Genomic DNA, 72,089 nt, shown 5'->3' on the forward strand with positions numbered 1-72,089 from the left:
TGCACTCGACCGAGTGCCGCCTGCTCGACCGAGTGACCCCTAAACTTGACCGAGTGGCCTGACGTGGTCCTTGTCTTGTCGATACTCGGCCTAATCTTGGGTATATACCTTTATTTCACAACTTATATTGGTTGATTTGTGTTTGGATGAGCATGATAACCCTACGAGGGTGATGTTCTCGTGATTTGTTTACGTTTAGCCATATTATGTCACATGTTACTTTTTCAAGTGAAATTAAAATGGGAAATTGTTAGTTTGACATGAGTAAGTTGATAACAAAGACGATATCATAATCTTATATGACGCATGTTAACTACACAATGATTTTATTTACGTGAAATTCTATCTTGTTATGCGTGTCACATGGTAATATTGGATGCATGATAGGAATCTTGTAATCCTCATAAATGAAAGTGTTCATGATGTATGCAAATTGATGTGGAAAACAGGGTTGATCATGTGACAGATTGATTTGGCACGGTATATGCCTGACATGGTGTGTACGGAAACGTAAGTGTTGAACATGGTTGAGTCATATAACGGGTGATTCTTGGCATCCTTTAATTGTTTCATGGAGTCCGCTTATTTTATTAGTTGATGAACATGCATGTGATTATATGAGGTTTCACGTGATATATATATATATATATAGATAGATAGATAGATAGATAGATAGATAGATAGATAGATAGATAGATAGATAGATAGATAGATAGATAGATAGATAGATAGATAGATAGATAGATAGATAGATAGATAGATAGATAGATAGATAGATAGATAGATAGATAGATAGATAGATAGAGAGAGAGAGAGAGAGAGAGAGAGAGAGAGAGAGAGAGAGAGAGAGAGAGAGAGAGAGAGAGAGAGAGAGAGAGAGAGAGAGAGAGAATGGATCAACTAAGTCCACCATATGTATTTGAGTCCATAATCCTTCTAAGGGCCCTTAGATGAAGGCAATGGAGGATTTGATGTCAATATGTGGCTACAAATTAATCCCTCCACATTTTCTCTAATTAACTCATCAATTCAATTAACCTACCTCACTAATCATTCATCATCTCATTATCACAACTCTTTCTCCTCTCTTTACATCTCACTTCTTCTTCCTCTCTAAAAACCCAAAAAAATCAAAACCCAAAAAAATCATTTATTCATTTATTCTTCATTCACCACCACCCACCACTACCCCACCCGACACCCCACCGCCACCCACAACCACCGCTGCCGCCGGTAACTTTTATAAATTCATTTTTTTTTCTTCGGATTTTGCGTCTCGTTATTTCCGTCACTTTTTTTTTTTTTTTTTTTTTTTTTTTCAGATTTTGTGTTAAATTTGTTGTTTGAGGTCGGTTTATTTTATTTGTTAATTTTTGTTGTTATTTATTCTTTTCAAATCTCTTCTTGTTATATGTTTTTTAAGATTTCGGGTTTTAAATCTAGTTTTTTTTTGTGAGATACTTTTTTTTTCATCTAAGATCTACTAAAATATTTTTTCATAAAATTTGTTGTTTTAATCTTAGCTATATAAAAATTCTTATAATTTGTTGATTTTATTCTTATATTTCACATTTTTATATAAAAATGATATAAAATGACTAAAGTTACATAGTTATGGGCAAAAGTTATACTGTTATGGACTAAAGTTATTCAAAAATGGACTAAAGTTATAGAAATATCTACATTAGGAATGTGTTGAACTTCTACTCAATGAATGTATAACTCTAGTAACGATATGAATAACTTCTACTCAACGAATGTATAACTCCAGTAGAAATGTGTTTCAATGAAAGTATAACTTTTGTTTTCTCAATTCTCTTTGTTGACAAATGAAAAAAAAATATAAGTATAACAACAAAAAATAACAAATAAAAACCAACACTATAAATTTGAATTTATATAAGTATTGTTTGTATAAATTTAGTCCATATTTGTATAACTTTTAGTCCATATTTGTATAACTTTAGTCAATTTTTGTATAACTTTAGTCCATTTTTGTATAACTTTAGTCCTTATTTGTATAACTTTAGTCCTTATTTTTATAACTTTAGTCAATTTTTGTATAACTTTAGTCCTTATTTATATAACTTTAGTCCATATTTGTATAACTTTAGGTAATTTTTGTATAACTTTAGTCCATTTTGGTATAACTCTAGTCGTTATTTGTATAACTTTAGTCTTTATTTGTATAACTTTAGTAAATTTTTGTATAACTTTTGATGCGTGCATATTATATAGACTTCTACGGTCTCTTTTGGCACGCATTTCTATGTATTTGAGTGATATTATGTCACTTTATACCCCGAATAGTCTACTTTGGTCTGTTCTGCATTATTTGCAGGTACGAACCGGAATGACTGGAAATCAGCCTATTTGCGGTCCTCCAAGCTTTCTTAAGAGAGTCGGCGTGAAACCTTACCATCTTGAGACGCGTGAAGACATCCAAAGGATTAGGAGAACACACAAGAAGTCAAGAACCCCTCGATCGAGATGTCCTGTTCTCGATCGAGTGAATGCAAAGGTGAAGGCCTCGATCGAGATGTCCTGTTCTCGATCGAGGGATATACTTAGGGAAAGCTCTCGATCGAGCAACTGTGGAGTTCGATCGAGAGGCCACGCGCTGATGGGCTTTAGTTCGGTTGTGTTGTTATTTTATATGTTTTGTTTCTTTGCTATTTTTCTTATAAATAGGCAAGGAATACTAGAGCCCTAATCATCACATTCTGGACGTAGAACGGAGATTGTTGCTTTAGTTTTTGGATCGGAAATACTTTTCATCGCCATTCTCTCAATTCTTCTTTCGTTGAATTCGGTATTATCATTAGCATAATTTCAGTTCAGTTTCATTTATTATGTATCTATTGTCATTTGTTTTGCTATTATTGTCCCTCATTTCGATCATGAACAGCTAATCGCTTTGCTAGGATTTAGGGTAGCCATGGCGAGGAAGGACTATTTAATTAGAATACCCATAGTCTAGTTGTATGCATCTGCTGCTTTAATATCCTTTAATTGTTTGAGTCGACGCACTCAATTAACTGTCTCGATATCCCCTTCTCCTAGATCGAAAGATTGGAAAAGGAGTAGTTCTGCAACGTTTCATTAGGATTTATGCTAGCTAGGGCGAAAGCTAAACTAGTATTGCCTAGGGCAAACTAAGGACCGAAAGGTGACGTTTTTTACCCACAACTTCAATTTAGGGCATTCATGATTTAGTCCGGATTTTAGAAGCCATGGTGAACCGACAATCCTAGTACTTTTCTTCCTTGCTCATCTCTATTTTATTTCTCTCTCGTTCCTTTTATTCTCTCCTCTACTCGTAGTTTTTTAGAAAACAAACAATCAAACCCCCCCATTTTGGATACTTCCGACAGACCTAGTTGACTACAGGATTCCCATCTCCCTGTGGATTCGATACCCGACTGCCTCTGCTGCATTTAGTTGAGACCCGTTGGTTTTATCTTTGACAGGGTTGCGACAGCCGTGTCAAATTTTGGCGCCGTTGCCGGGGAGGCGGTGCAATTTTATAGTTTCTTTGTTTGTCTTTTGTCTTAGGGAATTTATTCCTTAAGACAGTTCTCATTCTTGGCCCGAGTGTTTTTGTGATTACAGATTATAGTTCAGCTATGGAGGTAATTTGTGGAAGATGTGGCGGACGGGGACACAACCCCATTTCATGTATGGCTACATCCGATAGAGTTCTAGCCTATCGGAAGTTTAGGCAAGGAGGCCCTTCCTTCGAGCCTTATGCCGACAATATTCAAGTTGAGTACAATCTTAAGGCCGCCATTCACACACAACATCTTGAGCAGGAATCTGGTGCGGATGCCCTCTGTAAACTGCTCGAAAAGTGTGAGTCGATGTGTTTAAAGGAAGACCGGGTAAATGCAATAAGTTTGAGGAGTGGTCGCACTTATGACGGACCAGAACATACTCCTGAAAGTTCAAATGCCGAGGCAAGGATTATTGTTCAGCAAGATGACGAAGAACTGCTGAAAGGTGGTCGATCGAGTGATCTTACCTCTCGATCGACCAGTGCTGAGGAAGAAATCCCTCGATCGAGAGCCGACACTTCTCAATCGAGTGAGCTATACAATGAAACCTCTCGATCGAGAGAGGTTAGTAAGAAAAGCTCTCGATCGAGCACTTCTGAGCCTCGATCGAGAGATACTGAGTGTACAGACACGCATTCCAATGCTGACCGTAATGGGGTACCCTCCGGTGCTGCGAGGGTGTCAAGAACTGATAAAGGTAAAGAGATAGAAGAGGACCCACTTCCTATGGTCAAGGTCCCTTATCCGAGTCGATTGCGCGACACGAAGACGGAGAGACAATTCAGCAAATTCGCGGATATGGTAAGGAATATTCAGGTAACCATTCCTTTTGCTGAGTTAATTACCCAAATACCTCCTTACGCAAAATTTATGAAGGATATTATTACGCGTAAGAGGGAATTTGGAGAAACAGCTACTGTCGCTTTCATGGAAGAGTCTAGTAGTTTAATTTCGGGAAAGTCTCCCCCTAAATTGAAAGACCCGGGTAGTTTCTCTATTTCTTGTGTTATAGGAGATATGGTGATAAATAGGGTATTTGTGTGACCTTGGGGCTAGTGTCAGTGTCATGCCCTATTCTATCTTTTCTAAGCTTAAATTGGGTCACCTAAAAATGACCAATATCACCCTACAGATGGCCGACAGATCTGTTAGACGGCCCCTAGGTATCTTAGAGGATGTGCCCGTCAAGGTGGGCAAATTCTTTATTCCGGTGGACTTTATTGTTTTAGACATTGCTGAGGATACCCGTACCCAGATTATTTTGGGTAGACCGTTTTTGTGTACAGCTGGAGCTATTATTGATGTCAAACTCGGCGTTTGACTCTAGAGGTAGGGGATGATGTGATTACGTTTAGTCTGCCTGAGACCTTGTCTAGACCAATGATAGAGGATACTTGTTATTCTGTTGATATTATTGATGAGTCTGCTTACGAGTTTTGGTCGGATTCCTTAGTTAAGGATCCGCAGGAGTCTTTGATGTTTCTAGATGAGTGTGCAGATTTTTCAGATGGCGAGGATGATGTCGAGGAGTTTCTTGGAATTGCCACAGATGAGATAGAGTTGTCTGACGTCCCGCTGGAACAGGTAGAAAACTTAGCACATACTTTGTGTTCGGTCGAGGTAAAGGTCCCCGAGCGTAAGGCTCTTCCCTCTCACCTTAAGTATGCCTTTCTTGATGATACTGAGCAGTTCCCAGTGATTGTGAGCGCTAAGCTCAATGACGAACAGTTAACTGCTTTATTGACTGTTCTAAAGAGAAATAGGAAGGCGATGGGATATTCGTTGGATGACCTTAAGGGCATCAGCCCTGATGTCTGCATGCACAGGATTGAGCTAGAGGATGATCATAAACCTTGCAGATAGGGTCAGCGAAAGCTGAATCCGAAGATGGAGGAGGTTGTGACGGCAGAGGTTATGAAACTACTCGACGCAGGTATTGTTTATTCAGTTGGGAATTCTAAATGGGTAAGTCCCGTTCAGGTGGTACCTAAGAAAGGAGGTACTACAGTTGTCCGAAATGAAAATAATGAGCTAATACCTACTAGACTAGTGACCGGGTGGCGGATGTGTATAGATTATCGGCAATTAAATGCCGCCACCAAGAAAGATCATTTCCCCCTTCCCTTCATTGATCAGATGATAGAGAGATTGACTTCTCATGAGTTTTTCTGTTATCTGGATGGGTACTCAGGGTTCTTTCAGATCCCTATTCATCCAGATGATCAGGAAAAGACTACTTTTACTTGTCCGAAGGGTGTTTTTGCTTATCGCAGGATGCCTTTTGGTTTGTGTAATGCCCCTGCTAACTTTCAGAGGTGTATGATGGGGATCTTTTCTGAGTATATAGAGTCTATCATGGAAGTCTTTATGGACGATTTCAGTGTCTATGGGAATGACTTTGATAATTGTTTAGCTAACCTTGATAAAGTTTTACAGCGATGTATTGAGGTTAATCTGGTGCTAAACTGGGAAAAGTGCCATTTTATAGTAAATGAGGGCGTTGTCCTTGGGCACTTAGTCTCCAACAGGGGTATTGAGGTAGACAGAGCAAAGGTGCAAGTAATCGAGCAATTACCCCCTCCAGTTAATGTTAAGGGGGTGAGAAGTTTCCTTGGTCACGCTGGCTTCTATCGTCGGTTTATCAAGGACTTCTCAAAGATTGCTCGACCGCTTACACAGTTGCTTTTAAAGGATGCTCCTTTTGATTTTAACGATGAATGTCTTTCTGCTTTTAACACTTTGAAGCAGGCTTTGATCTCTGCACCCATTATCCAGCCTCCGGATTGGAAGCTGCCTTTCGAGATTATGTGCGATGCCAGTGATTATGCACTAGGAGCGGTGCTAGGCCAACGGAAAGACAAAGCGCTGAGTGCGATCTATTATGCGAGCCGAACTCTGGATGAAGCTCAAGTGAAATATGCTACCACGGAGAAGGAGCTTTTAGCTGTTGTTTATGCGTTAGACAAGTTTAGATCGTACTTGTTGGGTTCTAAAGTTATTATTTTTACAGATCATGCTGCGCTGAAACACCTCCTGAACAAGAAGGAAGCTAAGCCCAGATTGTTGAGATGGATACTCCTCTTACGGGAGTTTAACTTGGAAATTAAGGATAAGAAGGGAGCAGAAAATGTCGTGGCCGACCACCTGTCGCCTCTGACGCAGCAGGAAGGGGAGGATTCTCTTCCTATTAATGATTCATTTGCTGATGACTCTTTATTTTCTGTTGATGTTTTTTCTATGACTTCTGTGAATTCTAAGGATGGTGCTGAACCTTGGTTTGCAGACTATGCTAACTTTGCTGTCAGTCAGGCACTGCCACCGGATTTATCTCATCAGCAGCGCAAGAGATTCTTACACGATGCACGGCAATATTTCTGGGATGACCCTTATTTATTTAAGGAGTGCGCAGACGGACTCTACAGGCGGTGTATTCCGCAGTGGGAGACCAAAGCTATCCTAGAAGGCTGTCATTCGGCCCCTTGTGGAGGACACCACAGTCCATCACGTACCGTGGCTAAGGTATTGCAGTCAGGTTTTTATTGGCCAACCCTTTTCGCTGACACTAAAGTTTTTGTTGCTAGCTGTGATGCTTGTCAGAGAACGGGAAACATTTCCAAGAGACATGAGATGCCTCAGAACGGCATCTTAGAGGTTGAGATTTTCGATGTATGGGGCATTGATTATCAAGGACCATTCCCGTCTAGCCAGGGTAACAGGTATATTCTGGTAGCTGTAGACTATGTGTCTAAGTGGGTGGAGGCGATTGCCACTCCCAATTGTGATGCCAGGACCGTGATTAAGCTGTTTCGTAAGATTATTTTTCCCCGTTTTTGTAACACCCGCGAATTTCCCATTTTGACAATTATAATTTATTAAACCGTTTAATTACCTTATTTTATTTTTTTAAATTATTTAATTTAATTAATTCATTTTGCGCACGATTTTAATGAAAAGAATATTTTAAAGTTTAATTTATATAAAAATACGTACTTTTGGTCGGACAATAATAATGACCATAATAATAATAATAATAATAATTTCCGTCTTAAATTCCGTCTAACTTTAGACCGTCACATTTCAATGGAGAATCTTATCTAAACACGGACCAATCGAAAAGTGACAACCCGCTCACCAACCCTCTTATACACTACCTCTAAATATCCCCTTTATATATTATTCTAATTCAATTATTATTATTATTCTAATATTATTATTATTAATATTATTATTATTATTATTATTATTATTATTATTATTATTATTATTATTATTATTATTATTATTATTATTATTATTATTATTATTATTATTATTATTATTATTATTATTACATATATACTCCGTTTATCTACCCGCAACCCCACCCCCTCTTTCTTCTTCTTCTTTTTCATTTGGAAACAACAAAACAGCAGCAACAAAGCAACAGAACCGTACACCCACCATTTTCGCGAGCTCCCTCTGCAGATCTCGACTTCGTTTCTCAACATTTTTCATTAATTCTTACTCCATTCTCTTCCCCTTTCCTTCCTCATTCTTTTAAGGTAAGAAAGCTTTGATTTTGTTAAATTTTCGAAATGGGCAATTCGTGACAAACTCGGTTTTTATACTCTTTTACTGTAAAGTTCGATTCTTTAACTGCTGTGAAGTCTTATTGTTCTTATTCCCGTCTTTTGGTGCTCGTGAATGGTTCTGTTTTAGCACGGAATTCGAGCAGGGGATTAGGCTGTATTCCTGACGGGTTTTGAGATGCGCTTGGGGACTGGTTTTGGGTCGGATTTATGTCTTTTGGGGTCTGTTGTGGACTGATTTTGGGTCGGCTTTAGTTCGACTTGGGTGGTTCGTTGGGTGGTTGTCTGGACTGCGCAGGGCAAGTATGGGGAGTTAGTTGTGTGGAGTATAATCTGATAACTTCCGTCCTGGTTGCAAATGAAACTTAGGTGTAGGGTTGTCTCGAATTTGGGGGTCCTTGGCTCGTCTATTTGCGTTCATGGCTCTGTTTTAGGACGGTGGTAATGGAGGTCGGGTGGGGGTGTTTGTAAGGACGGTTGTGTGGGTGACAAGGCAAGTGTTAGCTCGGACTTTGGGTGGTTGGTTGAGTTGTTGTCTCGGTTGTGGGTATCTGTCACGGCCTGTTCTGGACTCGACCCCAGTGGTGGTATTGCTTGGCATTTTGGGACGGCGTGTGTCTAATGGAGTCGAGTGATGGTGGCTCCTTTGAGCCGTGGGTTGGGGGTTATATTGACTCGGGTGTTGGAACCGTGTTGCAGGCTGTTGGCAGCCTCATAAGGGCATTTGAGCGGACTGTTTAAGCAGTCGTGGGACGATATTTAAATGTTGAAATGGGTGATAATAGGATGATTAGTATGTGTGGTATAAGTGGTGAGTATATATATAAATATATATCCGTCTCGTATTTCATATAACGTAAATCATTAATATTGTTCCTTCACATATTTAGTCTATTGGACTCATTTAATTTTGATAAAAGGGCTAGCTATATTTAGTAACTTTGGGCTAGTCGTGTTTATAAATTATTTTGGCGCTAACTCGGTTTATTTAAAGTATAATTAAATTAATTTCCGTCTCATATTTTATATAACGATAATTCGTTAATATCGTCCTTTCACATAATTATTTTAGGTGACTCATATGTGGTTGAAGATGAAGAGTAATTTTGGGGTTTTAGAAGCTTTCTCAAGTTATTACTTGTCTCTTTGCTAGCTTAAGGTAACTATTCCGAGTTACTCGACGATTTAATGTCACATTGATGTTGTGTTTGTTAGTTGTTAAGTGTTTAGGAGATTGATAATGTGTTACTTTCGTTTCTCATATGATAGAAATTGGAAATAGCATGAGAATGACATTGTGATACATTTTGTGATTTGGGACAAGGTAGGCCAAGACTCTGAGCTGGGCCAGTTTGACCGAATGAGTTTGGTCAAACTAGGTTTAAACCGGTCAGCCTCGATTTGACCGATGACCCGTCGCGGGACTAGGGTCGAGGATTTGCCTTTGAGTATGATTGTCTTTTCATTTGTTGGTTGTTGGATGAATTGGTTGCCTTATATTTGAGTCTTGTTGCCTCTTTGCCATTTTAGCTTATTCTCATGGATTATGATATTGATGGTTAGCTATAATTTGGTTATTGATGACATTGAGGATATGGTTGGATTGTCTGCTGAATAGACATTTATATAGCCTTTCACATGATAGAATGTTAGCTTTTATGTTTGAAAGTTGGACTCTTTGCCCCTCTTATGGTTAAGTGGGTGTCCTACTTGTCTTAAGTGTTGTAGGCTAAAGCATTCAGTTGGGACTAGGTCCTAGGTGAGTGACTTCGGTCGATGTCATAGATAGGCCCTTATAGTCTTTGACGAGTGTATGTTTGCGGCTTAATAGCCTTTGTGTCTTAGCTTGGTGGGCTTATATCCAAGTTAGGGCATGACCTCCTGACGTACTCTTAGAAGTATGTGGTCAGATTAAGTACTAGCCAACCCTTTGGTGGACTCCTTAGGGGTACTCATGTGTGTGATCATGGGTCTTGGATGCGGTATTTTCCGCATGTCGCTAGGTCTGCGCAGGTTTAGGACTAGGGTGTTTACCTTACCTTGTGGTATAGACTCGAGTTACAGAGTGACTATTGACCGTCCTAAGAACTTATGCTTGTCTCTAGATATATTGTCCTTTCTTGTTTGATGATTCTATGAATCATAGAAGGTGAGATGCAAGCCGGCTATGGTTGATAGAGTTTGGATTCCCGGATGTTATGTGATTCACATGATAGTGTAGTATGAGTCGGTCTAGTATTCACATGCTAGGACTATGTGTTGTTATATTGTTGTTCACATGATAAGCACGATTGTCTAGCATCTATATGCTAAGGCTATGTGTTATTCATATTCATATTCTTATGTTTACATGTTATATTAATTATGACATTTCGTGGCTGGGAGAACTCAGAGTTACTCCCCACTGACTGTGGCTTTCGTATTTGTATAAAATGCGATTGACAGGTAGGTGATTCATATATGGGGTACATGGACGAGCTAGCGAGCAAAGTAACCTTGGGACCTAGATTGGCTTTATTTTATTGTGACCCTTAAACACTTTTTATGTTATATACTTTTTAGGGACATATGTCTCCCTTTATCATATGTGGGTAGTATAACTTTGTTTCGCGACTTTAGCGATGTTTTATTATGAGATTTATTTTAGACCTTGCATGTTTGACACCTTCCCATTTGGATACTTTTATAATAGGTTCAGGTTTTAAAAATTACAGGTTTTTACCCAAATTAACTTATTACAAACATATCCATGCAGTTTTATTCTAGAATTACGTGTTTATTTTTCCGCAATGAATGAGGGTGTCACAGTTTTGGTGTCCCTAGGGTCGTCATTAGCGATAGGGGTATGCATTTTAGAGAACAACAGTTGACTGCTTTGCTGTCTAAATATGGTGTCAAACACCGTAGGGGTTTGGGGTATCACCCACAGACTAGCGGACAGGTTGAGGTCTCTAACAGGGAACTAAAAGAGATATTGAGCAAAGTAGTGTCTAAATCACGGAAAGACTGGAGTGCTAAACTAGAGGACACGTTGTGGGCTTATAGGACGGCTTTTAAGACACCAATCGGTGCTTCACCGTATCGTTTAGTGTATGGGAAGTCTTGTCATTTACCTGTTGAGCTAGAACATAAAGCTTGGTGGGCTATCCGCCAGCTTAATTATGATGCTGACTTGTGTGGTGAGAAGCGTTTATTGCAGCTAGATGCGCTGGAGGAGTTTCGGCTGAACGCTTATGATAGCTCCCGAATCTATAAGGAGAAGACTAAGCGCTGGCACGATAAGAGGATTGTACCCCGCGAGTTCCATGTTGGGCAAAAGGTGTTATTGTTTAATGCCCGGTTGAGATTGTTTCCTGGTAAGCTGAAGTCTAGGTGGAGTGGTCCATACACGGTGGATCAAGCGTCACAAAATTTGGATCGGTTGAGTTAGAGGACTCCGATGGGAATCGCTTCAAAGTTAATGGTCATCTTGTGAAGCACTATTATGGGGCTGATGCTGTTATTGGCCGCGTCGAAGTTCTCTTTTTCGACGCGATGGCGGGAAGTGATGTTTGACGCTTATAGGTCGTGCGGGACCTCATAAACCTGCGCTTATCGGGAGGCAACCCGATTGTAATTTGTTATGTTTGTTTTTGGAACATTTGACACTCTTTATTTCTGTTTGGTGTGCGTTCGAACAATTTTAATAGCGTTTATGCGTAATTTGTACAAAGACAGTACCAGATCGTTGCTTCATCGATGTAAATGACCCTCGATCGAGTAGCCTTCTTGCTCGATCGAGTGATCCTTCCCCTTCAAAGCTCTCGATCGAGCTCCTACCTGTTCGATCGAGTTTATGCGACGCTAAAAGCCTCGATCGAGTGTTACTTGTCTCGATCGAGTACCGTGTTCTTATCGATCGACCTGATCCTTTGTCGATCGAGAACCCTACTAACCTCTCTATCTGGTTCGGTTTGGGGAGGTCCGTGGTCTGCGCGCATTTGTAAGTTTTCGGCTCTCCCTCTCTTTAGTTTGCATCTCTTTTCCTTTACTTTGTACAATGGGGATATTGTACAGTTTGGTTTGGGGAGGGTTTGCATCCATATCGTGTCTGCATGTTGTTTTTATTATATTTCTGTTACCACGTTTAGAGCTGGACTGTGGGCCGGGCCAGCACGGGCCGGGCCGGATTGGTGGGGGGATAGCCCGAGCCCACGCCACGGGTTGTAGGGGTGCGGGTTATAAACGGGCCGGGCTGACTTTTGCTGGCCCTGAACCGGCCCGCAGTTTAGACCGGGTTCACGGGCTGGCCGGGCTGACAGGTTTTTTTTTTTTTTTTTTTTTTAAAAAAAAAAATTCAAGTTTTGTAACTTGTAGACTTAGTTTGTAACTTTGTCGTATTAGTTATAAATTTGTAATATTTTTATTTGTAAATTAGCGGTATTATTTTGTTTAAGTTAAAATTAGGGGGAAAGGAAAAAAAAAGGGGCTTGATCAAAATTAATGTAATTCTATAAAACGATATCAAATATTTTTAATTATTTGATATTATTTTTCAAATTACGTTAATTAGGATGCCTACGTATCTCGAAAGAATCAAAGCCCACGTAGTTCTTCACTTACCTTACTTACCTTTATGGCGGATTGGTGGTGTTGGCCGTTGGGCGGTGATCAATAATCTTCGTCGGTGTTGTCGGGACTTCCGGCAACGGAAGAAGCATCGGTTGTCAATAAATCATCCGTATCACTATAATCATTGTCATCCTTTTCTCCTTGACGTCTTTTTTCCGCTTGATCCCAATCTTTTTTGCACACACACATTTTGACGGTTTTTGGATCCAAGCTTGATCTTTTTTCATCTAGAACCCTTCTACCTGCACTAAAAGCAGACTCGGACGCAATGGTAGAAGCGGGTACTACTAGTACATCCCTAGCAAGTTTGGATAAAACGGGAAATTGGGCGGAGTGATTGTTCCACCATGTTAGAATGTCGGGTTGTTTCCCCCCACCGGATTGATGGTCAAAACTTAAATATTCGCTTATAGTATAAGAGGTGGAAGTTGTTGTAGAAGAGGAAGTAGATGAGTGTTTATTTTTAAAAATTTTGTTAGCAATTGGGTGATCAAAAATAGTGTTAGTCGGCATTTTAGACTTCTTAGAACTAGGTTCACATTCCCCCGCAAGTTCATTTTCATAAATAGCATATAATTGATGCACAATTGTTAAAGCATAATCAACATCGACTTGGATATCATATGTGTAACCTAAAGTTGTGTAATAAAAATCAAGCATGTCTTTTAAACCACTTGCTTTAACACATGGATCAAAAATCAAACCAATACAATAAATAGTGGGAAATGTAATAAAATATTGTAACCATTTTTTTCTCATTTTCATAACAACCGGTATTAAGCATGGTACGATTTCACATTGTTTCATAGCATCAACAATTGAGCAACATTGCAAAATAACACAATGAACATTAGGAATATAAACTTGTGAAAAAACTTTTGTAGCATCTTTAAAAGATTTTAACAATTCACATACATATTGGGCAAGTACCCACATAGATGGATCAATTAAGATGACATCGTCTTTATGACCCTCATATTCATTATACAAAGGTGTGATAACATCTTTATATCTAATAGCATCCTTAAGCATGTTATAAGTTGAATTTCATCTTGTTGGTGTATCTAATGACCATTTTTTAGACCTTAAACCCAAACTTCGACACAATTCAACATATTCAAGTCTAAAATTCATGCCATTTCTAATCCATTTAATTACACATCTAATTGGTTTTAACAAATCAAATAATTCATGAATACCTTCTTGGGCGGACAAGTTAACAATGTGAGCACAACATCTAATATGAACAAGTTCTCCTTTTAACAACAAATTGATTTGTTGTTTAACAAATTCAATGGCTTTTGTGTTGGATGAAGCATTATCAAAAGAAATAGACATAATTTTGTTGGATAAATTAAACTCGTTTATTGTGGATTTAATACGAGTGAATATATTTTTACCGGTGTGTTTTTCTTCCATTAAATCAAAAGCAATTATACGTTTTTCTAATTTAAAGTCATTACCAATCCAATGTACGGTAATACATAAATAAGGTTCACCTTGTTTAGATGTCCAACAATCACTTGTTAAGCAAACACGATTATCATATGATGCAAAAAAAGCTTTCAATTCATTTCTAGCTAAGTCATATTGAGATTTAGTACGTTTTTTTAATGTTTTTCTTGACACTTTATAATAAAGAGGTTGTAAAGACAATTTAACAAATTCTTCTAATTCATCGCTATCACCATAAGTAAAAGGTTTCTCGGTCATACAAACATATTTAGCCATGTTATCAACCATAGTGTTTCGATTATAAAAGAATGGTTTACCTCCACCGGGCATCGAAGATGCATAGCCACTAATTGTTGGTTGTTTTACCTTTCCTCCACCGGATTTGTGATTAGTGGCATTTAGCTCATGCTTATCCAAGTGACGGGTCAAGGTACCCGTTCCCGTTCCCTTCTTCCATTGATAAGGGATGACTTCCTTCCCCACCAATGGGCAAATTTTACAAGAGCATATGAAATGCACTTCTTTGCCTTGTACTTGACCTTCACGAGGCACTTTCTCAAAGTACGTCCAAACCCAAGAAATATCGCCTTGTCTTCCTCCTTTTTTCTTGGTAGTAGTCGTAGACGAATCCGAACCAACAAAAGTTTGCGATTCTTGGGTATTTGGAAGGCCACCAACTAATAAACATAATAAACAAAACTAATTAGTAATATAATCAAGTCAATTAATAAATGAAAATTAATTACAATATAAATATAAAGAAATTGAGATTAGAGAATTAGAGAGAAAGTATAATTACTTTGATTATATTTTTAATTAATAATATAATCAAAGTAATTAATAACAACATGAAATGATAAAAATACTTAATAATTAATAGTAAAAATGTTTTACCATCACCAAACATTCTTTCCATCTCCTCTTCATCGATTTCTTCGGGTATATTAAGGTTGATATTATTAGACATTATGATAGAATTAATGAGAATTTGAAAGATTAAGAGAGAATAAGAATTTTATATTATAATTTATAACTTCACAACTTGAAATAACTTGATTATTTGAAATTAATTAGAAGATTAAGAAGATTATTATTTGATTACTAGAGAAGTAGATAATAGATTGGAGAAAATTGTGTGAATATTTAGCTTGAATGAAGTGAGTATTTATAGAACTAATTAGGGGGGAAAATACAAAATAATTTGAATTCAAATGTAATAAAAAAAAAAAGTACAAAAGTGAGCCCTAAACAAACGGTCGACCCACCGGGCCAGGCGGGCCAGACGGGTTCACGGGTTGGTGCGGGTTGGGGGGCGGGCCGGGCTATAACTCACACAACCCGGGACCGGCCCGTGATTTTATGCGGGTTGTGCGGGCTGGGAACCGGGTCTGGCGGGTTGGTAAAAAATGGGACCGGTGTAGCGGGCCGGGCCAGTGCGGGCCGGGCTGGCTCGTGCTGAAGTCCAGCTCTAACCACGTTTACTTACGTTTGCATTGTATTTTATTTCATAAAAATCAAAAATCTCATAAAAAAAAAAATTCAAAATTCAAGAAAAATCATGTTTATTTATGCATTTTAGGTTGAGTCTGATTGGAGTTTTTCATTGCTGATAACTGTCTTTTTGCTTAAGCCTTGCATTGTTTCACATCTTTAGCAAAAGCCTTTGCAATTTCTCGAATTTCGCTTCAAAATTCGTTGAACAAGTAGACTTAACTTGAAATTTTGGCAAACTACAATATCTTTCTGAGGTTTAGAGCTTTATAACTGGTGTCATCCATGACCAGTTCATGTAGGATATGAGTAGTTACTCTTTATAAGGCATGTAACATCAAATTGCATAAGCATGAGTTTAGTCTACTTAGTACCTGTATGCATTCGGGTCTGTGGTTGGTGACACATGTTTGGAGAGGCAACCCCTTTATTTAATTTTACCCATGAGCTCCACATAGCCAAATTGCCTATTTTGTCCCTATTTAGCTACAATCCACATTTTTCCTACCCTAGCTGAGCTAGTAATGGTAGCAATGTCGGGAATGTGTTGATTTGCAGTTGGTTATTATATCTTTTCATGAGATGGATGGGTGAAGGAAATGAAGGAGTAATATCGAAAAAGAATTGAAGAAAAATGAAAAAGAAAAGAGAAATCCGAAAAGAAATATGAAAGAAAAAAAAGAGAAAAAAATCATATGCGGAAAATGAAAGACTGTATGTTGTGATTTATACTCCCATATTTAATCTATGTCTTATGGGGAGTTGATAATTTTATGGTGATTAGTGAGTTGTGTGCATCCAATTTGCACTGTTTCGTATTGATTTGTATGGAGTTTGAAGTAGGGAAGTTGTATAATTTGGATCCGTTGTTGCTAGCCTGACTATTAACCCCACATATCCAAATTCATTTTAGCCCCTTCTTACCTATTACCTCACTTACCCATATGTAAGTCCTCGGCATGTGTCTTGGTCATCAGTTGGTTGGAATGCATATGTACGGTTGTAGAGACTTTATTCACGTTAAATTGCATGCATGTTCTTATAGGTCGCAGTTAGGTGAGTGTTCTTTATTCCTTCTATCTTATATTATATATCACCTTATGCTTAATTGTGTGATTGAGCGACCCGTGAGAGTCCATTTTTAAAAGTCTTGCAAGGTCAAAAGTTCAACGCCTCTTTGAAATATGCATAAATTCGTTTGCCTTGATGTCGAGCTACTAGTAGTTGATTCTTATGCATTAAACGGTTTAAGTCGGCGGTCTTCAGCTTGTCTATGTTCTACTCCTATCCATTTCGTCCTAGCTAGTTTCATTAGTTTGCTTGAGGAAAAGCAAAGGTTTGGTTTGGGGAAGTTTGATGCGTGCATATTATATAGACTTCTACGGTCTCTTTTGGCACGCATTTCTATGTATTTGAGTGATATTATGTCACTTTATACCCCGAATAGTCTACTTTGGTCTGTTCTGCATTATTTGCAGGTACGAACCGGAATGACTGGAAATCAGCCTATTTGCGGTCCTCCAAGCTTTCTTAAGAGAGTCGACGTGAAACCTTACCATCTTGAGACGTGTGAAGACATCCAAAGGATTAGGAGAACACACAAGAAGTCAAGAACCCCTCGATCGAGATGTCCTGTTCTCGATCGAGTGAATGCAAAGGTGAAGGCCTCGATCGAGATGTCCTGTTCTCGATCGAGGGATATACTTAGGGAAAGCTCTCGATCGAGCAACTGTGGAGTTCGATGGAGAGGCCACGCGCTGATGGGCTTTAGTTCGGTTGTATTGTTATTTTATATGTTTTGTTTCTTTGCTATTTTTCTTATAAATAGGCAAGGAATACTAGAGCCCTAATCATCACATTCTGGACGTAGAACGGAGACTGTTGCTTTAGTTTTTGGATCGGAAATACTTTTCATCGCCATTCTCTCAATTCTTCTTTCGTTGAATTCGGTATTATCATTAGCATAATTTCAGTTCAGTTTCGTTTATTATGTATCTATTGTCATTTGTTTTGCTATTATTGTCCCTCATTTCGATCATGAACAGCTAATCGCTTTGCTAGGATTTAGGGTAGCCATGGCGTAGGAAGGACGATTTAATTAGAATACCCATAGTCTAGTTGTATGCATCTGCTGCTTTAATATCCTTTAATTGTTTGAGTCGACGCACTCAATTAACTGTCTCGATATCCCCTTCTCCTAGATCGAAAGATTGGAAAAGGAGTAGTTCTGCAGCGTTTCATTAGGATTTATGCTAGCTAGGGCGAAAGCTAAACTAGTATTGCCTAGGGCGAACTAAGGACCGAAAGGTGACGTTTTTTACCCACAACTTCAATTTAGGGCATTCATGATTTAGTCCGGATTTTAGAAGCCATGGTGAACCGACAATCCTAGTACTTTTCTTCCTTGCTCATCTCTATTTTATTTCTCTCTCGTTCCTTTTATTCTCTCCTCTACTCGTAGTTTTTTAGAAAACAAACAATCAAACCCCCCATTTTGGATACTTCCGACAGACCTAGTTGACTATAGGATTCTCATCTCCCTGTGGATTCGATACCCGACTGCCTCTGCTGCATTTAGTTGAGACCCGTTGGTTTTATCTTTGACAGGGTTGCGACAGCCGTGTCAACTTTAGTCCTTCATAATTCATATGTATAACTTTAGTCCATATTTGTATAACTTTAGTCCAAAATTGTGTAACTTTACTACAAATTCGCATAACTTTAGTCCAAAATCGTATAACTTTAGTCCAATATATAACCGAAATCCAAAAAACCACCAATACTAACTTTAAACCAACAATACTAGATCTGAAAACAAAATAAAAAGTCATTATCTAAATATCAAAATGTAATATAAGACATATTTGAAATAAAAAAATATAAAATAAGTAAATAACAACATAATAAGTAAATAACAACACACAACAAAATAGTATAAATTGTATAATTTTAATGTTTGAAGGGTATAACTTTAGTCGTAAATAGTGTAACTTTAATATTTGAAGGATATAACTTTAGTCGTAAATAGTATAACTTTAATGTTTTAAGGGTATAACTTTAGTCGTAAATAGTATAACTTTAATATTTTAAGTGTATAACTTTAGTCATAAATAGTGTAACTTTTATAAAAATCAAATAAATATGAAAAATTAAAATCAACATTTCTAAGCCCAATAGATATGAAAAAAAAAATGAAAAAAAAAAAAACAAATCTAAAAATATAAAAATTAGATCTAAAAGAAAATTGAAAATCGAAATCACGACCCCTTCACGCAACCAAAAAAATCACCAAAACCAACATACAAATGAAATAAAAAATAAAAAAAATAAAATCTAAAAAAATAAACAACACATTAAAATAAGTAAATAACAACATACTAAATAAGTAAATAAAACACACAAAAAAATAAGTAAATAAAAACATACTAAAATCGTGCAAATCTAAGATCTAAAAAAAATGAATGAAAATTTTAAAAAACAAAATAAAATCTGAAAATATTTTAAAAAAAAAAAAGAGAAAGGGAGAGGAAGCCACAAAATCTGAAAGAAAAAAAAAACGGGTGGTTGTTGAGGATGATGCTGGTGGTTGTGGGTGGTGTAGGCATGAGGGGGTGGTGGCGACAGCGTGAGTGGCAGTGGGTGGGCTGGTGGTAACGAACGGCTGGTGGTTTGGAAGACGAAGAAGGCGCGGTCTGGTGGTTGCGGTGGTGGAGGAGAGGAGGGAGGACGGCTGGTGGAGGGTCGTTAGTGGAGGAGATCGGTGTGTGGCGGCAGCAAGGAGGGCGGCGTCAGAGGGAGGTCGGGATTTGGTCGGGATAGGGAGGCGAGGGGAAGGCAGGTTGCAGAGTCAGTGGTGGCGAGGGGGTGGTTGTCGACGGCGGAAGGAAGGACGCGGGGCTGGTGTGGTGAGGAAGGTGGTGGGTTGGTGGTTTGGTTTTTTTGTTTTTGTTTGTTTTTAGTTGGTTTTTTTTTTTGTTTTGTGAGAATGAGAGAAAAATGAGAGAGAATGAGTGAATGAGAGAGAAGTGAGAGAGTGAATTATGAGGAAATGAGAAGGGAGATTAGAATGGTGAAGGAGTTATACAGAATTAGAAGAAGTTGTACAAGATTAGGGAGGGAGATTAGGGAGGGAGATTTATGGCCGTCCATTGAGATGCAATCTCATCCATCCATTCCCTTCATCCAAAAGCTCTTATATGGACTTAGTGTAATACTACGGTTTTATGAGTCTCTGGGTACTCTATCGAGTGGGCCTTACTCTGTCGAGTAAGGGTGTTTTGCAATTTAAAATAGTTTCTGACCTGTAGGGTACTCGATCGAGTAGCCTTGTACTCGATCGAGTAGGCGGCACTCGATCGAGTACGTCTGTTACTCGATCGAGTAGCCCGGTTTACGGGTAATGTTTTGTCGGGTTTTGTTAATAATGCGAATTAGTATATAAACCCTTCCGTCACTTTCATAATACGCTTTTACAAATCTAATTACTTTGAAAAAGATATTTCAACCTACGTACTTCGCATTCGTCGCATTATTGACAAATCCCGGAGCTTGGAAGGTCGGAATTCATCTTTCTTTACATCTTTGTGATCCTTGCGTCGAGGGTAAGATCTACGTACCGAATTTGTTATATTTAATTAAGTCTAGTTAAACCCTAATTTTGGGAATTGGGGATTTGTGTTAGTTTTGTGTGGTTAGTGATATATGTGATGTTATGTTAGGAGGAGGATTCGTAGAGGAGGTTTATTGATAATAGCTGTTGAGATCGTCTGACTGTATTGTATTCCAGGTAGGGTTTCCCTACTCAGTATTAGTCCCATAATGTGTTGGTGGTGATTTGTGATTGTTGATTGTTGTCATACGAGTATTGTGACGGTTGTTGGTTTTGATTGTTGTTTAATGGTTGTGATTGTTTGTATCTGTCTGTGTTCTTGGGTGCGTCCCCTGGCTGAGTGGAGTCACTTGCGGGAGTGGCTTCACGCCCATTATTCGCCTTCTGTGGAACCCGCCACAGAAGGGATGTGCACATTAATGGATTTGGGTTTATCGCTCGATGGAGATGAGCGGGGCTTAGGTGGGAACGGATGCGGTCCCCCACTGGCGGCGAGGAGTAACCTGTTGCGATGGGTACTCTGGCAGGGCTACACACTTTAGTGTGTAGTCAGTATTGTGGAGTTGGTGATGGAGTTTGGAGTACATCTGTGACGATTAAGCTGTGTTGTTTGTTGTATTGTTGAGTTATATAAATTGTGTGATTAGTACTGACCCCGTTTATTGTTTTAAAAACTGTGGTGATCCATTCGGGGATGGTGAGCAGTTGTTGAGCAGGTATGAGTCGAGATACATGGGCTAGCTGGGATGTGTCACCTTCAGATGATAGAGTCTTCCGCTGTAGCTTGAATAGTTTGTTAGAAATTTTATTTAGTTGATGAGATAGTTGTTTTGAGAATATGTAACCCGTATTTTGGGCATTTGGTTTTGGATTGTATTCTTTCACTAAACTTATAATATTTAAATGTCGTTTTGTTATTGTCTTATGATTATCATTGCCTCGGGAAACCGAGATGGTAACATCTTTATACCTGGGTGGTCCTGATAAGGCACTTGGAGTATGGGGGTGTTACAAAATGGTATCAGAGCGACGATCCTGAAACCTGTAACTAATGAATCTAATGAATATAGGGAGTCAATTAAAATGAACCCGGGGTAAAGGTTGTAGGAGCTAATGCAAAGGCTTGGGAGACGTCCTAAAGTCGCAACCTCGCCCTACAATTTTGAACCGGTCACATGGGGGGATATATGTCAAGGTCGTATGTGGTGTCTGTTAGCTTGTATGTGAACGTAACAATATATGTTGTGAATTGTTGGATGTTGGGAGTAGAGGATTGAAATTGTGATTGAAAATTTGTTGGGGTGTGTATATATGTTGGTTTGAATAAAGAAGCATGATGGTTATTTATTATGTGGCATTTGATAACATGAAGTAGTTTAATTTGTTGATTATATGAGGAATTGTGTAGAATTTCATGCGTAGTTATATTATAATGTTGAGATTATGAAGTTGTATAGTATGTTGGGTTATGAGAGATAACATGCGGGTAGTATGTATGAGTCATCATGACTCGATCGAGTAGGGGGCACTCGATCGAGTAGGTGAGGTACTCGATCGAGTGGGTATGACTCGATCGAGTGGGTATTTTGACGTTTTTATGATCAGAAGCGTGTTTTTGGGTACTCGATCGAGTACATAGGGGCACTCGATCGAGTAGGGGGTCACTCGATCGAGTGGCTATGCTACTCGGTCGAGTATGTTAGAGATCAGAAGGCCTGTTTTGGGTCTGGAGTCGGGGCACTCGATCGAGTATGGTGGGCACTCGATCGAGTAGGTTTAGGCACTCGATCGAGTGGGTTCGGGGCAGGTTATTTTCGTGTTTTGGGTTATAGTACGTATGTTTATATCCACCTTTTCTTATATAGTTTCAAGATGCCGCCAAAGAAAACCGCTTTCTATGCGAGAGCTGAGAGCATGAACATCGACGATATAGTTAAGATGTTGGAGCATCAAGATGCTCTTACGGAGGCCCTAAAGAGAGTGGGGAAGGATAAGGAGGTTGATCACTCTAAGATCAGTCTTTACATAGCGAGGTTTAACCCAAAAGAGTACAAGGGACCCGGGGAGCCAATTCTTCTTGATAATTGGCATCGTGAGATGGAGAACATTCTGGATCTGGTACATTGTCCTGATGAGATGAAAGTAGAACAAGCCGCGTTCTACTTGAGGGAAGCGGCTGGTGAGTGGTGGGATAAGGTGAAGGTGAGTGCTAGGGAGATGTATACGAAGCAAGGTTTGCCTGCTATACCTTGGGAAGAGTTCCGGAGGGCTATGAGGAGAGAGTTTGTACCTGAGCATGTGAGGAGTAAGCTGAGGGAGGAGTTTGATGGGTTTAGGATGACATCTGATATGTTGGTAACTGAGTACTACAAGCAGTTTAATGAGAAGTCTAGATATGCTGAGGACATGGGTTTGAGTGAGGAGAACCTAGCGCTGAAATTTGAGAGGGGGTTGACCCCCAGGATTATGGACAAGTTACCCGTGGGAGTCCTTACTAATGTTAAGGAAGCTTATGAGAGGGCTGGGAGAGCTGAGAGGTTGGTGGAGATGGCCCGGGAGAGAGGTAGTGAGAAAAGAAAGGCTGAGAGTGAAGGTGGTGGCCAATCTAATTACAAGAAAGGCAACCACAGTCAGGCTAGAGTGTTTTCTTCTGGTTCGGGGTTCAGTGCTGGGGCTTCCTTTGGGCGTGGCCGTGGGAGCGGTAGTGGTAGTTGGGGGATGACTTGCTTTGGCTGTGGCGGTGTAAGCCACAAGAGACATGAGTGCACGAGTGTACCGGGGGCTTTTCAGAGACCGGCTCAGGGGAGCTATTCTCAGGGATCGGCACAGAGTTATGCGAGCAACAGACCGGCTGGGTCATGGTCTAACCGGGGAGGTCAGAGCAACCAGGGTGGAGGTAACCGCAACGGCGGTAATTCTTATCAGAAACCAGCTACGAACAACAACAACAATCAGGGGTCGGGTGCTAAGCCGACCACATCAGCCAGTACTGTTCCGGGAGGTGGACAGAAGACCAGTGGAAAGTTGTTTATGATGGACAAGAAAGCAGCTGAGGACGATGCACATGTTATCACTGGTACCTTTCTTGTTAACGGTATTCATACCTTTGTTTTGTTTGATTCGGGGGCATCTCAGTCGTTTGTATCTTCGAGTCATGTTAAACGGTTGGGTCTGAGGGTATATGAGTCTGTAAGTGAGAAAGTTTTTATACCTTCGGGTGAGTCTGTATCATGTGGGAGGTTGTATAGGGATGTATCTGTGGGAAATATCGGTATACTTCATCAAGAAAAATTCGGATTATAACGAATTATGATATATGAAATTACTAGTCATAAACGAATTGCATAAACAAAAGAATAGAGATTTAGAATTAACCTTTGGTCCTAGCAATTTGGCCTAAGAACAATATCGAAATCGATATTCTTCTAATCGTTGCACCCAAAATGCTTTGAGAAATGCCTCTCTTTTGCTAGAAAAGATGAACCCTAATTTCTTATGAATTTTTAGGGTTTGTGTGATGTGAGATCTAGGTCAAAAATTAGGTTAGAAAAATGATTCCCCTCCTCCCCTTTAAATCGTGTAAATGGGAGAGTATTAGGGTAGATTTTTTCCTTCCTTTTTTTCGGTCAACCACCTAAACAAAATAAGAAGAAAAATCTTCTTATTTTTAGGTAGTTATCAAAATGTATAATATGTGTATATTTTATCAATTATCAATTATGTTGACATGTATTAATAAGTCCACACATAACAGTTGCAGTCGATTTATTAATATCGGTCTGTCAACATTTATTATGACAATATCGTATAATATATACATTAACTATAAATATCGCATATTTATAATCTGCTTATTAAATATAACCGTTTATGTTTAATTACGAATTAACATCTTAATTCGTTTAAGCTAACATTATATACATTAATTAAATATAACAGTTTATATTCAATTTACGAATTAACAGTTGATTCGTCTCAGCTACTATTATTTAATTGTATTAAATAATCGTATCATCATCACATTGACTAACTGTTTAGTCAAATACATGGACTAACCTTTTAGTCATATAAGGCATCAATGTGATTATGTTTTCATACAATCACATCTCTCAAACACATCCTTTAGGTGTGACTTTTAGGGACCAGTTGATCACCGACATCAGGATGATAATAATGTCAAACTTCTAGCAAGCCAACCGTTATTAAGTAAACGTTAATCAACTGATAAAATACTAAGTATACCATGTGAACCTATAAGAGATTTATATACGTTATCACACTAACTGTGGAGGACACTAGCTCCAACAATCTCCCACTTGTCCTCACAAGTGTATGTGCGATAACCGATTCTCATATCCTAAAATTTCTCCCACTCAATGTAAAACAATTTGCAAAATCCGTATTCACAAAGGTCGTATTTTACAAGTGATCATTATCAAGAGTGGTTTTCCCGACTAGAGAGTAACTTAACTGATAAACGAATCATCATTCGAGCATGGCCATGCATTTCAGTTACAACTCCTCGAGTGGCCCTGAGAAATAACTAAACCTGATAAAGGTTGGATATTTTCTTCAACTCGAATCCTGCACATATAAGCACAGTATGAAATGACCCAGTAAAAATCTGCTTAGCCTCCTGTTACAGTCGACTTTGAGAAAGGAACCAAAGTCACCCAAAAACTGCCTTAATCTCAAGAGACAGTCGATAGTCAAAAGAATCGACTCTAGGAACACAATAGACGTCCAATCCACGACCTGGCACCAAATGTTTTTAAACATTTAGGACTCCATTACGTTGTCACAATTGTCCTACGAGGTATCGTTATAACTCGCATCTGTGATCGATCTGCCAACAGTTTGACTTATGGCTCGTTGAACCCACTATCAATCAACTTCACAAAATAATAGCCAGAGTTATCAGCTCATGTAGGCGATTACGGACCAAAATAAAATATAATGTAATTCAGTTCACTTTGTGGCGTTCAAGGTTGTCGTACAATCCACATGAAAAACAAAATATGAAATAATACGATGAAGTTATAAATAGCATATGAAAAAGAAAATGTATCGAATTCATAATCAACTACTATAACTCAGGAACACGTTTAATTCCCATGGAAATAATGTGCCCTTCATGCTTATCATATTTCAACGGTTTAGTGAGAGGATCCGCGATGTTATCATCCGAAGCTATCTTGTCAATCACTATCTCCTCTTGCTCCACGTAATCACGGATCAGGTGAGCCTTCCGATGTACATGTCTAGATTTGTTGCTAGACTTAGGCTCCTTAGCCTGGAAGATGGCACCTCTATTGTCACAATAGATGGTGATTGGGTCATTCGAACTAGGAACTATGGTTAGTCCTTGTAAGAATTGACGCATCCATATAGCTTCCTTTGCTGCTTCTGAAGCGGCATAGTACTCGGATTCAGTAGTAGAATCTGCTAAAACTTCCTGTTTGGAACTTTTCCAGCTGACCGCAGCACCATAAAGAGTAAAGACGAACCCGGACTGAGATTTCGAATCATCTCGATCCGTTTGGAAGTTAGCATCTGCGTAACCGATTGCACATAGCTTAGTATCTCCTCCATAAGTCAATGCCTAATCCTTAGTCCTCCGTAGGTACGACTTAAGGATGTTTTTAACAGCTATCCAGTGTGTTTCACCTGGATTCTATTGGTACCGACTCCTCATACTCAATGCATATGCCACGTCTGGACGTGTGCATATAATGGCATACATGATTGATCCTATGGCTGATGCATAAGGAACACGACTCATGCGTTCAACCCCTTCAGGCGTCGTGGGTGACTGAGACTTGCTCAAATGCATCCCAGAAGTCATTGGAAGGTTCCCCTTCTTGGAGTTGGTCATGCTGAACCTTTCAAGAATCTTATCTAAATAAGACTCCTGACTCAGTGATAACATCCGTCGTGATCTATCTCGATAGATACGGATTCCCAATATGCGTTGTGCCTCACCCAGATCTTTCATCTGGAAATGGTTCTTCAACCATCCTTTTACCGAAGATAAGAGAGGAATGTCGTTCCCAATCAAGAGTATGTCATCGACATACAATATCAAGAAAACAATCTTGCTCCCACTCGACTTGATATATAAGCATGGTTCTTCGACCGATCGAGTGAAACCATACTCTTTTATCACCTGGTCGAAACGATGATTCCAACTCCGAGAAGCTTGCTTAAGTCCATAAATGGAACGTTTAAGCTTGCACACTTTCTTAGGATTTTCAGGATCTGTGAAACCTTCGGGTTGTACCATGTACAATTCCTCCTCCAAATAACTGTTTAAGAAGGCGGTTTTCACATCCATCTGCCAAATTTCATAGTCATGAAAAGCGGCAATCGCTTAGATTATCCGAATGGAACGCATCATAACTACGGGTGCAAAAATTTCATCATAATGCAATCCGTGCACTTGAGTGAAACCTTTTGCCACTAGTCGTGCCTTATAGGTATCTGGTTGCCCATCTATAGAATGCTTTATTTTGTAAAGCCATTTGCACTGCAGAGGTTGTACCTTGTTAGGTAAATCAACAAGATCCCATACGTCATTCTCATACATGGAGTCCGTCTCAGATTGCATGGCTTCAAGCCATAGCTTAGAGTCGGAACAGGTCATGGCACCTTTATAGGTAGCGGGTTCATTACTCTCTAGGAGCAAAACGTCACTTTCCTCGACCATACCAATGTATCTGTCTGGAGGATTAGAGACTCTACCCGACCTCCTAGGTTCCTGAGGAATATTAACCGTATCATTAGTTGAAGGAACCTCTTCCTCCATCTGTTCCTCGGTTGTTGGTTCTTGAATCTCCGACAGCTCGAAGGTTCTATTACTTGACTTGTTCTCGAGAAATTCTTTCTCTAAGAACTTCGCACTAGCCGCAACAAAAACTCGATGTTCGGTCAAATAGAAGTAATGACCAAACATTCCTTTTGGATAACCAATAAAGTATGTCTTGACCGATCGCGGGCCGAGCTTATCCTCGTGTCTTCACTTGACATAAGCCTCGCAGCCCCAAACCCGAATAAAGGACATGTTAGGGACCGTTCCCTTCCACATTTCATATGGAGTCTTGTCGACAGCTTTAGACGGACTTCGGTTAAGTATAAAGAGTGACTGACAAAAAGAGCAAAACCGCATAATGAATCAGGTACTACCGTGTGACTCATCATGGATCGAACCATGTCAAGTAGTGTTCGATTTCTCCGTTCGGACACACCATTTAATTGAGGTGTTCCAGTTGGAGTTAACTGCAAAACTATTCCACAGTCTTTAAGGTGTTGATCAAACTCATTTGAGAGATATTCGCCACCCCGATCTGAATGGAGTGCTTTAACCTTTCTTCCCAGTTGGTTCTCAACCTTATTCTGGTATTCCTTGAATTTTTCAAAAGACTCACTTCTATGCTTCATTAAGTAGACATATCCGTATCTACTCAAATCGTCCGTGAAAGTGATAAAATATCTATAGCCATCTCTAGCGGTGATTGACATAGGTCCACATATATCAGTATGTACGAGTCCTAATAGGTCACTAGTGCGCATTCCAACACCTTTGAAGGAAATTCGAGTCATTTTGCCGATAAGACATGATTCACACGTGCCAAATGAAGACAAATCAAATGTGGAGATAGTTCCACTCTCGATGAGTTTATTTACACGTTTTTCATTTATGTGTCCCATTCGACAATGCCATAGATAAGTTTGATCTTTGTCACCAACCTTTAATTTCTTATTATTCACATGTAATATCTCTGTGGTTTGATCTAAGATATAAATTCCATTCATGGAAACTGCTTTGCCATAAACCATTTCATTAAAAGAGAAAATACAGCTATTGTCCTTTATTGAAAATGAAAAACCGTCTTTATCAAGTACGGAAACAGAAATAATATTCTTAGATAAACTGGGTACATAGTAACAGTTATATAAATATAACTCAAAACCACTAGGGAGCTGGATTACGTATGTTCCTATTGAGACCGCGCAGCAACTCGTGCTCCATTCCCGACTCGCAGTCCACATCACCCTTTGCGAGGGGTTTGATGTTTTTTAGGCCCTGCAAATGATTACACAGATGAGAACCACAACCAGTATCAAGTACCCAAGTTCTGAAACTTGCATGGTTAATCTCAATCATATGAATATAAGATGACATACCAACAGGAGTGACGCGGCCTGCTTTTATGTCCTCATGGTACACGGGACAGTTCCTCCTCCAATGTCCAGTCTTGTGACAATGGTGGCATTCAACGTTACCGTCCTTGCTCTTTGCCTTGCCTTGTGAGCAACTAGTCTCACCAGGCCCACTCTTACCGTTTCCAGACTTTTTAAACTTTGGCTTTCCTACAGTTAGGTCGCCATGAGCCTTGCCCTTACCCTTATTCTTGTTGGAAATCATGAGAACATCTTGCTTCATGCTCCCACTCAATTTCATATCCTTCTCGGTCTGTACGAGAAGTGAGTGTAGCTCATGAGGACTTTACTTCATGTCATTCATGTAGTAATTTGCCCTGAAAAGGGCAAAACCATCATGAAGTGAATAAAGCATACGGCCAATGACTATGCTCTCACTGATTTTGCAATCAGGTGCCTCCAGTTTCTCGACATTCTCAATCATGTAAAGAATGTGCGGGCTACTCGGTTGGCCCTTCTGGAGTTTCGCATCAAAGAAGCGACAGGTATGCTCATAAGTAACGATTCTCGGTGCTTTTGAGAACTCATTAGTGAGCGCGGTGAAAATCTTGTTTGCACCTTGGGCTATGAAGCGTCTTTGCAAATTGGTTTCCATTACAAAAATGAGTACGTTCTTTATCGCACCCGCTTCCATAACGAAGTCACTATAAGCAATTGACTCGTTAGCTCTTGCATTGGGGCCTGGGTTTGGCGGTATTGGCTCAGTTAAGTACTTGAGCTTACCGTCAGCAATGGCAGCATTCCGTAATGATGCCTCCCAGTCCGCAAAGTTGGACCCGCCATTCTTCAGTCGTGTGAACTGATTCATGTGGTCCATGAAAGCTTTTAGCCAGGACTCGCGTCCAAGTGTGGCACTTGGCATAGGGATATTATTATTTCCAGCCATTTGTTGTATGCAGTATTATCAATATAAAACGATTTCTACACTGCGAAAAGGAGAAAAATATAATAAGCATACTCATCGTTATGATTTAAGTCTAATGCAATACTGTTATAACGCGAATACTCAAGCATTTATACAATTGACCTCCCTCAAGAATTATATAAATGATCCCAAGACTCAATTATCTGTAAATTGATAAGCCAACCTTTTGGTTAATTCTACTTTTAGAATTCTTGGTTGATAAATTTCTGTAAATTCTATCTAATAGTCCATCATAATCTCGAGAAACTCTTCGGATTATAATGTTGAGGTAAACTAAGTCAACACAAACTACTTACCCAACGTAGAAGGGGTCATATGGAGAGAAAGGTCCTATATGCCTACCGACGAAGAAGGGATTCATAGTTGTTTGCCCTTATAAAGACTAGTCTCAATTTTAGTTTTAGAGGAAGATCCCATCAACTTTATTTTAATTCATTTTAAGTGAACTAATATCTAGCATGCGAGAATGAATAAACTAAGATGATGGCTTAAAATTGTGTGACATCTTTATGTCTATGATGACTAACATTCAATCTATATGAGTCAATTTTCATGCATATAAGTAGGTGGTTTGGTTTAGGCGGAAAATGATGCACTAATTATCATGCGATGAAAAGCAACAAGAAAAGATAAACGTAAAACAAAAATAAAGTCCTAGTGTGGCCTATCTACCAAAATGAACATAAATAAGACTTTGGAATCTTTCCTAGGACTCGAGAAGCTTGTCTTGATGTTCCATCTTGGTCCATGTAGCGGGAGTGAGCAATCCAATCTCCATCTTTAGTCTTCTCATAATTACAATTAAAAAATTACATAATAAACCTATTTACATTCTAATTTCAAAACCATAATATAAAAGAAAACCAAAGGAGATTCGAGATCTCAAAATTAAATTAAGACTTTGTTTCCATCATTACGAAAACATAATCAACTAAGGCCACACTAGGTATTACAAATTACAACCGATTGCAAAAATACGTAAATAAACCATTCAACTATTCATACAACTAAATAAAATGCATCAACTATAAATTAACCATTCAAGACATAATTCCTTAATTATGTAGAGTAATTTATCAAACCACCTATTTAAATGATCAAATTATGTGACAATTCCTCAATTACTCACAATAATTCCAATCTTAATACATATTAACTTGTAATATGAATTAATCCAACATTATTTTAAACCTCTTTAAAATAATTAGGTATCTTAAATTTTGTGAACTTTTTCACAACAAACAATCATACATTATAGATATAATGTATAATAGTTAATTGGCCAAAACAAAACAGAAACCGAAAAAAAAAATTTCACTCGGCATAATGCCCTAATAGTTTCGAAAAATGTTTTTTTTTCTTTTTCCTGCTCTCGGTTTTAAGCCTAAATAAAAGAAAAACAGATTTTTTTTCTTAAAAACTCACGGCATTTACAAAAACAAAATAAGAAGAAAAATCTTCTTATTTTTAGGTAGTTATCAAAATTTATAATATGTGTATATTTTATCAATTATCAATTATGTTGACATGTATTAATAAGTCCACACATAACAGTTTGCAGTCGATTTATTAATACCGGTCTGTCAACATTTATTATGACAATATCGTATAATATATACATTAACTATAAATATCGCATATTTATAATCTGCTTATTAAATATAACCGTTTATGTTTAATTACGAATTAACATCTTAATTCGTTTAAGCTAACATTATATACATTAATTAAATATAACAGTTTATATTCAATTTACGAATTAACAGTTGATTTGTCTCAGCTAATATTATTTAATTGTATTAAATAATCGTCTCATCATCACATTGACTAACTGTTTAGTCAAATACATGGACTAACCTTTTAGTCATATAAGGCATCAATGTGATTATGTTTTCATACAATCACATCTCTCAAACACATCCTTTAGGTGTGACTTTTAGGGACCAGTTGATCACCGCCATCAGTATGATAATAACGTCAAACTTCTAGCAAGCCAACCGTTATTAAGTAAACATTAATCAACTGATAAAATACTAAGTATACCCTGTGAACCTATAAGAGATTTATATACGTTATCACACTAACTGTGGAGGACACTAGCTCCAACAGTATCGATGATAGTTGGGCAAGTTGACCTACCTGTAGACTTGCTAGAGTTTCCTTTAGACGGTTTTGAGATGATAGTCGGGATGGATTGGTTGGTAAAGTACAAAGCTAAGATAGATTGTCATCAAAAGAAAGTGTCTTTGAGAGGTCCTAAGGGCGTTAGTGTGTCTTATCGTGGGTTTGTGGCCAAACCCAAAGTTAAGTTGATTGCAGCTGTGACCTTGAAGTCCTATCTGAGGAAGGGATGCCCTTTGATCTTGTGCCATGTGAGAGATGACCGGATAGAGAGTCCGACAGTTGATCAGATACCAGTGGTGGGTGAGTTTGCAGATGTCTTTCCAGAGGATATTCCGGGGTTGCCACCGAAGAGGGAGATAGATTTCACGGTTGAGTTGAAACCGAGGACGGGGCCAATCTCTAAGGCACCGTACCGGATGGGTCCTAAAGAGATTGAGGAGCTCAGGAAACAGTTAGATGATCTGATGGAGAAGGGATACATTAGACCTAGTGTATCACCGTGGGGAGCACCAGTTCTTTTTGTGAAGAAGAAAGATGGGAGCTTGAGGTTGTGTATAAATTACAGGGAGCTGAACCGAGTGACGGTGAAGAACAAGTATCCTTTGCCAAGGATAGACGACCTGTTTTATCAGTTGAGTGGTGCATTAGTCTTTTCCAAGATTGATTTGAGGTCGGGGTACCATCAGGTGAAGATTAGAGAGGTGGACATATCAAAGACAGCTTTCACGTCGAGGTATGGCCATTATGAGTATGTGGTGATGCCTTTTGGGTTATCTAATGCACCGGCTGTGTTTATGGATTTGATGAACAGATTCTTCAGACAATTTTTGGACAAGTTTGTGGTGGTGTTTATCGATGACATCTTAGTCTATTCCAAGACTGAGGAGCATGAGGAGCATCTGAGGATTGTGTTGCAGACCTTGAGGGAGCACGAGCTATATGCTAAGTTGTCCAAGTGTGAGTTCTGGTCAGAGAGAGTTGCTTTTATGGGGCATGTGATCTCTAAGGATGGGGTAGCTGTGGATCCGGCAAAGATTGAGGTAGTGACAAAGTGGGAAGCACCAAAGAATGTTGTTGAGATCAGGAGTTTCTTGGGTTTAGCTGGATATTACAGACGGTTCGTGAAGGATTTCTCCAAGATTTCTAAACCTATGACAGCTTTGATGACGAAAGAGAACAGGTTTCGTTGGGATGAGAGTTGTGAGACGGCATTCCAAACATTAAAGGAGCGTTTGACCACAGCTCCTATCTTACCATTGCCTGAAAGGATTGAGAACTTTAAGGTTTATACAGATGCCTCAAAGAATGGGTTGGGATGTGTGTTGATGCAGAACGGTAAAGTGTTTGTCTATGCTTCTAGGCAATTGAAGCCTTATGAGGAGAATTATCCTACACACGATCTAGAGTTGGGTGCAATGGTGTTTGCTCTCAAGATTTGGAGACATTACCTTTATGGGGCGACCTTTAAGGTATTTTCTGATCACAAGAGTCTCAAGTACATCTTCACTCAAAAGGAGTTGAACATGAGACAGAGGAGGTGGATGGAGCTGATTGGCGATTATGACATGGATATTATCTACCATGAAGGGAAAGCCGACGTTGTTGTAGATGCTTTGAGTAGGAAGAGTGTACATTCTTTGTGTACAACTTTATCTTTGATGAGGTTGAGAGATGAGGTGGGGAAGTTTGGGATACATATGATGCAGAGAGGGGATGCCATGGGAGATTTTGACAAAGATGACCGATCTTTATGATGATATTCAAGGTAAACAGGCGTTGGATCCTAAGATGGTAGAGTGGAGGGCTGGAGTAGAGAAAGGGACAGTGTCTCGATTCTCCATTCATACAGATGGTAGTCTGAGGTTTGATGGGAGGTGGTGTGTCCCTAATGATAAGGAGCTGAAAAAGACAATCATGACAGAGGCACATTGTACACCGTATTCGGTACATCCAGGTGGTGACAAGCTGTACAAAGATTTAAAGAACACGTTCTGGTGGCCTGGGATGAAGAAAGAAACAGCTGAGTTTGTGGCCCGTTGTTTGACATGCCAGAGAGTTAAAGGGGAACAGCGACGACCACAAGGTAAGATTCGGTCTTTAGAGGTACCTGAGTGGAAGTGGGAATCCATTTCTATGGATTTTATCGTGGGTTTGCCAAAAAGTCAACAGGGTAACAACATGATATGGGTAATAGTGGATCGACTGACCAAGTCAGCTCATTTTGTGCCAATGAAAGATACATGGACTAAGGCACAATTAGCTATGACTTATCGGAAGAATGTGCTAAAGTTGCATGGGGTTCCTAAGGACATAGTATCTGACAGAGATGCGAGATTTATCTCAAAGTTTTGGAAAGAGTTGCAGGAATCTTTGGGAACAACTTTGAAGATGAGTACAACATTTCATCCTGCGACAGACGGTCAGACTGAGAGAACAATCAAGACTCTTGAGGATATGTTACGAGCTTGTGTGATGGACTTTGGTGGTAGCTGGGAACAGAGATTAGATTTGATTAAGTTTTATTACAACAACAGCTATCACTCTAGTATTGGCATGGCACCGTTTGAGGCCTTATATGGGAGGAGATGCAGGAGTTCGATTTGTTGGGATGACAGTGCTGAGGCAGTGGTTCTAGGACCAGAGATGGTACATGAGATGGTTGAGCTGATTAAGATGATCAGGGAAAGGATGAGAGCGGCTCAGGATAGGCAAAAGAGTTATGCAGATCTACATTGCCGGGATATAGAGTTTCAGGTTGGGGACAAGGTTCTTCTGAAAGTATCTCCTATGCGAGGGGTTATGAGATTTGGGAAGAAAGGCAAGCTGAGTCAGAAGTTCATAGGGCCTTATGAGATCTTAGAACGGGTTGTAGAGGTTGCTTATCGTTTGGCTTTACCAGCTGCGTTGGAGAGGGTGCTTAATGTGTTTCATGTATCTCAGTTGCGCAAGTATTTGAGTGATCCGTCACATGTGTTAGAGGCAGAGAGCATAGAGCTAGATGAGTCCTTGTCCTATCTTGAGGTGCCTAAGCAGATTCTTGACCGGAAGGTTAGGAAGACTAGGAGTGGTGAGACAGTTTTGCTCAAAATCCTTTGGTCTAATCACGAGACTGAGGAAGCTACATGGGAGGCAGAGGAGGCCATGAGAGAGCCTTACCCTTTCCTTTTTGATCAGGTATGTATGGTTACGGGGACGTAACCTTGTTTCTTTTAGGGGGTTAGGAGATGATCGCAAAGAGTTTTTAAGAGTTTTTACATCTTTTTGTGTTGTGTCGGTATGGTTAGTAATGGTTTGAGTCGAGTGAGTTTGGTTGGTAACATGTTTTTGTGTTGAGTTTTGGTTTGGTTTTTGTGTCGGCAGTGTGGGGTATGTCTTTTCTTTGTTGTGGCTTGAACTTCGGGGACGAAGTTCTTTTTAAGGAGGGAAGACTGTAATACTACGGTTTTATGAGTCTCTGGGTACTATATCGAGTGGGCCTTACTCTGTCGAGTAAGGGTGTTTTGCAATTTAAAATAGTTTTTGACCTGTAGGGTACTCGATCGAGTAGCCTTGGTACTCGATCGAGTAGGCGACACTCGATCGAGTACGTCTGTTACTCGATCGAGTAGCCCGGTTTACGGGTAATGTTTTGTCGGGTTTTGTTAATAATGCGAATTAGTATATAAACACTTCCGTCACTTTCATAATACGCTTTTACAAATCTAATTACTTTGAAAAAGATATTTCAACCTACGCACTTCGCATTCGTCGCATTATTGACAAATCCCGGAGCTTGGAAGGTCGGAATTCATCTTTCTTTACATCTTTGTGATCCTTGCTTCGAGGGTAAGATCTACGTACCGAATTTGTTATATTTAAGTAAGTCTCGTTAAACCCTAATTTTGGGAATTGGGGATTTGTGTTAGTTTTGTGTGGTTAGTGATATATGTGATGTTATGTTAGGAGGAGGATTCGTAGAGGAGGCTTTTTGATAACAGCTGTTGAGATCGTCTGACTGTATTGCATTCCAGGTAGGTTTCCCTACTCAGTATTAGTCCCATAATGTGTTGGTGGTGATTTGTGATTGTTGATTGTTGTCATACGAGTATTGTGACGGTTGTTGGTTTTGATTGCTGATTAGTAGTTGTGATTGTTTGTATCTGTCTGTGTTCTTGGGTGCATCCCCGCCGAGTGGAGTCACTGCGGGAGTGGCTTCACGCCCATTATTCGCCTTCGTGGAACCCGCCACATAAGGGATGTGCACATTAATGGATTTGGGTTTATCGCTCGATGGAGATGAGCGGGGCTTAGGTGGGAACATTTGCGGTCCCCATCGCGGCGAGGAGTAACTGTTGCGATGGATACTGGCGGGGCTACACACTTTAGTGTGTAGTTAGTATTGTGGAGTTGGTGATGGAGTTCGGAGTACATCCGATTGACGAATTTGTGTTGTTTGTTGTATTGTTGAGTTATATAAATTGTGTGATTAGTATTGACCCCGTTTATTGTTTTAAAAATTGTGGTGATCTATTCGGGGGGATGGTGAGCGCTTGTTGTTGAAAGGGTATGAGTCGAGATACATAGGCTAGCTGGGATGTGTCACCTTCAGATGATAGAGTCTTCCGCTGTAGCTTGAATAGTTTGTTAGACATTTTATTTAGTTGATGAGATAGTTGTTTTGAGAATATGTAACCCGTATTTTGGGCATTTGGTTTTGGATTGTATTCTTTCACTAAACTTATACTATTTAAATGTCGTTTCGTTATTGTCTTATGATTATCATTGCCTCGGGGAACCGAGATGGTAACATCTTTATACCTGGGTGGTCCTGGTAAGGCACTTGGAGTATGGGGTGTTACACTTAGGGACTCATATGATATGAGGGACTCGTGAGAACCCTTCTCTCTCTCTCTCTCTCTCTCTCTCTCTCTCTCTCTCTCTCTCTCTCTCTCTCTCTCTCTCTCTCTCTCTCTCTCTCTCTCTCTATATATATATATATATATATATATATATATATATATATATATGTTGAACCATATCGTGCATGTATACATACATATATACATAGATATATATATATAGTCGCGCATGATGTACGAGTGGGATGATACGAGTCATGCGTTTAAACGGTGAATCTTGGGCTTGACCTTATACATTGAGTGTTAAGAAGCTATAGCGATAGTATTATAATTATGTATAATACGATTATGGATTTCCAATGATAAAGAGAGTGGTGAACCCGGAATTTGTTTGATTATGGAATCCGACTATGTGAGTATATATTATGAGACTTAAGCATTGAAATTCGGGATGAAGTTCTCTTTTAGGGGGAGTGGATGTAATCATTCCAAATTTAAGGAAACAGAAAGTATGGGAAGTAGAGACAGAAAGTAGAGAATGTGAGGAAGTCACAATGAGTATAATGATTGTGATGAGTATAAAAGAGTGTATATGGATGGAGGGACACGCATGAGCGTGGTGAGAGAGATGAGAATGACATTGGCACAATGAAGCTGATGATGACGGTAAGAACCTCGAGAGAGCACATGAGAATCGGTAATGAAACTTGAGGGAGTGATTTGGAAAGGAGTGAGTGAGGTGGACTTCGGGGACCAAGTTTATTTTAAGGGGGAATATTGTAATACCCGGATATTTGGAGACCTATAAAGGAACCTTGGGATGCGTTAAAAGACCTTAGGCGAGACGAGAGGCCACTCTGGAGTGAGGTGTGACCATACAGTGGACGACCTAGTGGAGTGTTTGATGGACCAAATGAGTGTGTAGTGGACCGAGTGGGGGAGATAGTGGAGTGAGTATATATAGGTCGCTCGGCCGAGTATAGATTGTACTCGACCGAGTCAGTAGCACTCGGCCGAGTGGACTCAGCTTTCGACCGAGTGCACTGTGTCAAACGTGTTATAGATAATCCGTGACTTCCTTATCCTATCTAACCCTAATTTAGTTCTTTCTTTCTCTCTATCACTACAAACCCTCTCCTTTCTCTCTAAAACCTTTCTGAACACTTTCCCATGGGATTCAAGCTTGGACTAGAAGATTACACACCTTATCCTCCTTCCCTTTCATCTTATGAGTAAGATCTACCTTTCCTCTTTCTTTTATCAAACCCTAACTTTTGGGGTTTTGGTTATGGGTAATTAATTGGTAATTAGTATGTGTAATATGGGTAATAATAAGGGGATTTGTATTGTATTATAGTGTAGGACACTTTGTGATAGTTACTATGTAATTTATGTAGGATGAGACGGTTTTATTTGACGGAATCGTGATGGATTCAAGTTGCTTATGGAGTATGCTAAAAAGGTAGGTTTATCCTACTCAGTTTTGATAATGTGAATACTTGCTAGTGTGTCTTTTGTCGTTGTTTTCATAGCATGAGTCGTATTGCATCTCATTGTGGTATTTAAGGATTGTGGTTAGTCTCATGTATTGTCGGAAATGCATTATAGCATGACGACACGAAGAGTCGAGATATTTGAGGAATTGATGTTCATGGCATGTTTGGGAAGCGTGTCTCATGATGAGTCTTATTTTGGTATGTTATATTACATATTGCATACGTGTGTTTATTGTACATGTTGGAGGTTGATGGTGGAGTTGTGGTGGTGATACTTGTTGAGGAGACGTAAAGCGGTTGGGAGACCGTCTTACACTTGGGTCGCCTCTTGGAGCTTCCTACTCCAAGAGGCACGTGCACGTTTATGACTTGAGTACGGAGGGGCTTGTGTGATGTCATGACGCCTGGCAGGGGTCCGGTTAGCGCCCGGACTCGGTTATATCTTATGGCCTGCGGTGCGTCTGTTTGGTGGGCGGTGTTGCGGTGCCGTCACCGGGTTGTTGGTATGTCTGGGCATGTCCCGGTACCGGTGTGTAGTTGTGGAGTATGGAGGTTTGAGGCTTGTGTGTTCTCTTTATTACATTGCATATTTGTATTCATGAGTCGTGTCTTAGATGTTAGTATTATCGAACCTGACGTCTGTTGGTTGTGTGTAAATTGTCACCTATTTCCAGGGTATGATATTTCCGATCATATAGAGAGCAGTTTGAGTAAGTTTGTTTGGTGACGTGATCGGGTTTCGGGCCGCGCTTTGGACTTGGAGTTAAGTCACATGGCTAAATGGCATACGACATAAACAGTAGTCGAGTTGTAGAATGTATAGTTCACATTTGTCATTCACTTATTTATTTATTTATTGTTTGTCATGTAATTCATTAAATACTTTATTTATATAAATGTTTCTAATTGTAATTCTGATTTCACTGTCTCGAGAAACCGAGATGGTGACATCTCCCGATTACCTTGGCCAGGTAAAAAGGGATGGTACAATCATCTTCTTATGGAATTTCGGTTTAGTATCTCAGTATAGATTTTCACTCAGAATATACTAAAGTACTGTAGTACCAATCTACCTTTTTTTTTTTTTTGAGAAAAGATCATTATCATTCATAAAAAGTCATACGACATCTACAACATATGCCAAGCTCAATCGGATACAAACCGATTACAACCATAGGAAATAAATTCTTGTTCAAAGAATGAAACACTGCAACAGAGTCTCTATCATCGATTTGCCGCAAAAGGCTTTCATCCATAAGAGGGTCTCTGAATCTTCCTTGACGAGTATCCATTTCTTCTGACGTGATTGATTGTAGCCATGAATCGGACAAAATATGTAAAAGCATATAACGATCTATAACAACGCTGATCTTCTGCTGACTTATTAGAAAACTGCAAACGAACAAGAAAACGAAAGCTCTCAAACTGAGAGAAGGACACCACCGATAGACGGGGACAGAGCCCTCAGAAAGAGAGACGAAACAAAAACGAAAGCGGAAAAATTAAACAAAAACATAAAGGAAACAAAGCGGAACACATGAAAAAAACGGAAGCCACCGCCTCCCTACCAACCCACAACACCGCCAGATCCAAGCACCACCCTGCCACACCACCTCAACAAACTCGTCCGATAAGACCCGAACAATCCACATACACCACGCAGACCGAGAGGAACGGGCGGACCCGTACGATCCAGAACCGGGTGTGGGTAAGAAAGGGGATGAGGGTTAATCGGAAGAGAGGAGACGGGTCGCCGGAGAAAGGTCTTGAGAGACCCCATCCCCGGCGACATGGTAGGGGGTTGATGGGTGGTGGTGGGAGGAAGGAGGAGAACGGCGGCAGCAAAGGGAGAGTATTTAGGGTTTTGTTTTTTAGAGAAAAGGGGGAGAGAAAACTAGAGAGAGAAATTGAAACGGTTTTCTGAAAACGCCTTTGGTTGTGCAGAAATTAGAAAATTCGTACCAATCTACCTTTGGGAATGTACACAACTCAAATTAACGATAACAGGACAGTTTAGATGGATCATTTACCTCAAAACGTCAGTCTCAATTCATAGTTAATGTAACAAAAAATAAAGAACAAAAACATAATATGACAACAATTGTTGGAAGTATATCAAACATTAGAATTTTACGACTAAAATATGTAGCAGTGCAACACATTATTATTACAAGTTATTTTAGTACCCATGTAACGTACGGGGGATGGAAACTAGTTTTGTGGATTTCAGGGATCTTTCATGGGATCAACCACTAGCGGCTAGTTATTACCCAAAAATCACATGCACCTGAATCCACCAGTCAAGGCAGCCACAATGGAAATACACCGCATGGGAGAATGTCGACGACGCAACACATCAACCAATCTTTTTGCTGATACGAGAGGGGCAAAATCTGCATTTGTTTCGGGGACAATTATATGGAGAGCTGGAGAAAACACCGTAGACGAAGAAATGCCTCGCGTCAGTGACATACTCATAGCAGCTTGTTTAGGATACCTACTATGGAGAGCTGGAGCAAACACCGTAGACGAAGAAATGCCTAGAGTCCGTGACATACTCATAGCAGCTTGTTTAGGATACCTACTCCCGGTACGAAGCTTAGGAAAAACAAAAAAAAAAAAGATTACCTTGAATTAAAATCAATTCATATACAAGTACATAACTCAGCATTCATATCCAACATATTATGATTTCTGAGCAACCAATCATCCACTGCCTCTTGTATCGGTTGTATGCCTAGAACCCCTTAATCTGTCATTACACAGGCACATGCTACTTAACATACAACAATACTATCACACTGCCTCAATGGCTCCCGCAAATTTCGGGGTAAGGGAGGGTTGGATGTATACAGCCTTACCCTTGTGTTACCATACCAAACTATACCAAGAACTGCATCAAGACCGCTCCTTCACAAGAGAAAGAAGCAGAGCCACTTTAGAAAGCCATTTCACAAGAGAATCGCATCGAAGGACCACTACTTCACATGATAATTACCATACCAAACTATTTTAACACTAGTAATATAACTAGGCGAACTCGCCCCTATAGCGGTTGTATCAGATCGAGGCAAATAACTCGGCAAAAGAAAACTAACTAGGGAAAAAATACACATTAGCACATGACAGTGAGATGAGACACGGATACAAAACTGAAGGACAGTCTGTTCAGAGTATGATACAGGGTCAATGATTCGTACCTTAGGACGACAATGTTGTTCAAGCGACTTGTCATATACCCTTCCTGATACCCTCTCGTGATCTGCAAAGTACACCCTGCTGCAAAACAAAAGGCAGGCTGTAAAAACTTAGAATTGGCTTCATCCTGCCAGCTACTATAACGACTAGTCGACTATTAACGAGCAAAGAGTACAGCTAAAAACCTGAACATAGCGTTAGCAATTTTTGAAACTAGTGCATCAGAAATGCCTGCCCTGACAATGAGCCATGCAACCTCACAGTCTATCTCATATTGGCTCTGCACATCAATGATATTCAAGAATTAAAACTCATACATCTAATCTTTATGAAAGATCAGGATCACAAATTGCAACAATTATAATCCAAGATCATGATAAAAGCGTCTCTTACTAAAGACAAGTTCGTAAGACTTACTAAATTGATAACTTGTACTGCAAAACCATATCGACATATTACCTTTCGTTGCTCCAATCTAATATATGCAGAAAGATGACCACCTATCTTTTCAAATATAGCTAGTAGTAAAACCGTCTCTTCTCTCTCGAGTGGATCATTATGTTCATGCGAGTTCCCGTGCCCAGCACCTCCATCTTTGTGAGTGATTGATGTTGGAACCAGAGTGTCCACCATAAAGTCTGATGCCAAGAGCTCTTTATGGGCTACCATCAGCAACGCACACAACTCAACCATCTTTCCTTGTTTCAAATATAGTAAAAATTCAGAGTAGACATCTGTCGTCTTCAGAACAAGCAATCTTATAGTCTCCAATATATGCCTCTGTCAAAAGCAATAGAAATAAGAGCAAGACACCATCGGATATTAAATGGATCAAACTCTATGCAACACCCAACAAGAATATGATCCTACTAAGTTGTAATCTGAAGCACCATACAAATTTCGTCACGACAGAGAAGCACTACAAGATCACTGGCAGACTTATTCTTCATCCAGCGTCGGATATAAAAATCATCCCTGTGAAAAGAGCAAACAATCACACGACAAAAGAATAATAGAAGAGCAAAAACTATAAGATGTTTAGAGTAACAACGCAATACCGAATACTTTCAAGTGCAACATTGAGTGGCAATGCTGCCTTAATTTTCAATTCATCACAATCTCTTCTGTCGTCAGCCAGAAAGCCATTTTCAAGAAACAGGGCAGTTAATTTAGGGTTTGCAAGCTTTGCAGCTTTGTGTAAAAAAGACCAGCCAACATCTGTCAGGTCTCTAAAACTAAGGAAAGCATCAGTCTCGCCAGCGAGTACTGCAGCAGCACAATCAGCACTGTCATGCAAAAACATGAGGTTTCTGACGATTGTTGGCAGATCATAATCACAATCCAGGGTATCAAAGGATTCCACTCCATTCACAACTTTAACAAATTCATATCTGTCATCCAGAAACATGACATGATTTAGATGACGGTATAACAAAGTGCCCTCTCCACAAGTCTCTCCTCCATAGCTTCCACTTGTCTTTGGGAGAAAGTAAATACACTGTTCCAATTATAAAAAAAAAAAGAAAAAGAAAGAAATAGGCATTAGTGTGTGACCTCACAAGCATTTCATCAAGATAAAGCAATAGAGAAACGGGTGTGCAACAAACCACCAAATGAGAGACATAGCACTATCGTGCCCTCAGCTTTTATGTACTTAGGTGATAGGAGTATAGGACCCTGAAACTAAACGCAACTATTGTTTCTCACTATTAATAATCCAAGAGAAGAAGGCAAAATCTAAAAACCTGAGTCCAGATAACAATAATCAGGCATGTCTCATTAAAAGGTCAGTGCATGACAGACTTGCAAAAAAACTTTAACTCGACTATAAATCGAACAGAAGTGAACAGACAATATGTGAACAATGCAAGATATTTTATTGCTTACCTTAGTAATCATCGATTCTGAACTCACTTTCTTCATAAGACGTGTTTCCAGTAGAACTGTTTGAAAAAGAGAGCTTAAGAGATTTCTACAAACATTCATTTGTTTGGGCTATTCACATAAATGTTTTGTTAATAACTGATAGGCGATAGCTATGGCTGTCAGAATAGTCTCACCTTTGTCCCCTAGCCGGTCAAGTGGTCTACACTTACTCGGTTGCAATTTCCTAATGAGATTAAGAAATAACCTTTATCAACAAGAATGTGAAACAAAAATAAGAAAAATATCGACCAATAACCTCTAGCAAAATTCAATTACTTTTACCTGTGTATATCAGCTGAGATCTTGACGTTCTGCTCCACATGTAGTTTCACACAACTTAATAATTGCTCAAATACTTAGAATGTACGTAAAAGCTAATCAATAGAGTGAATTGGGTGCTTACTCGAGTACTCGGTGTGCTTGAACAATTTTTTTCCGCAAGAACTGTCTCAAAAAATTCTGTTTGAAAAATAGACGTTTAGAGACTTCTATGGTCGATTGTTCTGTTTCCTTGGTGTTTGTACAAATGGCATATTCAGTTATTCACACATTTGTATTGAAACTTTTATTGAAAGCTAAGGCTGTTAGAATTATCTCACCTTTATTCCTTCGCAAAAGCTGAGCTGCCAACCTAAGTTATTGCGGATTATAATATTCTCATCAGGTTGCGAAGCAATATTTATACAATGGCGGTATTTAATTAAAATAAAGGTAGCATCCGACAAAATATACTATAATCAGAACACACAGAGAAAACAATCAACCAATACCCTATATCCACTAACTACAACTAATTATTAAATATGAACGTAATAAATACTCCATAAATCTCAGCAAAGTTTTAATTATAGTTTAATAAATGTTACGGTTTTTTATTAAATTATATTCCCTCCGTTCTAAATAATTGACGCTTTCTTTTAACGAGGCGAGCCTTTGAATTTAATTTTTAGAAAAACATATTGGTTAAAAAATTATAAAAATTACACCATAAATTTCTTTACGAATAGAGCTTTAATATGAGTATACATTTCAATATATTTCGTTATATATTTTGAGAGAAAATGAAAAGAGAATTGAGTGTATCGAAAAGTAAGAATGACAATTAAAAAAGAACAAAGGGAGTATTATAAGTACGATTATTTAATTCTAAATTTATTAAAAAAATATTTTAATAAAAATTCTAAAATGTAAATACATTTAAGATTTTATGAAGGCTTAAAAAGTGTGATAACGATTATGTATGTACATAGTGATAGCGAGTGCCTTTGTATTAAATATTTTATATGTTGTATTTTAAAATACTTTGACCTCAAAAAATTATACTTGAGAAAAAATTCAAACTATTTTATTTATAAGTAAAATCTTAAACACCATTATATAGTTGTGTAAAAAAAAAAAACTTGCAATTTTCTTATAAATATGTTGTACCCTATATGTTTGCTAAGGATCATACGTTATACATAAAAAAAAATGAAAAAAAGAAGCATAAAATTATATTCACATCCTGTTGAACAACTATTAATTGATTTAGAAAAATAATGTACGGTGAAATGATCTAATTTAAGAAATTAATGTTGATTGTTGTATTATTTGAATACATTTTATTTTCATTAATATGATACTCCCTCTTATTCTAAATAACTCTCTCTATTTCCTTTTTCGTCTATTCACAATACTCTCCCTATTTCCTTATTTGGCAAACTTTTATACTTATTTTAATCACTTCACCCCACAACAATGCCCCACAATACTCATACTTTATCTTATTTTAATATCTTACCCCACAACAATATTTATTTTAATCACCTTACCCTACAAAAATACTTATTTTAATCACACAATGCATTCCCTCTCTCAAATCTCCTACCCTACACAAATATTTTACCATATAATACTCCCTTCCTTAATTCTTGTGCCCCCCCTTAAATAGGGAGGGTTATTTAGAATAGAAGGGAGTATTAAATATTACTAAAATCTATACGATGTATATGGCAAAGAGTAACAGAAATTCTACATCAATCAATACTATATATTAAATCCAGAAACCAAGGGACTTCAATGTAATTAAAGAAAGTTATACAAATTAATTATACTATATATTTTTAAATCAATAGCACCATGTGATGGACCCAATTGAGGGATCTCAATGCAAATATTATATAGTTTGGGTTAAAATTAAATTATATTTAAGTTTGGTAATTTTCCTAAACATGGTCAATTTTCTTAAAATAAAATAATTAATTAAGATGGTCAATTTCCTATAAATTATACTATATTGTATAATTCTTTCGATTTGATTTAATACATATATGTAATATATTTATATAAATATATAATCATCTTAAAATTGCATTCCTAAGTAGTAAAAGTAATTTCGTAAGTAAAGAAAAGAATTGTAATAACATTGGATATAATTATATGATAGTAATCAGTGAAAGTGGTAGAAACAACGGGAGTAGTGAAATAATCAATATTAATGCGACAATAGTGAAAGTAACAATAATTAACGGTGGGGTAGTGAAATTATCAATATTAATGCGGCAGTAGTGATAGTAACAATAATTATGGCACGAGTAAGGAAAGTAACAATGATTACGGGCAAGTAGTGAAATGTTATTACTATTGTTTCATTAATAAGAGTAAAATATTAATAGTGGGAGTAGTGAATTTGTCACAAAATTTATTTCATCGTAATTTTAGGATATGCCATAGAAAAATATATTAATAATAAATTTATGGGTTATGCAATTTTAAATAATTTTATTTAACGAAAAAAAATTAATGGTAAGTAGAGGTAGCCCGGGCGAAGCCGGGCACCAATACTAGTATAGAAAAATATAGAAAAACTTCATGTGGCATGTATGTTTTTAACAATAGCAAAATTTATCGCAAAAATTTATGTATGTACATGCTAAATAGAAGAACATATCACGAGCAAAAGTGAGCATAGATAATATAGTAACGAGAATGTATGTACCATGTTGCATGACATCCATATGAATATTCATTACAAAAATTTGATATTAGACATTTGCATGATAAAATACATGAGAAAGAGAGAAAAGATGATTCTTTTCTAATTATTATCGTCAAATAATCATTGTATAATTATTTATAAAACATTGATCACGCAGAACAAACTAATCTTATTACTTATAATAATAAGTTTATACGTAGTATGTATTTTATTTAAAAGTTTTGAAATTAAACCTAAAAAACTAATATTTTAAAAAAGTTAATCCATTTTTATTTATAACTAAAAATATAAACTGTCATGTATCAATTCTAATATTTTTTCTTCCATTAAAATAATAAAAATATTCAAACTTCAGGATGGATGCTAGTATATATATATATATATATATATATATATATATATATATATATATATATATATATATATATATATATATATATAAAATCTGGTTGAAACGCTATGGATGCACCACGTTGAGCTATAAATACAAGCATTAATTTAAGCTGAACATTAAATATAAACATAATAAATGTTGTATAAATCTAAGCAAAATATTAATTATAGTTTAATAAATTTTATTATAAAATTATATTAAATAACTACGGTAATCTGATTCTAAATTTATTAAAAAAATATTTCGAAAAAAATTCTAAAATGTAAATAATAACGTTCATTGTGAAAAATGCATTCAATTGAGTATAATTTTCATTATATTTATAGAAATATTTTGAAATGTAGAGATGATTAAAACGAGTGTCCCACAATGTTTTATTTTTACGTAAAAAAACATTTTGAGAAGGTTATAAAACTTAAAACCATTAAATCCATTAAGAAAAATATATTTGGAAGAGTCATTATATTTATTAAAAATAAAACTTAAAGAAAACTACTAAGACAAAAGTTTTTATAATTTGGGAATGAAAAAAATTATACTGCAAGAAATTAAATACATATGAGATTTCGAGAGGTTTAATAGTGAGTATTTGTACGAGTATGTATGTACACAGTGATCGCGAGTGCAATTGAATAATCAAAACAATGGTAATGATGATGAAGTAATACAGTATAGTATTATAAACGACATAAAAAAGTAGAGAACACATTATATTTTTTTTAATATCTTCAATTAAATATGTATACGTCAAGTATAAAATATTGATTATGACTAACTAAATATTACTTTTAGTTAAATATTTTATATGTTATCTTTTAAATACTTTGAAGTTAAATCACAAAGATTATTATTTGAGAAAGTTCATTTCATTTTATTTACAAGTAAAAACTCTTAAACAACATTATATATAATTGTTTAAAAAAACAAAAGGTGCAAATTTCTTATAGATATGTTTGACACGTAGCACATGCAAGACACAAACCAAAATATTTGAATAAGTTGTGTTTAGACCCTGTATGTTTGATACAAAAATATGTCACGTTATACTTTAAAAGTTAAGAAGTGCATAAAATTATATTGATTATTCACTATCATTTTGAACAAATATTAATTGATTTGGAGCATAGCGTATCATGAACATAATTTTAGAACTTAATGTTGATTGTTACATTATTCGAACAAATTTTATTTTAATTAATATGATATTTAATCCGTCACAAATTTATTTATAAAACGTTGGTCATGCATAATTAATTATAACTTATTAGTTTTAATTGAAATTGCATGTATTTTATTTTAAAACATTGAAGTTAAACCTAAAAAAATTATATTTGAGAAAAATTAATTTACTTTATTTTATTTATAAGTAAAAATATTAAAGGCCATTTATGAATTATATTATTTTTCTTCAGTTATAATAGTAAAATTTTAAAACAGTCCGCGCGAAGCACGGGATACTACCTAGTTATATTAATTCTTTACCTAGCCAAGTTAGCTGAGATCATATGTGTTCCCCTGCCATGTAGTTTCACTTCCATAAGTTCATTATAGGCATCCTGAAAAGAGAGGAAATTATTAGTAGGAAGAAAAATGGTCCTTCAAAGATGGTTCGAGTTGAAAATTAGCTGAATTTGCTTCTACTGAATTACAATTTATTTTTACAAATAAATTTGTACTTGTAATAGATTAGGCAGCAATGATACTAGAAGTAAAAAATTATACCTCAAGCATTAAAAGAGTGTGATTCAGAGTACGATTCTGGTTGAGATAATCACGAGACATCTCCACAAGTCTAAAGACAAGCAACATAGATCTCATAATTTCCTTTTTCTCCAAATCTGATTCTAGGTCATGTTGTAACACAATTAACTTGGCAATTGGGCTACTATATACATCGTCATCAATCACCAACTTGTCCCAAGCAACGATTAGCAACGTAGCCAGCTTAACAAGATTCCATTCCTCAACACAGGCGACACATAGAGCAGTAACCTGCTGTTTTTTCGACTTTGACGCTAGCAGTTTGATTGTATCCAAAGCCTCCTTCTGCCAATTAAGCACAACAGTATATTATATATTCCGTATCAATCAGCACATACACTCAAAAGTCACTGAAATCAGATTTATACCAACTCTTGTAGACGGAATAAGGAAAAGAGGTTGTATACAGATTCTCCAGCACCAAAGTCTTTGACAATTTTATGATCGCTGCAAATCAGAGAGCAAAACCACAAGGACAGGTCGTCAAAGGAAGCATAAAACCAAGGAAAGTTTAGTTAATCAAGTAGTCGTACGTACCACAAAGAATCTAGTGCTAAGTTAAGTGGAAGGAATTGAACATCCCCCGAAGTGGCATCAGCGCCATGTTCTATAAATAACGCGGTTAACCCATAGCATAACATTTTAACAGCGAGCTCTAATGGGGTAGGATTATCTCCAACTTCGTCTTCAAGTGGATCAGCTGGTAGTCCAAGATTAAGATCCACCTTCCGCAATAAAGTATCTCCATTAAGAAATGCAGTTGCACAGCCAACGGCACGACGAAAACATAGCAACTTCAACAGTCTGGTCTCGAAATGGTCATATCCCCAGCTAAAGTCGTATTCTCTGGCTTTGAGTAAGGAGACAAATGCTTCCTTATTGTCAGTACGAATGTAGCTTTCCAGTTCTAAACCGATTCCAAAATCATCAACTTCGGTTTCTAGTAAGGAGATAAATTCATGCCCATTAACACTACTAGCACTACTACGCACCAATTCCCTATCCTGAAACAATTAAACACGAGTCGCTAACTTGGATTAAACCAATTTACAACATTCAGCACTCATTTGTTTGTTTAACATTGCAAGGGACATTGAATTTTAATCAAACGTAAACAAATGATTGGAATGGAGAGCCTAGTATTTAAAACAGGTACAATTAAGTCGGATCAATTTTGTCAGGTCTCCTAACTGCTAACAAGTCCTTAAATTACTTAATTCGAAACAAATCTACTCCGTAAAAAACAAACTAGATTTATCTATTGAGATTTTATAAGTTTTGATATGAAGAAAGAGTAAAAAAGCGAGAAAATAACTTTTACCTTGTTGAAAAATTCTTCAGCCATGGCTTTGGTGGTAAAATAGCAGACAAACGAGTTGAAGAGAAAAAGAAAAGGGCAGGGACAGAAAGGAGGAGGAGGAGGAGGAGGAGAATTCTAGGGTTGCCAACCCAACTTTTGTGTCGGATAGTAAGTTTATCCGTGTCCACGAATAACTCACGAACTTAAATTCATATGAATTGAAAATGGGTATGTTGTTTGGTTGCCCTAGTTCACATTAATTGAAAGTTTTCGTGAATTTTAATTTCTCCGTAATAGAGGAAGTTGCTTACCTGAATTGTACTTCCTTTATGGCAACCAAATAGTATTTTGCTATTCACATGAATTTTAAATTCATGTGTTTTATAACTTTCTAGGCAATACAAATTTCTATATGCAACCAAACGACCGTACTGTCTATTTTAATACGAAGTATCCGTGCAACTTTACACGGGTATATATAGATAAAATATAAAAATAAGTTTTAAAATTTGTTATACTTAAAATATTGTATATTAATGATTAATAGTTACCACTGTACTGTGAAGACATGCTTAAACTTTTGTCACATATCATGCGTATACCGTGTTTCATAATTTTGATTTGAGCTGGTATAAACTACTCCCTCCAATTCTATGTACTCTTCCCTTTGTTTATGGGCACGGAAATTAAGGAGAGTAATAAAATAAGAGTAAAAAGTTGGGTGGGGTTTGGTGGTTGGAGAGAGGGATGAATAATTATGAGTTAAATAAGGAATGGTGGGGCCAAAACTTTAAGAAAAGTAATAAAATATGAGTAAAAGTGTTGGGTGGGGTTTGGTGATAGGAGAGAGAAACGAATAAAATAAGAGTAAAAGTTTCCAAAATAAGAAAGGGGAAGAAAACCTGAATAATCCGTTTTAGGAAATAGGGAAGAATATATAGAATAGGAGGGAGTATAATCTTTATCCTATGTATCATATCGTATTAATAATTTTAAATACAAGTAAATAAATAAAAAAATCTCTTGTTTGGGGGACTTTGAAACATCACTTTGACCGTTTATGGTTAGAGTATCTATATATCTATCTATTTATCTATATTAATAATTAATAAATGAACCTTTTTACGAGCGATTCTAGAGACTCCAACATTATCGAGGTACCTAAAATTAATAGATAATGCTAATTAAATCTAAATGGGAAAAAAATAGGCTGAAAAAAAAAACAAATCTTTTACATTATCAAACGTACAGTCGTATAGAGGTATAGTGCATCAATCACCTAAGTTGCATAAATTATTCAAATTAAATCTTAATTGAAAAAAAAGAAAAAAAAAACAATAAAGAAACTCAAACGTACCGTGTTACAACCAGCAACTATCAATAAAATTGTTAAAAAAGTGATTAAAAAACTCATCCGTGCATCATTGCAATTCTATTCCCATCATAAAGCTGTAAAAAAAAAGTATATGTACAACCATTGCAAATTTATTCTTATCATAAGACCTTCACTCTTAGGCTTATTCCCAAGTCTTCACTCTTAGGCTTATTCCCAAGTCCAATCAGTTTCATGTATAACATAAAATTTGTTTCATATTGGGAGAATTATGATACGTGCAATTTATATAGTCTTTTTAGCCTTTTATTGCACGCATTTCCATGTCGTTTTTATAATTTTATATTGCAAAATGACCCGAATAGGCTAGTTTGGTTTGTTTCATCTCATTTGCAGGAACGAACCTCTGTGGACGCGGGCCCACGGGGGCGAAAAGTGAGCAAGCTTTTGTGCATTTGTGGAGCCGCCACCAATTTATTGTGGAAATTTGGAAACCCGTTCGAATACCTCGTGTCATGTCAAGACACAAAGTAGTGACATGAACACCAAGAACTCGTTACCCTTAGCATTCTATATCTAGAATGACTCTCGTGGATGCCAATGAACACGGATGTTCACAGAGATCTGGAGTAAGGGGTGAGGGTACGTATTAGGAAGCTCTTTTGATCGAACACCTAATCCCGCCCCCCTTGATAGCGGCCTCTACTAATGATTAGGGAAGTCATCTATACTCGATATGTTGAAGGTTATATGCATGCAATGCAACATCCATTAGATTTAATCCTAGCATGAGAATTAGACTAAGTCGGTTATCACGTAATTTAATATACAATTGAGTCGATGTAGAAATTTAGGTTGATTACATGTGAAGGCATACAAACAATACGATAAAAGAAATACAATAATAATACAATAAAGAAAATTACAATAATTACATTGGGTTAATTGATTTATGTCGAAAATACATTTAAAACGGATGGTTTTAGAAAATAAAGAATAAATGAATAAACGAACAGATTAAGGGTGATAATACGATTAATAGTTAATTAAATACGTAATTAATAAACTAGGTCAAAGCAGAAACGGGAGTTCAGAGACAGAAATCAACCAGGAACAGGCGCAGCAGAGCTGCGTCCCTTGGAAGAGGCGCAGCAGTCGCTGCGTCTGTTCCTGAGTTCAGTTCTGGCTGTGAAGCCGGAATTGCAAATTGTTAATGTTCGTGGGTGAATTTAATGCTTGATCATATTATTTGACTCGGATAGAAGTGATTAACAGATTATTTACATGTGATTGAGTCATAAAAACGATAAAACATGAACAAAACTAATCAATACGAGTTAATTACAAGATTAATAAGTTAATTACAAATACAAATTAATCAAATTAATTAGATTAAACAGGTTATTAATGACGAACTAATGATGGTGACGATAAATAACAGATGCAAATATATCAATGATGAATTCCAGAGACTCAATATGGATAAATCGAACCTCTAAAACCCGGATTGATTTTAATGACGAAAACCCGCAAATATGAATTATAAGGGATTTAAGTCGGGAATTGAAAGATGAATTAATTAATAATGAATTACATGTTAAAATTATCATACTCAAATTATCGTGTTAATGAACAATGAACAATCGAAAACAAAATAAAAACAATAAGACGAACAAAAGACGAAGGAAGAAGAAAGGAAGCAGGAACTGCGGCAGCCTCAGGAAGAGTATTTTCGACATAAATCTTACAATTGATGATTACAAAAAACAAAGTACAATAATAAAAGAAGGATTTACACCCTCATACTTACATGTTTGACGAAACGAGATTGACTAAGTTAACATTTAGTGATGCTCGACTCGAATGTACGACGAAAGTGCCCTATAGGAGGAATTAAACAGATTGATTAAGTTGATTAATGCGGAGTTGGACAAGTTGGTCGGTCATGCAAAACGAGGCTGGTACTCAGAAAGATCCCAGCTTACGTGGTCGAAAGTTCAAGCACGTAGACGCCAAAAAGTAAGAACGTGGTCTAGAATGCAAAGGGAGAAGAGAAGGGCGGACACTCGCGTGAGAAATATGAGAGACCGAAGGTCTCTATTTATACTAATCACACGACGGAAGTTAGGGTTTCGGAGAAACTTTGGAAGTGAATCTCGAAAAGATACGAAAAATACACAGAAAAGGACTGAGGAAGAGGCGCAGCAAGCACTGCGTCTCTTGGAAAAGGCGCATCACCTGCTGCGTCTTTTCCTCAGTGGTTTCCTTCTGCGGAAGAAAGATTTCCGTGTTTCTATTATGGAATAGCGGATTAATCTTATTTCCTTAATATTTTATATGATAATTTTGGGATATATTTTACCAAAGATTAAAAGATCGGAAAATATGGAATAGAAATGGAACATTCGAGAATATTCTGACTCGGCATTTTAAACGGTTATTAGAAAATGAAGACGGTTTTTGACCCCGACTCCAAATGTACTTAACCCGTTGGAGGAGGGTAAATACTCAGCTGGTCAGCAAGCCGAGTGAATCAACTTTGGTGGAAAATTTCGTCAACAATCTCCGCCCAGTGTATGCCAACCTACTGAGGCATGTCGTAGAAGGAGATAACAGGTGGAGCCAACATGTAATTGATAGGAAGAGGCAGATCATGACTTCAGGTGCTCCAACCTAGCTTTTTAGTCAAGGGCGACTCCCTCCCCCTTTGTGGGGGTCCAGACCGGGAGGAAAGGAACAGGTAGCTCTAATAGACGAGACACCTCACTCACGAGTCCCGACGAGAAACGGTTGAGGGCAATGAAGTAGGTGAAGTGGTTAAATTTTGCGAGCTGTTCCAACCACTGCTGGATGTGATTCCAAGAGCCAAACAAGTTTTTATCAAAATATTAAGACCTTCCAGGATCTGCAAATTCTGGGGACACGCATTGAAGATGACCTCCGGAAGGGTGTCTTGGCCAAGACTACTGGCAGAGGCTACCAAGGATCCACCTCAACCGGATCTCGCCCTTACGGCCAAACGAACAAAATTGATGAAGTCAACCTCGTTGAACCATCTGCTAAGAGAGTTGAGCGCCCCCATAGAGTGTTCACTAATATTGGGGCAACCTATGCAAGTGCCCTGAAGAGGCTCATGGACCGGGGAAAGTTACAACCAATCGGACCCACTCCGGATCCGACCGAGGCTGAGAAATCCCGCTTCTGGAACCCCAATGCCTACTGTCAGTACCATCAAGGGAAAGGGCATGATACAGAAACTTGCTTCAAACTCAAACACATCAGCCAAGACATGATTGAGAAAAGGGATTTGCCTTTACCCCCGCCGACTAAGCCAAACAACAAAACAAATCCTCTCGGAATCCACGCTATCTCCAATGATGAACCAACTCTGGACTGCTCACACCTCATCCTGCCAGTTGATGACGAGGTGAATGCCTTGGAGAAAGATCCCTCGGACGGAGTATTTGTGTTCAGTGCCGCAACTATGCTCACCATGTTCCAAAAGGTTGAGGAAGCCACAGCCAGCCTCTCCGAGAGGATCACCTGACTTGACGATGCCTACCGCCGACTTATCTTCAATCCTCCACCACCACGCCCGAGGGAGAGTCCCCCGAGCGCCCAAAACTACCCTCACCAGGACGGATTGCTCCCGCGACCATTCTGGCATGAACCTCACAATAATCAACCTCACAAAAACTACCCTCACAAAAATTACCCTCACAAAAATATCACTCACCAAAACTGCCCACCGAGGAAACCCCTCCAAGGTGCCTTCGAGATCCTGAAATTAATGGCATCTGGAGAGATGATGTTGAAGATGTCTACCTTGTCCCAGGGAAATAGAAACAGGGGAAAAAGATCGGTCACCTCACCCGGTCCGGACGCCCCTATTAGAACCCGAACAGTTCAACGGTCGCTCCGACAACAAACGACCAAGTCGTCCCGGAAGTGGACACTCAACCAAGAGCTCCTGAGAATTCGATCCTCAAGCAGCTTCAGAAGGCAAAAGCCGAGATCTTAATCTGGCAATTGATCGCGACATCCTTTGAGCATCGACAGGCTTTGACACAGGCCTTAGGAAAATTAACTATGCCCTCCACCTCTTTACCTGAAGAAATAGTGGCACATATGACAAGGGACGCCGACATCCTTTGAGCATCGACAGGCTTTGATACAGGCCTTAGGAAAATTAACTGTGCCCTCCACCTCTTCCCCTGAAGAAATAGTGGCACATATGACAAGGGACGCCCCTGACTTGAACAACTCAGTCGTCTTCTCTGACGAAGACATCCCTCCCTTCGGAGCCAATCATAACCTTTCCCTGTACATTAACGTACAATGTCTCAAGAAGAATGTGCCCATGGTCCTCGTAGATGACGGATCTGCTGTGAATGTCATTCCCCTCAAGACTGCTCACAAGCTGGGTATTGAGGAAGCTGATTTGGTCCCAACAAACCAAGGGGTACGCGCTTACGACGACACTCGTCGCAAGGTCGCGGGGCTCATCACTCTGACCGTCGCAACCGGACCACTAGAAAGGCAAACCAGTTTTCAGGCGGTCGACATCGACGCCTCCTTCAATATGCTCCTAGGACGTCCATGGATTCACGCCGTCAAGGAAGTTACCTCGACTCTCCACCAGAAAATCAGGGTCCCCTTCAACGGGAAAACAATCACAATTCCTGCTTCCCCGGTCAAAGCCGTCATGAGAAAGGGAATAGCCTCCCAAGCCATTAAGGAAGATGACAATGAAATGTGAGGATTCCAAGCCGTGAATGCCATAACTGAGGAATCAACACCCTTTGATGGTGACCCGTTTGCCAACCTCACGGTCAACCGCATCATGATGCGCCAGGGTTACTTCCCGGGTTTACCCCTCAATCCATTGAAGGACACCTTACCTCCCTTGAAACAGGCTAAGGTCCCCAACATTCCCTTCGGACTGGGATATGAACCTACCGATGAAGATATCCAGGAGATGAACCTCCTAGTTCGAAAACGCAAGAAGCACGGGGTTATCCTCCGTCCCTAACATCTGACCCTCAATGGATACTTTGTCCCCGAGGGAGAATCAGAGCTCTACCATGGCTTTCCGAAGCCGATCTATGACTCTGTGGCTAAGGCCAGACGCCTGGGTGTGGAAGTCTTCCAGGACTGTTACTTCATCCCCGACAACACCGAAGCTGCATCAACCGAGTCTAATCCGTCGTCATGCCTCGATGGACAAGCTGTCACTCTCCTCTTTGGGGAAGATAACATCAAGCACCTCGACTATGAGGACATTATCAACATCGCCCTGAAGGACAATCAATTTGACCCAACCGCCTTGATCTCCGACACTGACCCGGAGAAAGCTACCCAAGGCTGGAGGAAGACCGTCAAGTGGACCGATCGCCAAGGCCGCATTCTCAAGATCACAACTGGAGAAGGCAATACGTTCAAAGAGGGAAGTGAAGAAGAAGCCGAATCTGAGTCTGAGTCGGAGTCTGAGTCTGTCATAGCTCCTAACACTCCTGATGTCCCAGTCAAGGTCCCCTTCCCACTATTTTATCACAAAGTCGTGGCCGATTCGTAGGTCGAGTCTACTAGGGTCACCCTCACTCCCATGAAAGGTGACAACCTGGAGCCATTCCGGGGGCCACCTCCTCTGTTTCGTGTCGCTCCGACCGACCACGAGATGTCTGTCCTCTCCGAGCTTTTCGCTCGTGTCAACTTAATGAACGCTAAGTTTGCTTATGACTCGTCTCAATTTAACTGCAATGCAATTCTGAATGACTCTGAGGAATTTGACTTGAGTGACTAACCACTTCACTTAGCCAAAGAACTTGACAAACGGGAAACCAGAACCCCCATCATTGAGGAGACCGAACCTATTAACGTAGGAACCGACAACATACCTCGAGAACTTAGGATAGGGACAACCCTGGACCCCTCGGAAAGACAACAGTTCATTGACCTCCTCCACGAATATAAGGACGTATTTGCCTGGTCCTACAGAGATATGCCTGGGATTGACAGGGAAATTGCAGAGCACCGAATACCCATTAAGCCCGGAGCTAAATCCTGAAGCAGAAGCTACGCTGGATGCATCATGCATGGGCCCTGAAAATCAAGGAAGAAGTAGACAAACAGTTCAAGGCTGGGTTGATCAAAGTATCTGAATACTCTGATTGGGTGGCCAATATTGTTCCAGTACCGAAGAAATCGGGAGAATTCGGGTTTGCGTCGATTTCAGGGATCTGAACAAGGCAAGTCCAAAGGACGACTTCCCTTTTGAAGAGTCTATCGATCCGAAATACTCAAGAGGGGGGGGGGGGGGGTGAATTGAGGATTTAAAACTTTTGAAAGCTTTTTCGATTGTATGAATGTAATTGATTATTTAAAGTTTATTGATTAAACTTTAACTAATCAACTAATGAATGTAAACGAAATAAACAAACAAACGAAAGAACGAGGAGACACACGGTTTTTGAAGTGGTTCAATTTCACAAGTCGAAACCTACGTCCACTATTCTCGATTAATAAATTTAGTACCTTTCTACGGATTACAAATTTACTAACCCAACTCGTACAACTAACTCTAGCTGTAACTCAATAAGTACCGTTAAATACTCGAGTGACTAACTTACGCTAATAAGAAAGCACTAATGATTCTAACAAAGGTTCACGTTAATGAACAAGTAAGAAAACAACTAAGCACTATTATCTTATAACGATAAAAATAAGAACGAGTATACGAGTTTAAAACACACGACCTTTCAAAATAACAAACCGTTTTTCTGCTTGAAAACACACGGTTTGCTTTGTAAAATTAAAATCAATTTGTATGCTTAAGGTCTCTACTTTAAATGTTGTAAATAGCAAAGTATTTATAGGAAAGAAAGAGCAAGGCAATTCGGTTTATAGAAACCTTAATGACCGAATAAAAGAGATATGTTAACAAATCATATCTTCTATTATCTCTTTCCGAAAAGCCTTAAAAGATAATAAAGAATATTTCAAAAGATAGAATATAATCTTATTCAAATATTATCTTTACTATAAATTCTAAGATATGATAAGATTTCCTAAAATAAGAATATCTTTTATCATAAACAAATATATTAAGTAAGATATATAAGATATGCAAAGATATTATTATAGAATAAAATCTTTATCGAATATACCCTAGGTAACACGAGATGTCACGGCTCATAAGCCTCGTGACTCGTGCAAACCCTAGCTCAATATATGGGTTTAGAATTTAGGGTTTAGGAGAGGCTTTGTTAAAACCCTAATCAGTAGCATAGTCCAGCTCATAAGTTGACCCATCAAGACCACTGACCAACGTTTAACATAAAGTTAAACTCCGCACTAAACCGGGCTTAATTAAATAAATACTTTCATCAAAACATTTAAAATAAATGTTAAACAATTTTCAAAACAGTTTTTGAAACATTATAAGTCGTGTATAATAAACTCAGCATCTCAATGTTATAGTAGGAGAGCTATAACATTGAGCTCTTTTACTAGTAATGTTATAGCTGCAAAGCTATAACTTTACCAATTCAAGAAACTCATTCTTAATTATCATTATGAGACAATCACCTATACTATTCTAATATTCACGGAGATCTTCGAGTATAGGCTACGTCATCATCCAAGCTTGATTAATCTTTAGACGGACTTCGTCTTCATATAACCCTTGAATGAATCTTTACATCGTTTGAATAGGAACTTGAGCGGGGGCTTGAGCACTTCATGCTATCATCACAATCTTCTTAGTTACTTGAGATGCTTGTAATAAGTTGATTCTAAAACACTTGGACAAACGATTACACGCAACAAGTATATAAAATATAAAGCACCTTGACATCATCAAAACATAAACATATAAGCTATATGGTTCAACAAATTCCCCCCTTTTTGATGATGGCAAGCCTCCTAAAATTGTGACTAAGAATGTAAGTTCCCCCTCAACATAACACCATCATCTTAATAATAAAGATCAACGCAAGATCAAAACGATTTATCAAAAACCGAAACATTAAGGACTTTAAGAGACAATCGGTCTTGACAAGGAGCAAGCTTAGGTAGATGCTTACTATAGACGTTCTTTCCCCCTCTTCACATCATCGAAAAGCTAAGAACAAAACAAAAATGACTAGAATAATATAAGACGAGACAAGAGATAAAACGTCATAGAAATTAATATTATCATACATAACTAAAAGTATCGAGAAGTTTAATTATTAAACAAACTTAAGAAAACATGCTTAAAGCCGATGGGCCGAATAGAACACATGTTTAAAGAAACACTTGGGCCATAATCCACAAGTGCGTGCCAAAATTGGGCCGAATGACAAGTTTGTGAAACACACCATAAGAAAATAAAAAAGAAAGCTAAAAAATAGACAGGGCTAGATATGGTGAGGCAAGGGTAGATCAAATGTTGCGGGTTCGGTAAGGGTTCACGTAGTCGGGCCGAGTACGATGCTCTAAAGTATCGAGACGATCGAAAGAACTCCGCACAAGTTGAGAAAGAGTCTGAATACTCCTTTCAAAGTTGATCACTTTCAGGGACAAAGCTTTCGTGGCCTCCAATGTAAGCGATTGATCACTTGCCATAGCCTTTCCGTGCATGACCAACGCTCCACCTTGACTCGTGAGGAAAGTAAGACGGTCACCATGTGGGAACACTTCCCCACGGATTGCCTTCAATTCCCGTTCAAAACCCTCTAACCTCTTATCCACCGTTGTCATCCAAGAATATACCCGAGAAGCATCCAAACCATACTCTAAAGACCGAGATGGTCCAACCCGTGACAATACCGTAGCCAAGTTTGTTGAATGCTCCTCAAACTTCTCAATTAAACCACTCATAAACCCTTCCAATTTCGCCTCCATAGCGCCCAAACCCGAATCACCCGGGGTTTTCTCAACATTTTTAACAAGAAGTAACTCGGGTCCATCAACAACAAGACCCATAAGCTTGATCAACCGATCACACATGCAATCCCGTGCACTTACACCGTAACTATGCCGTCCCACCACTAGTTTTATCTCCAACAACCAAGACACCCACATCCCATATGGTAAGTCGATTGTTGTACTCAATTTTTCCTTGGTAACCGTGAGACTCGTTTGAATGATACGATGCAACACAAGACTAGCCAAATTTACCTTTTGTCCCTCCAACCATGAATAGATTACAATAGCCTCATAAATCGAAACTTTATCATGACCTCCTCTCCTCGGCACAACCGTATTCCAAAGAAAGTTCAAGAGGAACTTAATTTTTGCCGAGAGAGGACGAACCACAATATTACCTCCGTCTGTCCCAACCTCCTCAAAATACCTTTTAACTAATATCTCCTTTTCACTCACCACATTAGACCATTCAAGACTCGGATTAACTTCAATTCCATCATCGGGAATCGAAAAAGCAGAGCAAAAATCCGAAACAGAGACCGTCACATCAACCCCATTAACCACCGCATGCAAGACTCCATTCTTAATTGACACACTAGCAAAGAATTGAACCACTTCAACCGGATAAATAGGACCCGAAAACTGACTAATGTGACTCCACCCTTGAAAATCAAGAAAATCAACAAAGAACTTAAGAGCAGGAACATTAATCAACCAAGATTTCGGATAGTACCTTCATCCATGAATAGAATACCTCAAAACACGATTAACAAGGATGCTTTCGTCATGAGTTAGCCGAACACGATCTAACCCTTCCTTTGTTGCGGCTTTCGAAACATCCCGAAGTAAGGTACGAGCAACACCGTTCCGAACAATAACCTTGGGTTCCTCCATATCTTCACCTTCATCAATAACTAACTTATTTTTCCCTTTAAAAAGATGGCGTCTTTTACCTTCGGACATCGACTCGTCCCGAACACGAAATAGAGGCGTAGTTGGGTTTGATTGAGGTGAAGGAAAACTAGTGGAATTATGAACATTAGATGGTAGTAGTGATGATGGTTTGTGAAAGTGGCGGCTTTGTTGATGGCGGGTTGAGGATCGGGTTTTTGCATGGTTAGGATTCATTATGATGGTGATATTTGAATAAAGGAAGTGATGGTTGTGTAAAGAGGATGATGGTGATGTTGGTAAATATTTTGAGAAGAGAAAAAGTAAGGCAAGTGGGTTGTGGGTATGGTGTACACGGCAAAGGGAGGGGTAATTATAGGACTAGGATTAGATGAAATATGGTAAGTGGCATCCTAGTCTAGGATAATAAGGAAGTGATTAATTTTGGTAAGTAGCAAATAGTGATAGGAGTTATGGTAGGTATAAGAGATTTAGGTGATATAATTTATATAGTGAGAGATAAAATTTAGGAAGTAGAATTGTATATGGAAAGCTAGCCGTGTAACATGGAAGGTAATTTTAAGGAAATTTGTATGTGATTTGGAAAGATAAAAGATATGGTGTGTCATATTTATTTTATAAGGAATTAAGTTTGTCTAGATAATAAAATTCCAAATTCCAAATAGAAATTTATAACAAATACATATTCCTATAAACGAAATTATTCATGCAACGCAATATACGGACACAGTCATACAATCTTAACTTAACTAGTCAGTCTTAGGAAAATTGAACGTGTATAGAAACTTAGGTACCACTGATTAAACCAATTTCCAACCGTAAAGTCTCAAATCATTCTCTAGCTAATGATTTTGTCAAAATGTCTGCCCATTGTTTTTCAGTACTACAAAATTCAAGTTTTATATTCCCCTTCTCAACACGGTCTCGAATAAAATGATGTCTTATTTCAATGTGTTTGGTACGTGAATGTTGTGCGGGATTTTTAGAAATAATAATTGCACTAGTATTATCACATAAAATAGGAATACACCCTACATCAATACCATGATCACGTAATTGTTGCTTAAGCCATAATAATTGAGTACATACCAGTCCTGCAGCGATGTATTCGGCTTCAGCAGTTGAGAGGTCAACCGAATTTTGCTTCTTCGAACCCCACGTAATAATACACGGTCCGACAAATGCAGCGACACCCGACGTACTTTTTCTATCTAGAGAACATCCTGCGTAGTCGGTATCAGAATAACCGACTAGATCAAAATTACACTCCAACGGATACCACAAATATAGATTGGCCTTTCCAATTAAGTATCGTAAAATTCGTTTTACGACCGTCATATGCGATTCTTTGGGAGATGATTGATATCTCGCACAAACGCATACGCTAAACATAATATCGGGTCTACTTGCGGTCAAATATAACTTGATGACCCAATCATCCCACGGTAAGTAGTTTCATCAACTGATTTACCGTCTTCATCCAATGTCAATTTCTTGTTCTCGACCATTGGAATAGGCATAGCATGAGAGTTTTCCATCCCGAATTTTCGAATTAATTCTTTAATATATTTCTGTTGATGGATTTTAATGTCTTCTTCAGTTTGTTGTATTTGCAGACCTAAGAAGAATTTTAATTCTCCCATCATACTCATCTCGAACTCGGAGGTCATTAACTCAGAAAAGTATTTGCACAAGCTTCGGTTGGTAGATCCAAAGATAATGTCATCGACGTATATTTGAACAACTAAAAGGTCAGATTCCTCGGATTTTAGAAATAAGGTTTTATCAACAGATCCTATACTGAATCCACTGTCAAGTAGAAACTTGGATAACCTGTCGTACCAAGTCCTAGGTGCTTGTTTCAATCCATATAGGGCCTTATCCAACTTGAAGACGTGATCTTCAAATTTACTATTTTTAAATCCGGGAGGCTGTTCAACGAAGACTTCTTCCTGTAAATACCCATTCAGAAATGCTGTCTTTACGTCCATCTGGAAGAGCTTCATTCCTTTATGTGCAGCGAAGGCTATTAGAAGTCTAATAGCTTCAAGACGAGCGACGGGTGCGAAGGTCTCGTCATAATCTATTCCTTCTTGTTGATTATAACCTTGGACCACCAATCTTGCTTCGTTTCTGACAATGACTCTGGCATTATCTAGTTTGTTCCAAAAGACCCATCTTGTTCCAATGACTGAACGATCTTTTGGTCTAGGAACTAAATGCCAAACCTTGTTTCTTTCGAACTGTTGTAGCTCTTCTTGCATAGCTATAATCCAATCAGATTCAGCAAGAGCTTCATTGATATTTTTTGGTTCGATCATGGATAGAAAAGAGTAGAAAGAGCAGAAGTTATTCAAGGACCATCTCGTTTGAACACCCTTCTTAATATTCCCTAGAATATTGTCCATAGGGTGTGAGCTCTTGTATTTCCACTTTGTTGAAGTACTTGGTTCTTCATCGTTGTTTGAGCTTGTCCCAACTACATTTAAATCGGAATTGGAGGAAGTTCCTCCTGAATACAATCCGGGTGTTGTATTAGAGCCGATTATAACCTCAGACTCTATACCTTGATTTGGATTCAATGTTATAGTGATATCATCTATAACATTGGTTTGGGAATCCTTATTTTGAGTCAATGTTATAGTATCATCAACTATAACATTGGTTTTCTCCTTTTTATCTTTTGAGGAACGATCAAGTTCATCATTTGTTCCCTCAATCTCATTATCCTCCAATTCTAGTTCCGGGGGATCGTCTCTTGAGAGACGGTAAGTCGTGTTCATCCAAGTCTTCTTCCTCATCCTGTACCGGCTTATCAAACACGTTATCCTCATCAAAGATGACATGGACACTTTCTTCAATACAAAGAGTTCTTTTATTGAAGACTTTGTAAGCCTTGCTATGATCTGAATATCCTATGAAAATCGCCTCATCACTCCTAGGGTCGAACTTACTTAATTGGTTTTTACCATTATTGTGAACAAAACATTTACTCCCAAAACAACGAAGATGAGAGATATTAGGTTTTCGACCTCTAAGGAGTTCGTAGGGGGTTTTATTAAGAATAGGTCGAATCATAGCACGATTATGGATATAGCAAGAAGTAGTAATGGCTTGACCCAAAAGTTCGAGGTAAACCACTACAAAAAGCATTGTGCGTGCCATATCTTCCAGGGTTCTATTCATACGTTCAACGACACCGTTTTGTTGAGGAGTTCTTGGTGTAGAAAAGTTACGCCCTACACCATTAACTCTACAATATTCTATGAATGCTTGATTGTCAAACTCGGTGCCATGATCCGTACGAATAGATAGAAGATTAGTCTTATATTTCTTTTGAACACGTTTCATAAGACAATCAAACTCATCAAACGTTTCGTCTTTTGAATGAAGGAAGATAGGCCATACATACCTTGAATAATCGTCTACAAGAACAAAGACGTACCTGGATCCTCCTCTACTCCTTACCTTCATTGGTCCACATAAATCCATGTGTACTAATTCCAATGCTTGATTCGTGCTTACTACTCTTTTCGGTTTGAACGATGATCTTACTTGTTTGTACCTTGCACACGTGTCACACATCTTTTCTTGGTCGAACTTGATCTTAGGTAACCCTTCAACCAAGTCCCACTTCTTGAGTTTGTTCAAGGTTAGTGAGCTAATGTGACCAAAGCGTTTATGCCATAAACAAGGATCATCAAGAGTAACTTTCATGCATGAAAAAGAGTTAGTAGGCACAACATTTAAATCTACCATATAAACGTTTCTTTTCCTGTGGCCTTCAAGAATAACGTTGCTAGTTCCTTCAATAATAATGCGACAACTATCAGTATGAAAAACTACTTTGTTACCTTTGTCGCATAGTTGAGATATGCTTAGCAAGTTATGTTTTAGACCATCCACGAGATAAACGTCACTGATCGCGTGAGATTTAGAGATTCCGATTTTGCCAACGCCAATGACTTTTCCCTTTTTGTTGTCCCCGAACGTCACTTTTCCTCCGTTGAAAGGCTTGAGTGAAAGAAATAGATTCTTATCTCCAGTCATGTGTCTTGAACATCCACTATCAAGATACCATTGATTGTTTTCTTTCACTACTTCCTGCAGAAAGGATTAGATACAGTTTTTAGGTACCCAAGCTAAGTTGGGTCCCTTATGATTAGTTACTCTATACACTAAATCTTTCCGAATCCAAACTTGTCTAATAACCGTTTTTCTAACCCTTGGTATATTTTGCTTGGGAGGAGTTCTAGTGTTAGGGTTTTCTCTTGGTCTAGGAATTTCTCTAGGTCTATCATGATTGTTTCCCTTGTGAATAGGTTTACTAGGTTGAGATCGACAAGGGTTTTGTGAGGTGCTAGGCTTCTTGCTGTAGTCGAAGGCCATGTCATAGAACCAACGAAATTTATTGGTCCTTTCTTCGTTAGGTTCCATAATGGGGGTTTCATCATTCTCGTCAACCGTGTCAACAGTTTTAGCATGGTCGGCATTTTTTCGTATATCATGAGCCTTTTTGACACATTTGATTTGGATGTGACCCGTATGACCACGATAATTGCAAATCGTATTCGGAAGATCAGCATACTTCCTTTTTCTGAAATCAAAATCCGAAGGTGTTGATTTGCATTTAGAGTGATCTCTACGGCTGTAGCACTCATGTCCTAATCCCATCTTCATATTATTGTCAGATTTTTCGGTTAGGAAGTTTAGGACTTTTGTGCTACCTTCCCACTTATCATGGACCTTTCTAGCGTGTAGAAGTAGGTCTTTTAGGTTTTTAATTTCCTCTTGACATTTCGTGTGATCTACATCATTGTCCTTTTTAAAGTTATCACGAAAGTCTTGGAATCGTTTGTTAAGAATGAACACAACATCGGTGTGTTGTTTCTTAACATTGATCATATCGGTCTTAGATTCCTTTAATTGCTTTGAAAGAGAATCTATCTCTTTCTTTTGGTTTAAGATCACTGCTTCATCAGATGTGACCTTAGTTTCCAAAAGTTCTTTGGCTTTTCTAAGTTCTAAAGTTATAGCTTCATTAGCTATAACTTTGGCTTAAAGGTGCTTGATGTTAAGCTTTAGGTCTGAAGTTATAGCTTCATTAGCTATAACTTTGGACTCTAATTCCTTCTTTTCAGCCATAGTAGAATCTAACGTTGTTGCTTTCTCAGTATAACCTTAGATTTTAAGTTCTTAGCTTTGGCCTTCAGAGTATGATTCTCTTCTGCAATTTCGAGAATCTGTTCCTTTAGATCTTTTAGCTCCAAGTCCTGTTCATGACACTTATCGAGAGATTGTTCAAAGAATTCAATTAAAGCACTTTTAGACAATTTCTTAACGCGTTTTTTAAGCTCAAGATAACTTACCTCTTCATCGTCATCTTCATCTGATTCTCCAAGAAAGCAATAATTTGAGTGTGAGTTTGTGCTTTCATCATCGCTGTCAGAGATTAGATCAAGACTAACGCTGCTGAGACAAAGGTTTGCTACTTCGTCGTCTTCAGATTCCTCGTCATCTTCTGAGTCAAGGTCTCCCCAACACGACGCCATTATAACCTGTTTGAATTCTCTCTTTGTCTTCTCACGTTTTGTCTTGTCCTTGATCTTCTCCCATGTTGGACAATCCTTGATCATGTAACCAGATTCTCCACACTTGAAGTAACCTCTGTTTGCGAAAGATGACTTTGATTCAGTAACCTTTTTGTTGGATGACTTGTTGTTGTTGTTGTTGTAGGATGATTTTGTTTGTTTGTTTCGAAACATCTTATTTTTGAAACGGCGTGCAAACATAACAGTTTTATCCTCTAGTTCAGAGTCAACTTCTTCGCTCTTTAAGCCCATACTCTTATTACGGCTTGGTTCAGCGTCATCTTTATTAAGAGTAATTTCATGGGCCATGAGAGCACCGATGAGTTCTTGATAGGATATGTTTTCAAGATCTCGTGATTCCTCCATTGCAGTGACTTTAGCACGCCACTTCTTAGTCAGGCTCCTAAGAACCTTTGTAGCAATGTCCTCAGTACTGAATTTCCTACCTAGGTTTTTCAGTTTGTTTATGATGCTTGAAAACTGTTTTGTGTGGATTTTGCGCAGGGCGAAATCAGGTCAGGGTGATATTGTGTAGGGTTAACTAGCTCTAGTTAGTCTATTGGTCAGGTCGCCAGGGTATGATAACAGGACGTAAATGAAATAATAACAATAATTAGACAAACAAATTTTGTACGTGGAAAACCCTTGAATGGGAAAAAACCACGGGCACCAAGCCAGGAGAGGATTTCACTATATGATTTGGGAGAATAATGATATGATAATAACAATGCTCGTATTTCTCTAAGTAATGTGTGTTTTTACGCATATGTGTACGAATGATCTCTCTTCGATCTCTCAAGTGTTCTTTATATAGCTTCCTATCTTGACGGTTTGCATGATCAAGCATTGAAGGTGAATATCCTCCATAATTCTTGGTAATAATTCTTTGAATATTTCCTTCTTAATTATCGTATTTCTTGCATAATCTTCACACTTAATCTTGCGTATTTATTTCCATTAATATACGCGGATTTGGTCAAATATTGTCCTGATATTTGGACCGTTGTCCTCTCCATGGCCTGGCGCCTATCTTCATGTGCCCTGAGAGCCCGACACCCGAGAGCCTGGCGGTCGGGTTTAGATGAAATCTTGATCGGGTGGTGGTGCGGATTTCGGCCTAACAATTGCCCCTTATCTCCTTATTGGTAGTGTCAGGACGAAAAAATGAGGAGATAACTTTTAGTTTTGATAAGATCACCCAACGGTTAAATTTTCCCTGATCAGTTTCCTGTAACGGCTCTTTTACTGCAGTTGCTGACGCGTGGATATTTACCGCAACTTCCTTGATGACTTTACGGCTGGAACCCTAATCTTCTTTGCTATAAATACTTGGGTGCTTCATTAATTTGAACTCATCAACATAATTTCTTCGTCTTTTTTTTCTTAACTTTCTTTTTCTTCAGTTTTCTTAATTCTCAACTTCCCAAATCTCTTAATCAATCTTCCATAATTCTTCAAACAATGGCTGCAAAGAAAAAAATCTACCATGGCGGTTCTGCTACTCCTCCTCCTCGTAGAATCCCGAGGAAGTTTCTTCGAAACTCTACCCGCTTCTTCCGCCGCTCCATCTCCCGCTTGATAGATAAGTCAAGTGATCCTCCATTGGAGATGATTTCAATATCTCATGGCGCTTTTCAATTCAAGCCTACCAAGGCTTTAAATGAGGATCGATCTCCGCAAACCGCTTGAAGCCCGAGTTCGAGAAAATTTTGAAGGATAAGGGGATTATCCCGCGATCTTTCAAGTCCTGGATCCGAAGAGAATTCTCGTCGGCCGGTGGGCTTGTCTGGTTGGTTTTCCATCCACGACCGGGCCTTGGGCGAGGTTGTAAGCTTCCTTTTTCTCCTCTTATGGTTGAGGTTATTAAGGAGATTGGTATTCCTTCTTATCAATTAATGCCGATGGTGTGGAAAGTTGTATGTTCTATTGAGAACCTCTGTAAAAAACACAATGTCTCTTTTTCTCTTGATGATTTGAAGACTGTTATCTTTGTTAAAACAAACGATCCTGGCCGTATAAGTTTTAAGGTCGGCCGTCAACTACTTCTCTTCGAGCAATTTAGACAAAGTGGCCATGATAAAGGTCGGGTCTTGGCTATATGTTTGTCGAGGACCAACCGTGGGTCCCGACCGGCGTATTTAAATCATGAGGCCTGTGTGGCTGGTGAGTCTTTTGGTTTCTTTTCTTTAACCTGCATATTTTTCCTGTTAGTGAAAAAATGAAATGAAAATAATAAGTCATACCTCTTATGTGTGCAGTTGATGACTGGGTTTCTGAAACTGAGTATCCTACTCCCAATGTTTCTGCTTTCCTTGCTATCCCTCCTTTGGAGAGGTCCTGGCCTCTTTGTTGCGGGGTTGGTCACCTTCCTCGCTGTTTGAGGGCTGATGGTGTTTCCAGGGCGGCTAAAGTGTCAGGGACTGCTGGTGCCAGTACCTCAGGCTGTAAGTCTATTTTAACTTTTTCTTTCTTTTTACCTGGGCTTCCTGATAATGTTTGGTTTATATTGCTGATATAGCATTTCGTGTTGCAGCTACCAGGTCATCTATTCGCCTTGCTAGGTTTGGTATGGCTGACCTTTCAGCCAGGCTGGTTAAGATCAAGGAGGAAGGTCCTCAGGGTAGCGGGGATACTGAGCCTGTTATCGACTTGACTGAGCAGCCTGATGTTGCCAAGGTTATCGATGCAATCTTTGTCCCTCTTGAAACAAGTTCGGCAGACCCGGAAAAGGAGGATTGAGGATGTTGACGTTTACGCCTTGGTCGGGAGGTGAGAGCCAGGTTGGATAATATGGAGATGCTAGGGTGAAAATCGGGGACTATGCGGCTTAAATCGGATGTTATGCTCACCCTTGACCCTGTTGAGGGCTACTACTCGGCGGTTGCTTGATGAGATCATTCGGTCAGCCTCTTGGCTGGTGCCCTGGCTGCTGTGAGGGAGGTATGTTGGCATTATTTTCATGTGTTTTGGTAGTCCTCTATTGTTGTTACAAATTATTCATATTTTTCTTGTTTTTGACCAAGGTGCTGCAGCCTGTGTCCATAATGCCTATCAGGCTACTTCTTTGGTAGCCAGGATTGATCTGATGAGATCAGTTATGATAGGTTGAAGTCCGAGCTGGAATTTGCAAGGGTGGCTTGTCGCTAAGACCTGCCGATTTGACAAAGGTGCAGGCCGAGAGGGATCTTGCTAAGATCGAGGCGCTTCAAGCACGGGTCATCGCAGAGGCCCTGGATAGGAATGAAGAGCTTACCCGGGAGAGGGATGACTTGGAGTTCAAGTTGGATGATGCATCCCTCTATTTCTACATCAAGGGAAGGGCGGCGCCATGTCGAGCCTGTCGAGGCCGGGAGAAATGGGACCCTGCGGTGAGATGGCTTTTTTGCTTCGAAATATCGACTCGCATAATTTGGAAAATGAACAGGAGGTTGACTCTCCGGGGAGCAGAGCGTTGAGGCCGAGCCGGCTAAGAGTGGGAGCGGGTTGTTGATCTGCTGCTTCGAGAAGAAGCAAGAATATTTTTAATTCTCTGTTGGTATTTTGGCCCATCCAGGGGGGATGTCCCTGGACAAACATTATTTTTATTTTCTGTTTGGGTCGGAGGCTCTCCTGGCTTTTATGAATATTTTGGCGCCTTTGCCCGGGGGTAAAGGTTTATTAATATAGGCATGATGGCCTTCTTTTGGTTGATTTCACTTTTGTCTTTGCTTGATTTGTGAGTTTCATCTGTTGGACTGTCAAGTATTTTGTTTGCATGATTCGGCTAAATAACTGCACATTTTTGTTTCAATTTTTGTCATAAGTATTTCAACCAAGTATAGTTTTTTGCTATAATGGTTGAAAGGGTGGGAAATCCGACTGTCGGGAGGGCTTATGTCCCTGCTGGTGAAGGGCTTGGTATTCGGCCTGTCGAGAGGGCATTTTAGACTGATGGTCGGGATAAAACACCCTTGCACCGTCTTCTTTGTGTCCAAAGGTTGTAATCCATGGCGATAAACCTAGTCGAGTCGTGCAATTATTTCATGCCCGATTGGTCCGACTTTTTTCGTATCGGTGGTGGTTACCAACTCGTTAGGCACAGTTAAGTGCAAAATTTTTGTTTCAGGAATATATAGTAGAGTAGCCCTCAATCCTGAATATTTATGCGTATAATCTTTTATTATGTATAATTGTTCAAGATTCAAAAAGTAAATAGATGGGTTAGTTGAGCAGGTATAAAATACAGACAAGTCATATAAAGCATGTAGTTCATCACATAGCACATCAGGTTGAGTAGTGATTGAATTTGTACCTGACTGTAGCCTGATCCGATCTTTACATATGGAATAGTTTTAAATGAGTTACATTCCAGGATCTTGGGATCATTTCCCCTTCTAGTGTTTGGAGCCTGTATGCTCCTTGTCCAATAATTGAATCAATTAAGTAAGGGTCTTCCCATGTGGGAGCTAGCTTGCACTCTTTGATTTTCCTTTTTATTTGGAAATACTTTGCGTAGGACAAGGTCACCTTCTTTGAAGACCACGACCCGTTTTTTTATTGTAAGTCCGACAACCGCTTGTTGATATGATGCCATCCCGATTTTGGCGGCGTCTCTTAGTTCTTCTGTTAAGACTAAGTTATCTTGCATCAGGTCTTTGTTTGTTTCAACGTTGTTCAGGCTGGATCTGGATGTTGGTACTCGTACTTCTGCAGGGATGACAGCTTCACAGCCATACACCAGGGAGTAAGGTGTCTGGCCTGTTGCGGTCTTTGGAGTTGTCATGTCTGCCCATAATACTAATGGGAGTTCTTCAGCCCATCTGCCTCGTCTTCTTTTCAGCTTCTTTTTTAGGCAGCTTATGACTACCTTGTTGCTTGACTCTGCCTGGCCATTAGCTTTTGGGTATCCAGGGGTCGATATTACCAGGTTGATATTCCATTCTTTGCAGAATGCTTGGGTCCTTTTCCCCACGAACTGAGTTCCATTATCACATACTATTTCTGATGGGACTCCATATCTGCAAATAATGTTTGTCCTGATGAAGGATATTACTTCCTTTTCGGTTACTTGCCTGTAAGAGTCAGCCTCAATCCATTTGGAGAAGTAATCAGTCATGGCTAACATGAAGACTTTTTGTCATGGAGCTACAGGCATTTTTCCCACGATGTCCATGCCCCACTTTATAAATGGCCAGGGCGCGGAAATTGAATGAAGGAGTTCAGATGGCTGATGTATGATTGGTGCATGAATTTGGCAGGCTTCGCATTTTGAAGAGTATTCCAGGCAGTCAGCCCTCAGTGTAGGCCAGTAGTAGCATGTCCTGAGAACTTTGCTTGCCAGGCTCTTTCCTCCTTTATGGTTGCCACAGTGTCCATCATGTATTTCTTGAAGTACTAGTTTGGCTTCGTCAGGCTCCAAGCATCTCAGGTAAGGTCCAGCCTGCGATCTCTTGAACAAGGTGTTATTGATTATAGCATAAGATGAAGCTCTAATTCTAAAGGCCCTTGCCTCATGCCTACCCTGAGGTAGTATTTCTTGGAAAAACCAGTCGTAATAAGGTTTAGTCCAGGAGTTACTGTCCTGATTGACAGGATTGACCTGTTCAGGTTTGCTAATAGTCGGCTCTAATAAGTGCACAATTGGTATTTTATCAAAAACAGCGGGGGTAAAGTTTGAACCTAGGTGGCGAGCATCACACAGGTATTCGTGTCGCTAGATATTTGATCGATATCAAATGAAGGAAATTTAGCGGTAAGGTTTTTTGCATATTCTAAATACGAAATCATTTTTGCATCCTTAGCCGTATAAATTCCCTTTATTTGATTGGCAATTAAGAGTGAATCAGTTTTTACCTTTAGGTTTTGAACACCGAGGTCTAGACATACCTTTAAGCCTGCTATCAGGGCTTCATATTCT

General features: G+C 38.7%; 3 protein-coding genes across 6 annotated transcripts in view; 1 reads left to right on the plus strand and 2 right to left on the minus strand.

Moving 5' to 3' along the window:
• LOC141588686 (uncharacterized) overlaps positions 1 to 5,417 on the plus strand; it is a 9,074-nt gene extending 3,657 nt beyond the window's left edge. The window contains exons 4-5 of the mRNA XM_074410114.1: positions 3,613 to 3,999; positions 4,882 to 5,417. Coding sequence (XP_074266215.1) covers positions 3,613 to 3,999; positions 4,882 to 5,417 — 923 coding nt within the window. The remainder of the gene's footprint in view (positions 1 to 3,612; positions 4,000 to 4,881) is intronic.
• Positions 5,418 to 39,916: 34,499 nt separating this feature from the next.
• LOC141587294 (uncharacterized) lies at positions 39,917 to 41,899 on the minus strand. Of its 4 annotated transcripts, none has more exons than XM_074408741.1 (4): positions 41,549 to 41,897; positions 41,275 to 41,369; positions 41,092 to 41,167; positions 39,917 to 40,489 (listed from the first exon to the last, which is right to left on the minus strand). In XM_074408741.1, exons 1-4 carry the CDS (start codon positions 41,780 to 41,782, stop codon positions 40,169 to 40,171), a joined length of 726 nt encoding a protein of 241 aa, XP_074264842.1. In that variant the 5' UTR covers positions 41,783 to 41,897; the 3' UTR covers positions 39,917 to 40,168. The 4 variants fall into 4 exon arrangements, with proteins under 4 accessions (XP_074264842.1, XP_074264841.1, XP_074264844.1 ...); XM_074408740.1 differs by having other exon boundaries at positions 41,092 to 41,170; positions 41,549 to 41,896; XM_074408743.1 differs by lacking the exon at positions 39,917 to 40,489 and adding an exon at positions 40,535 to 40,801 and having other exon boundaries at positions 41,549 to 41,899.
• A 59-nt stretch (positions 41,900 to 41,958) lies between these two features.
• On the minus strand, positions 41,959 to 49,597 carry LOC141588687 (uncharacterized). The gene is made up of 12 exons (XM_074410115.1): positions 49,469 to 49,597; positions 48,685 to 49,151; positions 48,516 to 48,594; positions 48,109 to 48,432; positions 47,869 to 47,942; positions 43,615 to 43,646; positions 43,419 to 43,474; positions 43,298 to 43,326; positions 43,150 to 43,199; positions 42,977 to 43,032; positions 42,148 to 42,587; positions 41,959 to 42,064 (listed from the first exon to the last, which is right to left on the minus strand). The coding sequence occupies exons 1-12, from the start codon at positions 49,490 to 49,492 to the stop codon at positions 41,959 to 41,961; spliced, it is 1,737 nt and encodes a 578-aa protein (XP_074266216.1). The 5' UTR covers positions 49,493 to 49,597.
• Between the last annotated feature and the right edge of the window lie 22,492 nt (positions 49,598 to 72,089).

Source organism: Silene latifolia, chromosome 6, assembly GCF_048544455.1.
Source record: "Silene latifolia isolate original U9 population chromosome 6, ASM4854445v1, whole genome shotgun sequence".
NCBI lineage: Eukaryota > Viridiplantae > Streptophyta > Magnoliopsida > Caryophyllales > Caryophyllaceae > Silene > Silene latifolia.

Excerpts from the sequence above, each read along its gene's own strand:
- LOC141587294 (XM_074408740.1), bottom strand. The coding sequence starts at position 41,782 with ATGGTTGAGTTGTGTGCGTTGCTGATGGTAGCCCATAAAGAGCTCTTG. Across the intron at positions 41,370-41,548 it reads TTAGATTGGAGCAACGAAAG|AGCCAATATGAGATAGACTG; the intron begins GTAATATGTCGA and ends ATTGATGTGCAG. Across the intron at positions 40,490-41,091 it reads AACAACATTGTCGTCCTAAG|CTTCGTACCGGGAGTAGGTA; the intron begins GTACGAATCATT and ends GTTTTTCCTAAG.
- LOC141588687 (XM_074410115.1), bottom strand. The coding sequence starts at position 49,492 with ATGGCTGAAGAATTTTTCAACAAG. Across the intron at positions 43,475-43,614 it reads GCTTTTGCGAAGGAATAAAG|AATTTTTTGAGACAGTTCTT; the intron begins GTGAGATAATTC and ends TTTTTCAAACAG. Across the intron at positions 43,200-43,297 it reads ATCTCAGCTGATATACACAG|GAAATTGCAACCGAGTAAGT; the intron begins GTAAAAGTAATT and ends TAATCTCATTAG.